Source organism: Capricornis sumatraensis, chromosome 20 (assembly GCF_032405125.1).
Source record: "Capricornis sumatraensis isolate serow.1 chromosome 20, serow.2, whole genome shotgun sequence".
In the NCBI taxonomy this organism is placed as follows: Eukaryota; Metazoa; Chordata; class Mammalia; order Artiodactyla; family Bovidae; genus Capricornis; species Capricornis sumatraensis.
In genome coordinates, this window is record NC_091088.1 from 54396136 (window position 1) to 54457083 (window position 60948).

Below are 60948 nucleotides of genomic sequence, written 5' to 3' on the forward strand. Positions count from 1 at the left end.
TGCCCTCTACTGGTCCAAAACTGGTACTGCAGGACTGCCACCTAGCGCCCACAATGAGGAACAGAAAACTGAGCCAGAGCTGAGGGTCTCTGAGTTGTTGCATTTTAATATCTTTAAGGTCTGGGATGTTCAGGCCCTCGGGGGTTTGAGTTCAGGTTCCCGGCCCAGAGGTCAACGAAAGAAAGACAGCTTCTCTTTGAGCCAGGCCTCGGTGAGGTCATCAGTGGTGCGGATTTCAAACACCTGCACAGAGAGAGGGTTCAGTTTTAGAATCCACTCAGGAACTGAAACAGTGAGGGCTCCAGCCCTTCCCTCCTTCAGACCCAGAAACCCAGCTCCCTCCTCCCTCAGACCAGGAGTCCTGACCCACCGTGGGGGACCTCCAGGGAGGAGTCCCCCACCCTCCATCAGCCCTCGGATCCCAGACTCTCCTCCCTCACACTCAGGAGCGTCGGCCCCGGCCCCAGACCTTTGTGAGCTCTGCTGTCTGCACCAGCCTGTTTTTGCTCCCCGCGTACATCATCTGTTGTTCAGGCTTGCAGCCTGTGTGGAAAATAGAAGAGGAAAGCATAATTGGGGGATGCCAAGGTGATCTTTAAGGCCCTGGTAATGTCCTACCCTGGAAAAGGAAATGGTATCTCCCCCTCCAGTATTCTTGCCTGGGAAATCCCATGGACAGAGGAGCCTGGTGGGCTCAAGTCCATGGGCTAGCAAAGAGTCAGACATGACTTGGTGACTGAACAATAACAGTGTCCTACAGGCCCCGGAGTTTTCAAAGAATCCCAGGAATTGTTCTAAGGAGGTCCCTGGAGGCTATAGTCAGAGTCTTCAGAGTTGTTTGGGGGCTGGAAGTTATTCTAGGGTCCCTGGAGATGGTTTAGGTGCCAGACAGGGGTTGCCAGTAAAAGGAAGAGCTGACTGTGCTTACACACCTCAAAACTAATGAAGATGGGGGTTTGGGGCCCTCACCTCCACCCCATTGCCCTCTCAGCATTCACTCATCACACACACCACACTCTCACACAGGCATCTATACACACGCACACAGTCACACACACAAAATCAGCAGTCATGTGCACATACACACACTTACATTCAAACACACACACGTACACATCCCCACACAGAATCTAAGACCCCCTTCTCAGGAGGAGTAGAGCTGTGTCTCACCTACAGGGCTGGAGAAGATGAAACACAAGGGGTAGGACACTCGGCCATCGGCGTGCACGTACTTGTAGCTGTAAACCACGAACCTACAATAATGAAAGGGAATTCAAACTCAGGCCTTGGCCTGGAGCTCAGGCCTAATGCTCATTACCTGAGACCACAGCCTAGAAATCTTGCCTGAGTTTGAGAACATAGGGTTAACCACTGAGACCGAGGGTACTGGCTTCAAATACAATAAATGATTTAAAAATAATAATGGGGGAAATTAATAATAATAGGGGAATTCCTTGGTGGTCCAGTGGTTGGAAATCAGCCTGCCAATGCTGATTGGGTCATGGGTTCGCTCACTGATCGGGAAAGACCAGGGCCGCGTGCCGCAGAGCAGCCAAGCCTTTGTGCAATGGCTATTGAGCCCATGTTGCAGCCTACAGAGGTGCTCACGACCAGAGTCTGTGCTCTGCAACAAGAGAAGCTACCATAATGAGAAGCCCGCGTACTGCACCTAGAGAGCAGCCCTCACTCACCGCAGCTAGTGAAAGGCTGTGCATAGCAACGAAGAACCAGCGCAGCCATAAATAAGTTTTTAATTAAAAAAATAATAATAGTAAATGCTAAATAGAATTACCATCTGCTCCAGCAATTCCACTACTGGGTATTTATCAAAGAAAATGAAAACAATAATTCAAAAAGATATATGCACCCCCATATTTATTGCAGCATTATTTATAATAGCCAAGAAATGGAGAAAACCTAAGTGTCCATTGACGAATGAATGGATAAAGATGTGGTACACACACACACACACACACACGCATGCACACAATGAAGTACTATCCAGCCATTAAAAAAAGAATGAAATCTTGCCATTGCAACATGGATGGCTCTTGGAGGGCATTACGCTAAGTGAAATAAATCAGACAGAGACAAACGTCTTATAATCTCACTTATATGTGGAATTGAAAACATTAAAATAAAGAAAAACCATCAAGTTCATAAAGAGAGAGAACAGATGAGTGGTTGCCAAGGTGGGAGTGGGTGAAATGGGTGAAGGAAGTCAAAAGGTAAAAGCTTCCAATTATTTTATTTCCAGTTATTTATTTTAAATAAGTCCTAGGGATGTGATATACAGCATGGTAAGTATAGTTATTAATGCTGTATTGTATATTTGAAAGTTGCTAAAGAAGTAGATATTAAAAGTCCTCATCGTAAGAAAAAGAAATGTTTTAGAAACTATGTATATGGTGACAGATGTTAGCCAGATTATCATGGTGAACATTCTGTCATACAGTATATACAAATATCAAATCATTATGCTTTACACCTGAAATTAATACATTATACGTCAAATAGAATTCAATAAAGAAAAAACGTTTTACGAAAAAATGGTTTTGGAACTTCCCTGGAGGTGCAACAGTTAAGACTACAGAGGCAGGGCTTCAATCCCCAGTTAGGGAGCTTAGATCCCACATACTGAGTGATGTGGCCAAAAAAAAAAAAAAGTAGTAAGCGCTTACTTGATTATTCACAACAACGCTATGATGTAGGTACTATTATTATCCCCATACTACATACGGGAAAATCGAAGCCCAGAGAGTGAAGCCATTTGCCCAAGGTTCTATGGGTAGATTTGAACCCAGGAAGTTGGCTGGTAGAGTAGAAGTGCTCAGCCACTATGTTTTACTGTCCAGCAGTTTAGAATGAGGGGCTGAGACCAGGGCCAGCTATATAATTTCCCAAACCCAGTGCAAAATGAACATGCAGGGCCCCTTGCAATAAACACAAGAGAGAGCCTTTTTTTCCTTTCTTCTGCAGTCTCTTTCCAGACTGATCTTGGTCTTTTAAACTTTCCCATTTCAAGTCATGTGCTGTCTTGGGCATGGGGACACTCATGGGGGGAATGAAAATGCTCACGGGCACACCCTGGAATTTATCTTTCAGGAATGAGCACCGCCCCTGTGCCCCTGACACTCCCTGAGTCTGCAATTAGGCCCCCTGCCTGGGGCAGAGGGCATCAGCCATCATTGGGCAATGTGGGAGTGGGGAGCTGAGAACCCATCTAGGGCAGGACATGTGAGCTGAAGGAGGCTCCAAGCCTCCAGCACAGGCTCCACTGTCCTGTCAGACTTCACACAAAACAGATTCAGAGATAAAACTATAAAGAATTTCAAGATAGCAGGCATCAAGCCCTGCCTTCAAGGCTCCCTTCTGGGTCTGGGGCCCTGTGTGATTGCACTTGTCAGATGCCCAGGGTGCTGACTGAGATCTAGAGCCTGAGATTGAGGCATAAAGTCCTAGGACACCCAAAACTCACCACAGTCGAGATGAAAAAATCTAGAGACCAGTTTTCATAGAAGTGTCAAAAAACTCCTCCACACACAAAAAGCACCAGCCTCCTCTGGCTTCACACAGGATTCTCCCCAATCATTAAAGGTCAAATAAATCCTTTCCTACTCAAGGTCTTCCCAAGCATTGAAAAATAAGGAAATTTTAACTTTTTTTTTTAATGAAGCAAATGCAATGTTGAGACCAAAACCTGACAAAGTATGTACTAACATCATGTATGACTATTAGCGTAAAATTCTGCAATAAAAGTTTGGTATACAACCCAAAAGTCCTGTGATAGGAACTCAAAGACAAAGTTTCAAAGTCCACGAATAAGACTGGACCCCAAGTAGCCCCTCGGTCTGTAACCCTCCGTGGCCTGACCTTCCCCTTCTTGCCCCAGGATACCTGGGCTGTCTCTCAGGCAGCTCCATTTTCAGTTCCTCTGGAGAAATATTCTGTGAGGGGTGGGGGGAGGAGAGAAAAAGAAAAAAACTGCCATTAAAGGAACATGTACTCTGTGCCAAGGCACTCATCCAAGAAACACACGGATTATTAGCCCATTGATCTCTCCCCAAACCCAGAGGGGTAGGTCCTGTTATTATCCCCGTGTTATAGGTGAGCAAACTGAAGAGGAGTTAAGACACTTGCTTTTTTCTAAACAAACTACAAGGATTAAATCACTGAATTCACAGACAACTCGGAGGTAAGGACTGTTATCACCATTTCACAGATGAGGAAACAAGAGACCTATACAGGCAGAGTCTCTCGCCCAGGGTCACAGCTAAGCTGGAACTTGACTTCCGGGTTTTTGCGGCTCCCAACACCAGGCTCTCAGCATCAGTCACAGTCTTTTGGGCCTCCCAGTCCCATCCCCCAGCCCCTCACCTGAAATTCTTCCTCCAGCACCACCATCTGCCGGTCTTTGTCCACCTTCACTGAGGAGGGAGGGCATACGTGGGTCAGACGCCCCTGCCATCTGTCCCTAGGCTTCCTCCCCACCCCCATTCATTCCAGGAGGGAAGATGACACTCACTTATTATGGCTGCATTGTCTGTCTCTTTTCGGAAGCGGAATTTCCTCAGCTTTTCCTTTAGCTCTGGGTCCACCTCACACACCACCAGGGAGTCGGACTGCCAGAGGAGCCCAGTTAAGAGCTGAGTCCCCTGGCCTCAGCCCTGCCCCTTTCCCCAAACCTCAGTTTCCCCATCTACTAATAACAAGGAGGGGCCCATAGCCCATAGATTGCCTTTGTGAACACTGGGGAAATGTACCCTTTCCTCTGGGCTGGACTGGAGCCCTCTTGGCAGGTGCCCTTGGGCTACGCCCGAGGTTCAGGGATCTGCTCGCCTGGGGCTAAACCCGGAACCAGCATCTCTCTTTCCCCAGCCTTGACCTCCCATCCACAGTCTGACCTTCACCCCGGCGTCCTCCCAGCCCTAGTCCCACTCCAGCCCATCCATAGCCCTTCCCATACGACCCTGGCCCCCGACCATGACTTTACTGTCCAGGGGCCTCTTCTTTCCTTGGTTCCGCTGTCTTCTAGGGGTGGGGACCACAGCTCAAGGGGGCGGGGTGTGGGGTAGGGGAAAAGTTTCATCCACCACCACATCCTGTTTATGCCCATTCTGAGACAACTGTCACATATGGCTCCTCCCCCTCCTTCCTTCCCCTCATCTGTTGGGACCTCCCAGGCTTTGCAGTCACGCAGGCTGGGGTTCAAGTGCTGCCTGACTGTGTGGCTCTAGCTAAGTAACTTCAACCCTCTGATTCAGAATTGTTATGAGGATAAAATAACTTCACATATCTCCCAGCATGGTGGACAACACCCAATACACCATAGGTAGCGATGAGCTCTTTTTTTTTTTATTTTTATTGGAGTATAGTTGATTTATAATATTGTGTTAGTTTCAGGTGTACAGCAAAGTGAATCAATCAACTATACATATTTGCACTCTTTTTTAGATTATTTTTCCAAGTAGGTCATTACAGAGTATTAGGTGGAGTTCACTGTGCCATATAGTAGGTTATTATTAGTTATCTGATTTATATACAGTAGCTGCTGCTGCCGCTGCTGCTAAGTCGCTTCAGTCGTGTCCGACTCTGTGCAACCCCATAGAGGGCAGCTCACCAGGCTCCCCCATCCCTGGGATTCTCCAGGCAAAAACACTGGAGTGGGTTGCCATTTCCTTCTCCACTGCATGAAAGTGAAAAGTGAAAGGGAAGTCGCTCAGTTGTGTCCGACTCTTAGTGACCCCATGGACTGCAGCCCACCAGGCTCCTCCATCCATGGGATTTTCCAAGCAAGAGTACTGGAGTGAGTTGATGCAATAGTATACACATGTCAATCCTGATCTCCCAACTTGTCACTCTCCCTCTTTCCTCCCTGGTAACCATAAGTTTTCAACATTTGTGACTTTTTCTGTTTTGTAACTTTTTTTTTATATTCCACATATAGCAATATCATATAATATTTGTCTTTCTTTGTCTGACTGACTTTACTCAGTATAACAATCTCGGACGTCCATCTGTGTCATCGCAAATGGCACTTCTCATTCTTCTTTATGGCTGCATACTATTCCACTGTGTATATTGATATATACCACATCGTTTTTGGAACGTAACACATTTTCTTTATCCACTCCTCTGCTGATGCACATTTAGGTTGCTTCCATGTTTTGGCTATTGTAAACAATGTTGCGTGTACCTTTTCAAATTATTGTTTTCTCCAGCTATATGCCTAAGAGTGGAGTTGCTAGATCATGTGGTTGTTCTATATTCGGTTTTTTAAGGAACCTCCCACTGTTTTCCATAGAGATTGTACCAATTTACATCCCATCAACAGTGCAGAAGGGTTCCCCTTTCTCCACACCCTCTCTAGCATTTTTTTGTTTGTAGACTTTTTTGATGATGGAATGATAAGCTCTTTAACTGTTCCTCCAGGAAGCCTTCCTGGAATCCACTATGCCCTAATCTGGAATAGTTTAATTCCAGAGCTAAAAGGGGGAACTTAGAAATGTTTGCTGATCAAACTGCCACTTAGTAGGTCGATGGAGAAATGGAGGAGAAGGAGGAGACTCACCAGCGCTCAGGTAATGCTGCATTTTTTTTCCTGCAGCTATTTAACCTCATGGGCCTTATAATGGGCACTACAACAATGGCGTTTAATCCTATCAGACCAGTACCTCCTTTATTATGAAGAACATTTTGTATTGTCCTTCCCAGTTCCCATCCTGGAATGAAATTCCTAGATAAGGCAACTTATTTATACACATAAATTCTCCCTAAAATCGATAGAATGTCCTAACTATCATATATGGTAGAAATAAAAGGGAAGTAATTTATGAGAACCCCCTCTGTATTTCTATGAAAAAATACACACAAACAATAGAGTATGTTCACAATGTCTGGCCTGCTGTGCTGAGTTCCCTCCCATAGCAGTAGGCAGATCCCACCCTCTTTAACGTCCTCAAGGGCATCGCTGCAGCTATCTTCCTTCTCCTGTATCACCAGTACCCTTATCTCTACTGGATCTTTCCCTTTGGCCTACATACCATGGTATGTCTTAACAATGAAAAACCCTGGGATTTTCTGGTGGTCCAGTGGTTGAGAATCCACTGCAAAATCCCTGGTTCCCTTGTAGGGGACACAGGTTTGATCCCTGGTCAGGGAACTAGGATCCTGCATTCCACATATTTCAGCCAAAAATAAATAAAATTTAAAACTAACCTATAAACTTTCTCTCTCTTGCCTATTCATTTCCTTCCCTTTTCAGCAAGACTTTTTGAAAGAATTTCCGCACTCGCTGCCTTCAATATCTCCTCCTAATTTGCCCAACTCTCTCCCAGCAGACTCACTCCTGTTTCTCTCCAATGACAAGGACCACCGCCAACCACCATCAGAGGGCCACCAAAGAGCTTTGTGGCACTGGACCCAATAGTCAATTCTTAATCTTCATCTGCCGTGCCCTGTTAGCTGCATCTGATATCATCCATCACTCCTGTGCCCAAAACACTTTTTTCACTTGGCTTCCGGAACACCACCCCAGCTTGGATTTCCTCTGGCTTTTCTGGCTGCCCCTTCTCAGTTCCTTTCTTAAAATTTTATAGAAGCACAGTTGACTTACAATGTATTAATTTCTACTGTAGAGTAAGGTGATTCAGCTAAACATATATATACAATGTTTTTCATTTTCTTGGCTGCACCATGAGGCTTGTGGGATAAAAGTGCCCAGGCTAGGAATTGAACCTGTGGCCTTGGCAGTGAAAGTGCGAAGTCCTAACCACTGAACCACCAAGGAAGTCCCTCGTATTCTTTTCCATTATGGTTTATCACAGGATTTGAATGCAGGTCCCTGCGCTATACAGAGAACCTCGTTGTTTATCCATTCTCCATGTAACAGTTTGCATCGGCTAATCCCAAACTCCCCATCCATCCCTTTCCCACCCCCTCCTCCTTGGCAACCACAAATCTATTCTCTGTGTCTGGGAGTCTATTTGTTTCACAGATAAGTTCATTTGTATCATGGTTTAGATTCTACGTATAAGTGATACAGTATTTGTCTTTCTGACTTACTTCACTTAGTATGACAATCCTTAGGTGCACCCACGCTGATGCAAATGGCATTATTTCATTCTTTTTCATAGCTGAGTAGTATTCCATTGTATGTATGCACTGCATCTTTATTCCTTCCTCTGCTGATGGACACTTAGGTTGCTTCCCTGTCTTAGCTATTGTAAATAGTGCTGCAAGGAGCATTGGAGTATATACATCTTCTTGAATTATAGTTTTCTCTGAATATATGCCCAGGAGTGGGGTTGCAGGATCACATATCAGCTTCCTTTTAAGAGTCATGTGTCCTCGGGCTCAGCCCTCAGTCTGCTTCTCTTTTCTATCCTCCTTCCCATCTTCCTGAGAGCATCAGTCTCTTAGTATTCAAAGGGGGATACCCTAATTATTTCCCCAGCCTGGGCCTCTCTGGGCTCTTATGTCCAACTGCCAGCATGACACCATCTGGATGTCTTGGAGTCATCCTTGACCCATCTCTTTCCTCTGACAATGTACCTTAAAACCTGCCACCTCTGAACTTCCAAACATAACCAGACTGGCTCACTCCTCCCCTTCCACAGCCTATAATCTGCCCCTGCTGCCTTCAACTTCTGCCTGAACTCTCATAGTAGCTTCCTCACTGTTTTTCTGCTCCCACCTCCCTCCCCACCCTCTATTCTTCATAAGACTGTCGAGAGAGATCCCAATAAAACCCAAACCAAGCCAGGAATTCCCTGGTGGTCCAGGGGTTAAGATAGGCTACCGTCCATGAGGTCGCAAAGAGTCGGACATGACTGAGCAACTTCACTTTCACTTTCCAGGGGTTAAGACTCCACGCTTCAACTGCAGGGGGTATGGGTTCAATCCCTGGTCAGTGTGAACTTCACACATTGTGCAGTGAAGCCAAACAAAACAAAAAAAAACAAAAACCCAAACCAACTGACATACCTGTTTACTCAATACTCTCTCATGTCTCCTGTATTATCTGGGTAAAAGCAAAAGTCCTTATAGCGGCCTTAAAAGCTCTTAATTATCTGCCACCATCCCTCCTCTGTTACATCCTGGATCTTGTCTTTCAGTACTCTACTCTTTGCTCACTTCTCTCCAGCCGCACTAGCCTTTTTCTGGTTCTGAGAGTGATCCTGATATCAGGCCTTTTCACGTGCTGGCTCCTTTTTCTTGAACCCTCCTTCCTTCATGATTCACCCCTTCACTCCTTCAGATTTCTGTTCAAATGTCACCTGATCAAAGAAGCCTTTCCCTTATCTAAAACAGTGCCGATCCCATTTCTCCATCCCCTTGCTGCTGCTGCTGCTACTAAGTCGCTTCAGTCGTGTCCGACTGTGCAACCCCATAGAGGGCAGCTCACCAGGCTCCCCGTCCCTGGGATTCTCTAGGCAACAACACTGGAGTGGGTTGCCATTTCCTTCTCCACTGCATGCAAGTGAAAAGTGAAAGTGAAAAGTGAAAGTGAAAAGTGAAAGTGAAAGTGAAGTCGCTCAGTTGTGTCCGATTCTCAGTGACCCCATGGACTGCAGCCTACTAGGCTCCTCCATCCATGGGATTTTCCAGGCGAGAGTACTGGAGTGGGTTGCCATTGCCTTCTCCGCTCCATCCCCTTAGCTTGCTTTCATTTTCTCTATAGAACTTATCACCAAGTTACATTGAAATATACCAAATAAACATTGAAAGTATCATTTGTTTCTGCCCCCCAACTACAATGTAAGCTTCATGCCTGCCTCATTCGTTGTTGGACATTTAGGACATTTTAGTACCTTGAGCCATGCTTGGCACATATTACTCAAGAAATATTATTGAATAAATAAATGAACCAGTGTCCTTGGAGCCCAACCATTCTATATGGCGTTGAAAGTTGTTCCTTAAATGGAGGTGTCAATGCTTGCAGTTAGTGATGTATCCCTGCCGTCTTTTAAAACGGCCTATCCTCACAGCGCCAGAGATGCCTGGTTTTCCTGGTTTACCTCCTCGCTCTCTCTGGCTGCTGCTTCTCAATCTTTGTTGAAAGTGTCAATTTCTTTGCTCAAACCTTACGTGTCTCCTCTTCTCAAGGTTCTATCTGGTGTTTGTTTCCATTCACCCTTCATACCTTCCCCAGGCTAGGTCACTAACTCCCACAGCTTTACCTACTATCTTGGATCATTCTCAAATATAGGCTTCTGGCCCCAATATTTCTCTTAAGCCCCAGTCCCAGGGGTTGCGGTGCCTCCTAAATCCTGATGCTGGGTAGCCAACACTGGACTCAGCAACTTCCTAACCTCAGCAACTTCACCTCTGGGTCTCCTCCTCAGGGAAGCCCCCAACCCCTCCCCCTCAACCTTCCAGCCAGAGGACCTTGTCTTGAATTTCTCCCTCCCTCACCATCTGTGGCCTCGGAGTAGGTTCTCTGAAGCTCCTGGGCATCGGTCCCTGGCTCCTACTCCTCCTCCTCTTCCCTCCTCCCCTGATGCAAACGCCCCTCTTCCACCCCAGCTGGCTCCGCGAACACCCAGCTCCAGCTTAATTCCCCCCAATCCATCCTCCATACAGAAGCCAGGGACAGCTTTCCAACCTTCCTCTCCCCTCAACCCCCCGACTCTCCTTGGGGCGAAGACCTTCCATGGCTCCTCCGCGCCCTTGGGACAAGTCCAGACTCTTTCAGGTGGCCAAATGTCAGACCATGGCTTATTTCCCACCACCCCCTGCCTTAAACTCTACATTCCTCTCTTTCTTTGGGTTCCTCTAACAACCACGCCTCTGTCACCTGGGAGCCTTCAGTGAGTGCCCCCGCAGTGCTTAGTTCACGCTGCTCCAGGGCAGTGTGTGAAATGAATAGGTTACTACTGGCAGAGCAATGACTCCCATTTATTGACCGCCTGCTTTGTGCCCAGCGCTTTGTATAGTATACATCGTCTCTTTCAGTCCTATTCTCAATTGAGAGAAGTAATAGACTCAGACGGACAAGGCAATGGCATCCCACTCCAGTACTCTTGCCTGGAAAATCCCATGGACGGAGAAGCCTGGTAGGCTGCAGCGTATGCGGTCGCTAAGAGTCGGACACGACTGAGCGACTTCACTTTCACTTTTCACTTTCACTTTTCACTTGCATGCAGTGGAGAAGGAAATGGCAACCCACTCCAGTGTTGTTGCCTAGAGAATCCCAGGAGGGAGCCTGGTGGGCTGCCGTCTCTGGGGTCTCACACAGTCGGACACGACTGAAGCGACTTAGCAGCAGCAGAAGCAGCAGTAGACTCAGGGTTGCGATGGAGAAACTGAGACTCCAGCTGCCCTAGCGTCTGCCCGCAACCTGGATGATCAGGGCGTGGTGGGGCCCAGGCCTAGAGCCCGGCTTGCGGGCCAGGCGGACCACCCGGCCTTGAACGCCAGAATCAGGAATTGTGACTTAGTTGCAAAGCTGAGGTAGACAAGCGCGAGACTGCCCCCTGCGGGCCGGGAGGCCCAATCCCGGGCGCCGCCGGGCCCGTTGCCCATGGCAACGCCCCGCGCGCCCCGCCTCTTCCCCCCCTACCCCACAGGGCCGACTGCCCGTCAGCTGAGCAGCCGACCAATCCGACGGGGCGGGGGGTGGGCCTCGTGGGCCTTGTTCAACCCCCGCGGCCCTTCTCTCCGCCGCGACACAGCCTTTCTCCGCGCACACCTCCCGCCCTTCGGACTGCCCTCGCCGCCCGTTGGCGAGCGCGCGGTTCGTCACCGCGGCGTCAACTAATGCTGGCGCGCGGCGGTCCCGTCGGGGAGGGGCCAGGGGCGGTGACGCACGGCGCGGTGACGCAGCGCGACGGCGGCGGTGGCGGCGGTGGTGGTCGGTGCGGGAGGAGGGAGGGGAGCTCGCGGGCCGGAGAGGGGGCGACGGTGGTGGCGGTGGCCTGAGGAGGCCCGGGCGGCGGCGGCGGCAGCCGAGGCGGTGAGTGGCGAGCAAAGCCAGGCGGACGCGGGGCGGCGGCGGGTCGGGGCTCTCGGGGCTCACCTCAGGGCGCCCCAGGCCGCGCGGGCGGCCCCGCCCCCTCAGGGACCCCGGGCGGCGGCGGGCGCGGAGCGCGGGCCTCAGGGGTCCCGACCCTCGAGAGAATCTCTCACACTCGTACCCGGAGTCGCCCTCACAGGCCGCTTCTCGAGCTTCTCCCCGAATTCCTCGCCCCTCGGGGTGGCCCGGGAGCCCAGCCAGCGGCCCATCTCGTGATCCCCCCGCCCAGGTCTACCTCAGACAGCTCCCTAGAGGGCACGCCCACAGACCCCCCCGAATCCACTCGAAGCCCTCCGTCCCCTCCCGCCGTGCGCAAGGCTTGTCGAGAGACCATCCCTGATATTTCCACGTCTGCTCCAGACCCTGTCCTACGCCTCAAAAATCTACCTCAGAGAACCCTGCTCTGGCCCTAGATTCCCTGTCCTCCTCCTCAGTCTAGAAATATTCCCCCCGGGCCACTCCTCGTATTCCAACAATATGTGTCAGATATCTTCTCCAGGAGCCTCCCTCATAAGCCCTAAAAATCTTCAGATCAGAGACTCCCCGAAATCCCCTCCAGACCCCATGCATTCCAGAAATCTCCCCCGGCGACCTACTTCTCACATCCCAACAATATCGCCCAGACTTCCTTCTCACACATCCTAAGAATTTTCCCTCCCATCTATCCCCATACCAGCAATCGCCTTGGAGATTTTCCATTTATGGCCCCCAAATTTCAGAGCCCCTTCCCCTGGAATGCTCCTGATGTACCCTGGAAAATCTTCCAAAGAGACTTTCTGAAATGGCCTCGGATCCTCAAAACTCACCTGGAGCCCCACCCCTCCCCCAGTTCATCTCCCATATACACTCCCTCCTCTCCATATACACATCCCAAAAGTCATCTCTTTGGACCCTTCCACAGGTCCCAAAAATCTCTCCCAAAGATCTCTTCATGTTCCTCAAATCTCCCCACCCTGAAATGCTCTATAGAGCACCCTCATATACCCCAAAAGTCTTCCCATGAGACCCTCCTCACTTATGCCAAAAATCTCCAAAGATCCCCTGAATCTACAGAGAACTCTTTTTCCACATTCCACGAGCCTCTTCCAAAACCTTTTTTATGTATCCCAAATCTTTCCCATTAACCTACACAAAATGTTTCAAAAATTGCTTCCTAGGATTCCAAAAGGTTTCCCATAGTTTCTCTCTGATGTTTTCTTCAATCCCCCTTAGAGTCCTCCTTTCAAGGTCCCTCCTTATAGACCCGCTTTCTGATGAACTTTCCTCCTCACAACGCTTGTTGCTAAGACCCTTTCTTCTCAACCCCTCTGAGATGCAGTTTTTTAAGACCTCCTCATACCTTCTCAGAGACCCCAGGAACCCCCACGAGCCCTCTGAGATATGCCCTTAAAACCTCTCCTAGAGACTCTTCCAGTAACCCTTGAATCACTACTTACAGACCTCCTGCCTTACTGAGAGTGGAGAAGGAAATGGCAACCCAATCCAGTATTATTGTCTGGAGAATTCCATGGACAGAGGAGCCTGGGGTGCTGCAGTCCATGGAGTCACAAAGAGTCAGACTCGACTAAGTGACTAACACCACCACTACTACTACTTACTTACTATGAGACTTTTCCTAGATAATTCCCTCCCTGAACTCACCCTTACAGCTTCCCTCACATCCTCTAGAACCCTCTGTGGAAGACACCCAACACCAATGCAGTCTTCCCTCAAAATAACTCTGAGCTCATTTTCTTAGAAAGTCCCAGAATTCTTTCTGAAAAACCCTTTACTATGACATTGCCACGTTCCCTCTCAGAAGAACCACCTTCCCCATATACCTTATTGAAGGCTTTACTCAGAGATTTCTCATCTGAGCTCTTTGAGAATTGTTCCTAAAAAGACCTCTGTCATCCTGCTCCAGTAAATCTAAGATCTCTCACAGAAGACCACACATCCACAGACTCCTTTTAGAGAATTTTCTCCAAAATTGCTGTGCATCAGCAACTCTACCACTTTGTGAGACTTCCTCAGAACAGACTCTCAGATTCTCCCTCTGACATCTCCAAGAAACCTTATTCAAGGCCTTATTACATATCCATTTTAGAACCTCCATTTATACCCTTTCATCTCCTCCATTCTCTTTCCTGTGAAATCAACTTAGAGATCCTTCTCAGATCTGAGCTTCTTTCCCCCATTATCCCACCATAGGCCCCCAGCATCCTACAGACTTCCCCTATCAGGAGCCTCTGTGTCCCCTTTTATTAAAAGATCCTCAAGAGGTACCCTTACCCCTTGAAGTTCCAGCCCTCAGAGCTCTTTCTCTCAGGACATTTTTCTTTGGCTCTATCTTCATAGACCCCTCCTCCCTTCAGATCTTCCCTTCAGAGATAGACAGACCCTTTCTTAGACTTTTCTTGAGGACTCCCTCAATTTTCCTCTCAGAAGTTTTCTCCTTCCTTTTCCACATTGAGAGCTTCCTCACAAAAGAATCCCTCCCCATATAGTAGTCAAAGTGTTGACCCTGGACCAGCAGCACAAGCATCACCTGATAACTTGTTAGAAATGGAAATTCTTGGGTCCCAACCCAGACCTACTGAATCAGAAAGCCTGGCAGTAGCTATCTGTTTTTAGGAACCTTCCTGGTGATTCTGATGCATGCTCAAGTTTGAGAACCACTGCCCTCTAAGAGGATTTCCCTTTCCCCACATAAAGGCCCCTTGAAAGATGCCTCAGAGTATGCCTCTGTGCCCTTCTGCTCACCCCCATTTTCCTGGGAGCCCCCTTTGTGAAGTCCTTACCTTCCAGAAGATTCCTTACCTTCCTTGAAAGGTTTCTGGCTTGTCCACAAGGTTACCCCACCCTCTGAGCAATTACTTCAGATTCTGCCTTTGAATGGTTCCCTTTCAGATCTTCCTCAGCATTTTCTCCTTCTGGCTTCCTCTCTACTGCTCCATACCATCCCATATCCTTCAGTGTTTCTGGTTCAGGTTGCTCCCTCCTTGAACACACATGTCCATCTCTTACCTATTCCTCATCTGTCCTTCTCCACATAAACACCCTTCCCTTAAGGCACCTTCCAGTCTTCATTCTCTTACTACCCAGGGCCTTCCATTGTACTTCGTAGAGCGCCACTCATCTCCCTTGTAGTTTTTCATGTACTTTTCCACTCACGCTGACCAGATTGGGAGTTTGGAAAGTACTGGAATGTAACTTGTCCTTCTCTGAATTCCACAAAGTGGGCTCTTCCCTCTGTAAGTTGTAGGGAATCATTGGCTAACCGGCAGCTAAGTTCGAGAAGAGTAAACAGATTACAAGGGTAACACTGGGGTCTGCCTTCAGGGAGCTCACAGCCCAGTAGAGAGGTTAGTCAGGTACATGGGACAGAATGTGAGGAAAAAACTATATACTGTGGGAATTTGGCAGTGAGAAAAGGAACCCTCTATCTGTAAAGACTTCATAGAAGAGGTGGTAAGACTGGGTGCTGTTCCACAAGAGTTGGGACAAGGATGATTGGCCTTCCAGGCAGAGGAAGCAGCTTATGCAGTTGATCAAAAGCAAGAAAGACTCTAACCCATGGCATCTATTCTCTTCACCTGAAGGACACAGATGAAAGAAAACAGATCTCCTCTATCTGCACTGTATTTGCCAGGTGCAGTTTAGTGACCCAAAGAGTAATAATGATCATTGTTTATTGAGCAATTATTATCTACCAGTCACTGTTTAAGTGCTTCACGTGTATTGTCTCATCTCATATTCACAGGAACTCTGTGAGGTAGCTAAAGTATGATTATCCTCATTTTACAAAGGATGAAATTGAGGACAAGTGGCTCAAATAGGTTTCTGGCTCTGTCCATCCCAGGATGATAGTGTCTGAAGTCAGAGTTGGATTTTCTCTTCAGGTAGACAGGATTTGCATCCCACTCATTGCTTACCCATTTTGTGACCTACAACAAATTACTGAATTTCTCTAGTCCTTAGTTTCCAGAGTTAAAAAATGAAGGTAATAACAATACCTTACTTTATGGAATTGTTATAAGGCTTAAATAGTTAATATGTATATAGTACTTAGAACAAGGGCTTCCATGGTGGCTCAGATAGAAAAGAATATGTCCACAATGCAGGAGACCAGGGTTGATCCCTGGGTTGGGAAGATCCCTTGGAGGAGGAAATGGCAGCCCACTCCAGTATTCTTACCTGGGGAATTTCATGGACAGAGGAGCTTGGCAGCCTACAGTCCGTGGTATCACAAAGAGTCGGACACAACTGAGTGACTGACACACAAACACACACTTAGGACAATGCCCTGTATATGAAAGTGCTCAGTTTCAGCAAAAAAAAAAAAAAAAAAACTTGCAGCAGCCAAGACTCTAAAGATGTAAGTGGCATTACCTTAGCTCAAGTTGGCTTAATAAAAAAAAAAAAGAATTAATTGCCTCATGTTACTGAAAAGTCCAGAACTAGGATGGTTCCTAGATAGACCTAGCTGCATCCAGAAGTTCAAACAGTCTTCCTAGTAATCGTCCCATTTCTCCGCTGACTTAACTTCATCCTCGGCTGGTTTCTGCTTTGTGACAACAAAATGGCCCTTAGCAACCCCAGACTTGAACTCTGCCTCCTTAGCAGTCTCAGTGGAAACAGAACTCTTTGCTGAGAGCACCAGTTTGAAAACAGTTTCTTCTCTGAGCTAACTGTGAGACAGTGACAGAAGATCCTCAGAGACATGTTTTAGGTGAGCGGTGCTCTTAGAGATTCTCTTGCTGAACCAGATAGAACTGTGATTCCATCCTTTGACCTTTGAGTGTTGATGATAGTCCCCTCCTCACTGTTCCCCAGCCCCAGTCATTCTCTTCTCTATGATTGTTTGGATCCAGAGATTGTTATTGGCTAGTCTGACCCCACCAGACTTGACTTTGGGATCTCACTGGTAGAAACAGAGCTTCCCTGGTAACTCAGCTGATAAAAGAGTCCACCTGCAATGCAGGAGGACACGACTGAAATGACTTAGCAGCAGCAGCAGCAATGTGGGAGACCTGGGTTTGATCCCTGGGTTGGGAAGATCCCCTGGAGAAGGGAATGGCCTCCCACTCCAGTATTCTGGCCTGGAGAATTCCATGGACTGTATAGTCCATGGGGTCGCAAAGAGTCAGACATGACTGAACGATTTTCACTTGGGAGAAACAGGAATGAGATGACTGACTTGGTTTGGTTATAGTCTTGAGGTAGTAGAATCCAGGAGTACTGGTGTTCAGTTCCCTACCTCAACTTTGGGTTTCCAGTACTCAGAGCTTTAGAAGAGGGTTAAATAGGTTACTGTGAGTAAGTTTTGTTTTGTTTGTTTTAGGGTAAATTTGTTGAATAGAGTCTGCTTGAGGGCAACAGAACAACATTATTATATAGAGTATGCACATCTCAAATGTCTCCAGCAGTCAAACAGTTTATGAAGGCACTTTTTAGGTACTGGAGATACAGCAGTGAATGAAATAGTCAAGGTCTTAGAGCTCTTGGATCTTATATTCTGATGGAGGGAAGATACATGAATAAGTCAGATAGGTGTGTGCTATGAAGGAATTAAATTGAATGGGTTAGGGGATTGTCCACTGTACACAGGGTGGTCAGAATTGGCCTTTTTGAGGAAGTGACAATTGAGCCTGATAACCTGAAAGATAAGAAGGCACCAGTTGTGAGAGGATCTGAGATTTGGGCATTCTAATTTAACCATTGTTACATGTGAAGAAAAGACTGCTGCAAGGTGGGGAAATTTTTCACAGATATTTATTAACAGTCTGTTATGTCCCAGGCACTGTGCTATATAACAATGAATAATACAGCCACAGTCTTCCTTTCCCTCATGGATCTTCCAGTCTAAGTGTTTCCGGAAGAGCTATAGCCTTAGAAGAAACACTTTTTGACAATGATATCAGACCAAAGATTCCTTCCTACTGGGGAGATGAGGAAGATTGGGGCACACATGAACCCAGATCTGACTGATGAAAAGGAACCAGCCATATGATGACCTGGGGAAGGACATTTCAGGTAGAGAAGTCAGCCAGCACAAAACCCCTGAGATGTGTAAGGAGATCAGTGTGGCTGAAGCATAAGTGAGGCAGAAGGGGTAGGGGCTTGGAGTGGTTCACAGAGGCCAGATTATCTGGGGTCTTGTGGGCCATAAAAAGGAATTTACATTTTCACTTACAAGCATTTGGAAGCTCTTACAGGATTTCTAAAGCAAGACAGTAACATGATCTGTTTGTTTTTAAAGAAAATTTGGTTTCTGCAAGGAAAATGGGCAAGAATGGAAACAGGAGGCAATACATTCATCTAGATGAGAAAGGATGATGACTTGAATATGGTGGTAGTAGTAAAAATGGAGATACAGATACCTGTTTGGTGTTGAGCAAACAGGAGTTGATGGTGGGATTAGAGCGAGGAATCCAGGATGATAATACTAGCTAGCATCTCTGTGAGGGTATTTATGCCTCACGACTCTGAGAGTAAGTGCTATTATTAAACCCATGTTACAGATGAGAAAACAAGCACAAGGTAAAATAACTTGCTCCAAATTATGCAAATTTCCCATAGCTCCCCAGGCTGTGTTATCTTCCAGGAGGTCCTTCCTGGCTTTTCCCCTCCTCTCTTTCCCTTCTCCAGGACCATTCATACAAAAGCCACAGTCTTGGTTGAGGCAATAATATATATGTTTTGTACACATATTTTAGGAGTTTCTGAAAATAATTGTTAGTTTTCATAAGACAGAAGTTGGGCTCCCTTGGCTTCTCACATTCTCCTATTCTCAAGTTGAGATAGTGAATTAACCATAGGTAACTAGCCTATTATCATAATCATGAAGTGAACAAGTTCCTCCAGGGCCTACATGGATGTTAGGAGGGCTAGGGATAGGTGGGAAGGCTAATAGGACCCCTCATTTGTCCAGAGATGTTGCCATTAAAGTGTGTACACTTTGGTTGAACTTTCTAGGCAGTAGAAGGGAACATACAGGAGGCTGTAGCATTATACACAGTAACAAGCAAGAACTCTAAAACCAGAGTGCTTGGCCTTAAAAATCTCAGCTTAGCTGTGTAATGTTGGATAGGTGACTTAACCTTCTCTGTGTGCCCGTGTCTTCATCTGTAAAATAAGGATATGTATATATGTGTTTATAGTTTTTGAGATCATACAAGCTCATCAGTGGAAAGCTACTAGCATAAGGCCTGGCACATAATACAATATGTGATATGTGAAGACATGTGAAACATCATTCTAAGTATCTTATGTACATTGTTTCATTTCATTCTTAAGCTTCACTGAGGAAGAAACTGAGTTACTTGTGGAAGAGCAGCATGGCAAGTTAGTATCAATAGGAGAGCTCTGGTTCAGCCAGGTTTGACTGACTCTGCAGTGCTACTTCTGAGAGAGGATAGCTGACCTCCAGAGGAGCTTCCTGTATGTGGGCTGCTTTTCACTGTTTGGAGAAAGAGCCAATGACTAGTTTTTCCTGGAACATCTTAGCCAGTTTTTGACTCTATTTCCCACCTTCCAGGGTTGGAAGATGCTTCTCAAGAAGGTTCCTTGGTCTCTTAGAGACCAAGTATGGTAGCCATATTGTTGGATTATTTGAAGGACTTAACCAGAAGGGTTCCCTCTAGTGTCTTTTCTCAAAGACAGGGAGTCATTTTTTGTCACCTAAGGATAAAGAGACCAGAGCAGTGGTGAATTCTCCTGTATGGGAACAGTCAAGGCTTAAAGTTGAAACATTAAGTGGTAAAAACCCAAATCAGACTGGCCTCGGCCCAAAAGGAATTTGTTGGTTCATGTAACTGAAAAGTCTGGGATGAGGAAGTGGGGTGAGAGGCTTCCAACTAGCTAGAGACAGGTCTTCTGATGATATGAACAAGTCTCTCTTTTCTCTCCACTTTTGACTTTGCTTTCATCTGTATTGGCTTCATTCTGAGATGGGCCCTCACTGTGAGGTAGCAGCAGTGGCAACCAGGAATATCAGGAAATAGTGTATAATCTGAGCAGCCCTAACCAAGAACTTATTTTCCCTAGTATTTACAACAAAGTCCAGGGAGGGCTTTCCGTGGCCAAGTTTTACTTTATGTCTACTCTTGGATCCAAGAAGGACAGTTAATTCTTCAAAGGGAATTTAGGGGCCTGGTACCAGAAGATGGGTGTGGATGTTTGGCAGGCAAATCCACTGAATCCATCATAGTAATTTGCTACCACAGTAAGATGCCTTCAAATAGTCAGTGCTGATGCTTTTGCCCTGGCTAATCTCACCAAGCCAAGTCATCCTTTCTCACTGTTGCCAAGCACCCAGGAGAGAAGCTGGAGGTCTTTGGCCCTTTGGTGGAAGAAAGCCATCCAGTCCTCGTCTGCAGTCACCATCCAGACCAAACACCCAGCATTCTTCTGTCTAAAACATAGGAACACTTCCTTTAGGGGTTATTTTTAATTATGCATTTATTTTTATTGAAGTATAGTTGATTTGCAGTGTTGTGTTAGTTTCTCATGTACAGCAAAGTGAATCAGCTATGTATGAGTAGTCTTTTTCATATTCTTTTCCATTATTGTTTATTACAAGATATCGAATATAGTTCCCTGTGCTATGCAGTAGGACCTTGTTGTTTTATCTGTTTTATATATAGTAGATTGTATCTGCTGCTAATCCCAAACTCCTTATTTTTCCCTTCCCTGATAGTGACCGTTTGTTTCCTAAAGCCCCAGGGTTTCATGCAGAGTCTCCAAGCCTTCCTTGGACACTAGGTCCTCTTTCCTCATCACGTTTCCTGAGCAGTGGAATGGCTTGAAGATGTAGGACCTTCTCTAAGCCCTTGCTAAGTGTTAGCTGCTCAGTGGTGTCCAACTCTTTGCAACCCCATGGATTGTAGCCCACCAGGCTCCTCTGTCCATGAGATTTCCCAAGCAAGAATACTAGACTGGGTTACCATTCCCTTCTCCAGGGATCTTCCAGACCCAGAGATCGAACCCCAGTCTCCCACACTGCAGGCAGATTCTTTGCTGTCTGAGCCACCAGAGAGGCCCTTAAGAGGGATATATATCAGACTTTTTATCTTTTCACAGTTTCTGTCTATCTGGCCTAAGCCACAGGCTTTGTTTCTTCTATATAGGGTTCATTGTTGCTGTTTTAATATGAATTCGTTTCCAACATTTAAAAATGGGGGGATTTTAATTTAAAAATCTAGATTTCTGGCTCCTCTTAAAAAAAAAAAAAATCTAACAATACTGGACCCAAATTCCTACATGGCAGCAGTTGATTAGAGCTCAATAGTAAATTCTCCCTTTAGACAATGTGTGTGCTTTTCAGCTCACCATTGCACTCACCGGTCTGCTCCATTCAAAATCTGGCCTTGTAAGCATCATGTTTGAGATTCTACTGTGTCCCAAGGCTTTGCTTCTAGCATTTGGCTTGGGGAAGAAGCTGGATTAATGTTCAGTCAGTAGTTTTATTTTGAGGGCACAGTGCTGTTGCTTAGAAAAAGTAGCCACCCAGTAAAAATGGTTATAGGCAAGAGTTCACAACTTAGGTCTGTTTGTGGATTTGGTCATCTTTTTGCCGTAAACACTGTTGGCATAGCAAACATCCCATCACAAATGTTCCCTCTGAAATAGTAACATGTCCTTCTGTCTTATGCATTGCCACCCAGTGAAGGAATCCCTCCCACTCCCAAGGGATGTTCATCCAGCCTCTGCTTGACCACTTCCAGCAGCCAGGGAGCTTATTACCTCCTCACATGGCAGCCAGTTCCATTCTTGGACAGATACATTATTTTAAAATTCTTCCTTATGTTGAGGCAGCTGCTGTCTCCTTAGGACGGAAAGCCACAAAATACTGGAGCCGGGAAGGGAAACTGACTTTTTCAGGCACATGAACTACCACTCATCTGTCCAGTATCCAGGGGAAACATTGATAATCAATCACAGCACTCTCTCACTGAGCCAGAAAGTAGAATGCTGCCTTAGATTTCTTTAAAATTAAATTTATCTTTAAAAATTACAAAAGTAATTTGTGTTCATGTGGAACTAGTGAAATAGCACAAAGTTATATGAAAAGAGTATAACTAATTCCTCCCTCTCCCCAAGGTAACCAATGTGAATGGCACAGGGTGTATCATTCTACACATTTCTCTATATACATAGGTGCATAGGCATTCATATATAATATATATAAGGAGTTTATATACAGCTTTTTCTTTTTCACTTTACAAAAATGACTGAACACATTTCTATGTACTTATGGACTAATTGTAACACTCTACGTTGTAGTTAAAGATCAAACACTACACATAGTTAGAAGCACATTGTTTGTATTCAGCTGTCAGAACCAAGCACATTTTTAATTACTACATAATATCCCCTTGTATGAGGTATTCTCCAATTTGTTAATCTTTCTCCACTGATGGATATTCCTATTGCTTCATTTTTTTAGGATCCTTCTCACCACAGTGTTCCAGGCAGCCACTACCAATTGATTGGAGTTAGCCTGTGAGGTAAAACCCACTTGTCATGTCTGACCAGTCTAGCTCCTTATCTCACACCTCCTAGAGAAGGGAAACAGACTAGCTCAAAGATTAAAGTGACACAGTGGCTGGGGCAAGACTAGAACTGAGTTTTCTTGACTTTCAACATTTCTCTTGTCTCAGGTTGCCTCTCACTTAGAGCCATCTACCCTGATTCTCCTCTGAAGTAAATAAACAACTCTAATTCTTCTGTGTGCTACCCCTTCAGGTATTTCAAGTCAGTTATGCCATTCCTCCTGAGTCTTCTCTTCAGGGGAAATTTCCCCAGTGCCTTCAAATTTTTCTCTTAGGGCAAGGTTTCCAAATCACTTTACCATCCTTTTGATCATTCCTTCTGTCGTCTTTGCCCCAAGGGCTGTAGAAGTCCCAAGTGTGGCTTCCACGCTCACCTTCATTCATCCATTCATTCATTAAGTATGTGTTGAACACCTTCTAAGTGCTAGTCACTATTCTGGGCCCTGGGCAGCTGTGTAGCTTGCAATTGTTGGGAAGAGAGAAACAACAAACAAGATATCTGAGGATGCCAAACTATATAGAATAAATTCAGTAGAGTGACAGAAATTTCTTAGATTTGGATGATCAGGGAAGATCTCTCTGAGGAAGTGACACTGAGCTGAGACCTGAGTGACAAATAAAAGCAAGCCATAGATAGGTTGGGGGAAGCTGTGCATAAGTCCAAGTGAACAAGAACTCGGTACACAGTGAGGTTGGAGCGGCCACCAGAGTCTTACAGGGAGCCCTCTACGCATTTTATTTAAATGCAGTGAAAAGTCATTGGAGGATTTTAAGCCAGGGAGGCAATATTTGATTTGTCATTGGGTTGTTTGGTTTTTTTTTTTTTTTAATGTATTTATTTTTATTTTTGGCTGTGCTGGATATACGTTGCTGCTCAGGCTCTTCTCTAGTTGCAGGGAGCAAGGACTACTCTCTAGTTGCGGTGCTTGGGCTTCTCATTGCAGTGGCTTCTCTTGTTGCAGAGTGCAAGCTTTAGGGCCCGAGGGCTTCAGTAGTTTTGGCACGTAGGCTCAGTAGTTGCAGCTCATGGGCTCTAGAGCACAAACTCAGTAGTTATGGCACCCAGGCTTAGTTGCTCTCCGGTGTATGGGATTTTCCTGGACCAGGGATCAAACCTGTGTCACCTGCATTGACAGGCAGATTCTTTACCACTGAGCCACTGGGGAAGCTCCTGATAGGTCGTTTAGAAAGATTTCTGGGAGGGTTGTTTAATTGGGAATAAGGTTTCATTTCCCCCCACATTTTCTCTTGTTTCTTGTATCCAAAAGGATCGACAGCCAGGCCAGTTTGCTCTGTTCAGGTGGCCCATGAGGGTCTGTGAGGTGAGGCACTGCCGTTGCCAGGTGCGCCTCCCAGCTGTCCTCAGCAGGAGCTTGGAATTCAGGGAGACAGCAGTAGCTCCCTAAGACCTAGCCCAGCAGGTTCAATGAATCTTTGTATGGAGTTCTCAGTCCTCTTGGCAGCCAGAGGGAGATGGAGCCAAATGTGGTTTCGGGATGGAGCCAAGGGCACGGGTTTCAGGAGAGACAGGGGAAATGTGAGTGGAGACCTGGATCAGGAGCCACTTAAAGAAAGGCTTCAGAGTAGTGTCCAGAAACCAATCAACTGAAGAATAGATCTGTTGTCTGCCCAGTTGACACAGCTTCTGTGTGGTTCCTGCCTAAGGAATTTGGACACTTCCTTGCTTTGGAGTTTTTAACATTTGATGTATCCCCTTCTCAGGTTAGTATCCTCTTGGCTTTTAGGAAAATGGATGACAAGCTCGCACCTCTGAGAGCCAAGGGGGCATCCCACTCCAGAGGACTTGAGTCAGGAGTATCCTTAAGGGAATGAGGAAGAACGCTGGGAGAGATTCACCTCAGAGCAAGGGTAGATGGGGTCTTAGAGATCAGAGTGGGAGAGCTTGGTTGGAGGGGATGAGATCCCCTCCGCCCCAACAGCATGTTAGAGATCTTTGAAAAGACCTCCTACCGTTAGGCACCCAGTTGCTGATCAGATGGCTATCCATGTACCTGAGATCTCCACTGGGGTCACCACTCACCCATATCCCAGCTTTGTGCATCTTAATTTGAAATAATACACAGACTCTGTAGGATCCTTTTAGCAGGCAAGCAGTGACTCGGCCCAGCCCCCTAGAGGAGGTGACCAGAGATCAGCAAGGTCAGGACATGTGCTCAGCATCACATGTCTGCTTAGTCATGTCACCTGGGGCCAGGTCTCCATTAACTCACATCTTTTGCCATAGTGTGCATTGTCTCCTGTTTCCATCTAGAAAATCTTACCAACTTACTCTCTGCTTTAAATCCACTTCCTTTGGCCCTGTGACAGCCAAAAGTGAGGGGCAGCATCTTCTCCTTTGTCTGAGTCTCTGAGTCCCAATCAAGACTTTTCTCTGGCTCTGAAGGTTGGAGGGAGAGTTGGCTTAGTATCTGGTGTTGGCTTTGTCTTTCTCCCAGGAGCTCAGCAGAGTTGAGCTAAAGGGGAAGACATGAGGCCTCCTTAACCTCTGAACCCACACTCACCAGACCAGTTTCAGCCCCTTCTCTCTGACCCGCTTTCTTTCTTTTCCAGGAGCCTGGAGAGGCGTGGCTGGACCAACACCTCCCCTGATGTGAGCAGGTGTCCTCTTCCCCTCATCACCCATTGCCACTACGCCAGGGAACGTCCTCAAGCCCTGGCCCTCAGGGGAGAGGAAACAGGAGCCCGGAGCCGAGACCATGTGACGGCGCTGGCCTTCGCCACCGCCGTCCCCCCACCCTGGCCCCAGGCCTGGCACCATGATGTTCCGAGACCAGGTGGGCATCCTTGCTGGCTGGTTCAAGGGCTGGAATGAGTGTGAACAGACAGTGGCCCTGCTGTCACTTCTGAAGCGAGTCACGCGCACCCAGGCTCGCTTCCTGCAGCTCTGCCTGGAGCACTCACTGGCAGACTGCAATGACATTCACCTGCTGGAGTCGGAGGCCAACAGTGCTGGTGAGTCTCCACCCCCAGAGATGGGCGCAAGGTGGGAGGGAGACCTGGGATGAAAACATGTCAGGTGGCTGAGGAGGCCTACCCAGCAAAGGTGCTAAGAAATGTGGTTCTAGGCTTGTTGGCAGCTGAGGAGTCCCTGACCTCTAAAGTCATCATCATGTCTCTTCTGGGGCTTTGCTGTCAGAAATCCTCAGACATGGAATGGGACACTCCTGGGGAAGTGCAGTGCAGATTAGAAACTACCCACAGCAGAGGAGGGATTACATAGGGCAGCTGACAAGAACAGAATGAAGCCATTACCTATGAAAGGGGGATGGAAGGTGAGCATTCATTCATTTCTCAAGCTCCAGGACATCAGAGCTAGGAGGGAATTTTAGAACTCTTCCGAAAGTTACAAGTCATATTATTCTTTATCCCCCTCGAAGGTAGGTTGCACCTAAGGCATAAACAGTTTCAAGAGAGTTTTGAATTTACATGTAGTCCAAATTAGTTTCCTGAACACTCAGTAAAGTAAAGAAGTACTCTTTGTCTCATGAGGGTGACACTGGTGTGGGTGAAGCAAGGCTTCTCTAGAACCTCTCCCTCAGACCTGAATTGTAGATAGAAGTCAGTCCAGAGAACTATCTCACAGGGCACTGCTGAAGCCATTCAGGCCTTCTGGGGCTTCCCAAGTCTGGATGGAGAGGTGTTGACCTTGGTGCCAGGTGGGAGAGATGGAAACCAAAGTGAAGTGAAAGTCGCTCAGTCATGTCCAACTCTTTGCGACCCCATGGACTATACAGACCATGGAACTCTGCAGGCCAGAATACTGGAATGGGTTGCCTTTCCCTTCTCCAGGGGATCTTCCCAACCCAGGGATTGAACCCAGGTTTCCCTCATTGCAGGCGGATTCTTTACCAGCTGAGCCACAAGGGAAGCCCATGGAAACCAAAGAGAGGGAGTATATGCACCTGAAAGCTAGCTGGATGGGGGTGGTACCTAGGGACCCACGTAGAGTGTGCCCTAATGTTTCCACCTTCTTCCTCATGATAGCAGTTCACACTGAGTCCCTACAACAAGCCAAGTACTAACTTTACTTATATAGTAACTTTGAAAAGTGTTCTTCGTGACTCTAGAATCAGACTGTCTAGGTTTAAATCCCAGTTCTGTCACTTGCTATATAATCAAGTAACTTCACCTTTCTAAGCCCTGGTTTCCTCACCTTAAAATCAAGATGAAAACTGTGCTTACCTTATAGGTTAGTTATGGGCCCTGAGAACAATGTCTGGCATGCAGTAAACACTCAATAATGTTAATTGTTGTTTTTATTGTCAGTAACTCGTTTCGCCCATATAACAACCCCTTGAGATAGGTAATGTTGCTTTCCCCTTTTTATAGGTGAGAAAAATCATCATGGGATGCTAGGATTGGGATTTGGGGACTCCCAGAACTGCTTCCACCTCTTCTGAGGCCTACCCACCTTAGCAGTCACGTTTTTTTTTTTTTTTTTTACAAATCACAGAAGTGCCATGGTTTTAGGGGAAGTCAGTTCCTCAGGCCAGGAGTCACCAGCTTATGTTCCTGTCTCAGACAGTGAGCAGCAGGAACCCAGCTTGGCTGCAGCCAGCTCACACCTCAGCTGTTGCACAGTTCTCCCATCCTCCCCACCAAGGAGGGTTCTTCTCTGTTCTAGCACCAGGGCAGGGGACCTGTGGTTGTGGTATGGCTGTACCCCCAGCATAGGAGCTCCTTTGGGGCAGACCAGTGTCTTAAGCAGCTTGGTCATGCATCCCCACCATCCCATTCTGAGCAGAGAGTTGGATGAGCCTTGGGTGCCAATCCTGGCCATCTATCAGAATCGCTGGTTGCTTACTGCCATTTATTTACTAGAGCATTTTTAGTTTTTGCTTTTGTTTTCAAAATTTGCAGTAAAATCAAACCATATGAAAGATGAAAAGTGAGGTCTTCTAGACTTCCACATTCCCAATTTGTGTATGTTTTATAAGATATTCTGTGCACATTAAAGCACATTCTGCACTTGAGTACATTCAAGTTCTCCCTCCAGCTTTTTCTTTATTTTGATAGTTTTAGCACATAGAGCATCACACATATTAATTTGGTTTTTTTCCACTTAAAAATGGAACTTTAGGATCATTCCTTATTCAACACATACACCTCATTGTTGTTAATGGCTGCTTGATAGTAAGAATAGTAAAGTAACAGGGAGCCTGACCTGTGTATCAAGCAGTGCTTTACTTATATTATTCATAATCCTCACAACAGCTCTGTAAGGAAGATCTTATAACTCCCCCATTTACAAATGAGACAGGTCTGTGACTTGCCTTGATTGTACAACTGGTCAAAGGTGGAGCTGGAGTTTGACTCTAAAGGTCTTGCTCTTAAAAGGAGTACTATATTGAGTACCCTTTAAGCATCTCTAGGATAAATTCCTAGAATTCTGTGGGACTGCTAGTTTGAAGTTATATACATTTAAAATATCTGTTGTTACCACATTGCCGTTGAAAGACATGACATACCTTATACCAAGAACCTGAGACCCATCTCAGACAGTTGGCCTTAAGATGTTGTGGTTAATGCCTGTCCTTGAGAATTGCCTTGCAATGACTTGACTGGTGAATGAATATATGAATCAAGGTCTTTATCCCCAGCCTCATGTCAGGTGGTAAGAATAAAACAAGTTGGTACTTAGGTGGATGGAGAGTTAGGGAAAACTTAGAGTGAGGGAAGAGAGGGCAGGCCATGGTGTGTTCTGGAGTCAGCAGGAAGCCCGCCAGGATTAGAGCAAAAACATGACTGGAAAGAGAGGTGATCATAGAGATCAGTCCTTTGGACCCTGAATGCCTCGTCCTAATAGGCATGGGGGCTCCAAGCCTGTGTTTCCTGTCTCACTCCCAACCTCACTGGTGAAGGAAGGAGCTATGCGCTGGACTTGGAGACCTGCCTTGTAGGAGGAGCTCTGCATTCTCTTGTCCATTATGGCTTTCCCATCCTGTTGTGTTTCCCAAATTTACGTCATCATCAGAATCACCTGATGGGGGAGAATGTGACCTAAAATCAGATTCCTGGGCTCCTGTCCCAGACCCACTGAATCAGAATCCTTAGAGGATAGGCCTGTTAATGGGCACCCTGGTTCTTCTGCTGACTAGGCAGTTTGAGAGATGATTCTCTACTGATGATTCATTTGTCATGGGACATGAGAACAGGAATCAGGACACCCAAGAGTTTTAGATCAAGCTCTGCCACTAACACCTCTTGTGACCTGGGCCAGCCCCGTCCCTCTTGGGCCTGAGGATTCTCATCTAGACAAGGAGGGATCGTTCCAGATGCTCTCCTAGCGCAGCAGCAGTTCCTAGCATTTTACGGAATGGGCGCCTCAGAGAGCCTGTCCCTCCTTCCCACCAAGATGCACACTTACCCTGCAAACCAAGTCTTTGAGTTCAGTTGGTCTACCTTTTCTTGGATAAGGATTACCTATTATAGGGTCTGATGCTCTTTGTCAATCCCTTTGGGCCAGGAGAGCAGAACAGTGAGGCAGATTCTCTGCCTTTTTCTGGGGGTTTGTACTTCATGTCTCACCCACCCAACCCTGCTACTTCTTTCAGTTCTCCCGGGGAGAGCCTGGGTTCAAGTTTGGGTCTGGGTCAGAGCTGCTTACCCTCCCATAGCCTCCTCAGAATGGGCCAGAGAGTACAGAGAGCTGAATTTTGGTAAGTGGGTCCCCATGGTGGCTTCATGTCAGAATCACTTTATAAAAAGAACCTGAGGCCTAGGTCCTATCTCCAGAGATTTTGGTGTTTTTTAAGCTTGCTGTTTGGCACTTACGTACATTCAGTGGAGAACTGCTGTTCTTGCTGACACTGACTCTGGGTGGGCCCATTAAGGTGGTGAGGGTACTGTCACCTGACCTACTGGAAGTGGAGAGTTGGGAGGCATGGAAGAGGCACTGGTCTGGGCTGTCCCTTCCTCTCAAGCAGCTAGAAGGGTAGAAGGAAGTCCCCCAGCCCACGCAGCCAGTGTTGGTTTCATGGGAGCAGAGTCTGAGATAAAACCTGGAAACAGAAAAGCAACACCCCAGGGGTCTCTGGAACCAGGGAAGGAGAAGCCCCAGGTTTCCTGTTGTCATTATCCCTGTTCCTTGTCTCAGTGCTGTCTGCCCTGCCTACTTGCAGCTTCAACAGTAATCCTATCAACCGCGCCCCACCCCCGCCTTCCCATGATGACTTGGAGCCCAAGGGTGGGGCCCGGGAAGCTGAAGTGTCCTTCTCTCCCTGGTCCTCTGGCTTCCTGGGCCACATTTCCTGCGTTTCTTCTCTCCTCCTGTTCTCTGAGTCAGAGTCCCTGTATCCAGCAGGTTTAAGCCCTTCCCTCCTTGGCTCATTGAATCTGGGTGGGGAAACTGAGGTCAAGAGGGGGTTGTGGCTGAGTGAGTCACCCAAGCTCAACTCTGATACCTCCACCCTCCCCTTTCAAGCTCTACTAACACAGTTCATCAAACAAAAATGTGAGCCCCTGTGCCCTCCCCTACGTTTGTGTGAGATGGGGTGAAGCATAGAAGAGCATGTTGGAGCCAAAACCCAGCCCCTCTGACTAGTGCCACAGGCTGCCGCGATTGTTGCAACAGCCCAGCACGTAAAAATGAGTTTCTTCTTATGGCAGTCTCCAAGATATATTTGGCTCCTGTGATTTGCAGCACCCAGGGTCATGACCTACTTAGCTCTGGTCACCTGGCCAAGGAGAGCACTTTTATACAGTCTCCCTCATCCTCTCTGGAGTCCAGGTTTGCAGCTTGGTGAGCTGCAGTCATTGACGTCATGGCATTCCCCAGTCCCCTCCCCCATCCGCCCACCTCCAGAATTTCATCACTGCATATTGTGCCTCTAGCTCAGAGGAACCAGAAACGTGTCTGTTTTTGGTAAATAACTGCATGAAATTCCCCACCCTTGTCGGGAATCTTAAGGGGGAGACCCAGATGTGCTCTCCTATGTGAATTGCTCCCTCTAGCCCCAAAATAGCTTGACTCTAGATCTCAACCAGCAGCCAACAACAATAATAGTTGAAGTGCATGGAGCAGTTAACACAGATCAGATGCTTTGCACGATTATCTCATTGAATCTTTAAAACAACCCTGTGTTTTAAAGGCTTTAAATACCCTCATTATACAGAAGAGGAAACCAAGGCTCAGAGAGGTTAAAGGACTGGCCCACAGTTATACTGACTTGTGTCTTAGAGGCAAAGCTAGATTTTGAATCCAGGCAGTTTTGCCTCTTGAACTTATACTCTTTACACCATATAATCTGCTAGGACATGAGACAGAGTGACCTGAGGACAGAGTGATCCTAGACAGGGTATATTATACACACACAGACAATACTGCCTTCCAGGGGACCGTCTGGGTTCAGCTGTACCAGTATTCATTGGGGCTCTGCTGTGCCTCAGCTCTGGGCCAGACTCTTCTGATCTGGGCAGGAACCTAGAAGTTTCATCCCCACCCATCATTTTCAGCCCCCACTGGGCTCACCCCAAGGGCCCTGAGGCTGCCCAGAGTCCTTGGACCAGCTCCAGTGTTCACTGATGCTTTCCAGTCTTGAGAGGCCCACCCTTTTCAGCACATTGCCGCACAGATACGTGAACACACATTTCCCTAGGGTCAGCCTCCATTCATCTAAAACCACTTTCCCCTTTCACTGCAGTAGAACAAGGTCCTTCATTGAGCCCAACCCTTGGGGCTCTTCTGTCATGTCCCCTGGCAGTACCAGAGGAGAAACTGTGCCCCTTAGCTCTGGAGTCCTGGCAGTACCCTGGGGGTGGGGGAGGGACTAGACAAGGCTTTTCTCTGTCCCAGATGCCTCCAGCTACCCTGTAAGGACTAAACAACAGCAACTGAGAGCATCAGGGTAGGGCTAAAGGGGTGCTAAAGGGGTAGGCCAACTGCGCTGGAGGAGAAGGGAGAAAATCACCTATCACTGAGTCACATACTGAATGTTTACTATGGGCACACTCTGTCAGGTGCTTTATGTGGATTGTCTTCCCTAAATCCTCTTAGCAGCCCTGTGACCCCCCTTTTACAGAGGAGGAAGCACGTTGTCCCAGCATCTGTACCACACAGCTGGGGTGCAAGCCCTTGACTTTCTGTCCCTCATCTTCAGTCACTGTATTTCTTCTTCCTTCTCATCAGGAACTGAAAACTTGGGGACTTAGTCAAGGAGATAGAGTGCCAGGGAGTTCCTTTCCCTGTGATCCAGTGGCATATGGAGGTGGGAGAACTCAAACAGTGAAGGCTCCCTGAAGTCAGGAAGACTTGCCCCACCTTGAAAAGATCTTTCGATATGGAGATGACCTAAGAGAACGCTTCATGGTCATGGGGAGCTAGTTCAGGAGATTAAAGACAGAGGGGATGAGGTTTCCTGGCCTCGTGTGCCAGGTCCTGAAAGGGATCTGGAAAGCCAGGAACAAGGGGAAGAAGAAGATAATGGTATTGGAGAGATACAGTGGAGGGTTATGGGATTATGCTTAGTACTGTTATTGTGTAGTTAGTTCTATTTTGGCCAGTACTGTGGATAAGCATGAACTGATGACTCTGAATAAATGGATGAACCCTTGAGCACTTTAACAGCTTAGGGTAGAAAGGCCAGGCAAGAAAAGGTGCACTGATATGGCCAGGAGTTTGGACTTGTATGTGTTTTGTTTTCTTAGAGCTACAAGTGTAAGAATTAAAAGTTCATATGAATTCCCAAGCCACAGATTTCCAGACACATCATTAAGAGAAATAAATGTGTATAAAAAAAGGTATTTCTCAGGTTTTTATGCCATGTTCCCAGTGGCCAGGTGTCCAGCCTATAGTGTGGGCAGAGGTGACCAGAAGTGCTTAGAGTATTAAGCCTTAAGGATATTGAGATGAGACACCTTTGGAGGCAGAGGGACCCAGATCAGGGCTCACTTGAAACCCAGATGCCTGAAATTCTGAGCCTCTTCTGTATATGTCCATTCCTAGCCTCTCTGTTTCCTGGTCTGGGAGTTAGCTTATGCTTTGAGAATCTTTGTGGGTATTTGAAAAGAAGAAGCTTGTGTAAGGTATAACCACAATGGTGTTGGGAATGACAGCTGATGTTTACTGAGGACTTACTTCATGTCCTGCTTTGTGCTGTGGTCTAAATTCATGGCAACCATGCCAGGTAGGAATGATTCTAAGTCTCTGTTTAAGCTAGAGAAAGGGCTCTCTGCAATGATCATGTTTATGTCAGTAAGTAGGAGAGGAGGGACATGGGCCACATCACTGCCTGTTCTTTTTCATCACTCTCCCCTCTGGGGTCCTAGCTCCATTCAGCTCCTTTGTGCCTTTCTGAGACCTTACCATTAGCCCAATAACTCACCTCTCAGAACGCCCTTGTTTATTGTTGGAAGATTGTCACTGTGGGTGCAGGTATGAGCTCAGTTGCCCAAGAGTGAGAATAGAGTTGATCCTGATCATTGTCTTTTTTTTCAAGTGTTGGTATTTTTTGTCCTTTTTCCTTTCCCCGTCAGCATTACCTGCCATCCTCCACTCCATTAAGCTAGTCGTGGAAGTGATAACAAGGTTTTCAAGGAGGGACAGTCAGTCCTTTAACAGTTCCTTCCCAAGGCCTCCTTTGTGGGACTAGCTTGGGGCCTTATTCTCTGGGAGCTCACTTCTGAGAACAAGGAAGCCTCACTCATCTTCACAGTACAGATAGGCCCTCAGACTATGGGTTGGTATAGAAAGGAGACATCACCAGATCCCCAAGGCGTGGAGTAGCCAGGGAAGACGTCCTGAAGAAGGACAGGTGTTTAGGCAATCCATAAAAGACTCATAATTTGGATAGGAGGAAGAAGACTGTTGTAGACTAAAACCTTGATTCTCAGCCTGAGTGTAGAAGTTTGGATAAATATGGCATTTAGAGAGCTCCAGGGAAGATGGGGTATCCTAAACCAAGTCTTTATCTGGAAGAATGCCCTAGAAATGAAGGTGATGTTGGGCTAGGAGCTCTTGAACTTGAGTCTGTTGGTGCTGGTTGCCATTATAAGCTTCAGGTCAGGAACATGATATCCTGGTGTGCTTTAGGAAGATAAATCCATCTGGTATATGGAATGAACTGGAAGGGTAGAATCTAGAGGCTGATTGCAATTTAAAAAGCAGCCATCAGCATTTATTAGATATGTTCTATATGCCAGGCCACGTTCCATTTTTTATTAACTCATTGAATCTCAGAGCAACATTGTGAATTGGGTACTAAATTTTTCAGGTGAGGAAATCAGTGCTCTGTGAAGTTCAAGTGACTTTTCTAAGGTCAAGCTAGTAAGTTGGGGGAGTCTGGACCATCTGATTCCCAAGCCCAAGCTTTTTTTTTTTGGCTGCACTACACAGCATGTGCCTGGAGAATCTCAGGGATGGGGGAGCCTGGTGGGCTGCCGTCTATGGGGTCACACACAGTCAGACGCGACTGAAGTGACTTAGCAGCAGCAGCAGTACACAGCATGTGAGATTTTAGTTCCCCGACCAGGGACTGAACCCTGCCCTCTGCACTGGACTGCCAGGGAAGTCCTGAGCCCAAGCTTTTAACCAATATATTATATTCTGTTGTCCTCCAAGTCAGGATAAAGACTGTTTTGACAGGGGAAAGAGGGTAGAGGCCATGAAGGTAAGGAGTAGGGATACAACAAGAAGAGCAGGCCTGGGGACAGCAGGAGGGACTCAGGTTCTAGAGTGGCATGTTTGGCTGATTAGGAGCCATAGCAGGTTTCTGAGAGTAGGAATAATGAAACCGGAAAAAAGAAAATTACCGTGGAAGCAGGCAGAGTATGTTAGATATCACCTGTATGAGGGACAAGATTGAAGTCATGAAAGGAGAAGGGAATGAGATTGGAGCTGAGGGAATGGATTGTAGACACCTTTCCTGGTTTTATGGGGGGTCCCCCACCCTGGCTGCCCTGACATTCCCTCTTGTCCCCTCTGCAGCCATTGTCAGCCAGTGGCAGCAGGAGTCCAAAGAGAAGGTGGTGTCCCTCCTGCTGTCCCACCTACCCCTGCTTCAGCCGGGCAACACGGAGGCCAAGTCGGAGTACATGAGGCTGCTGCAGAAAGTGCTGGCCTACTCGATCGAGAGCAATGCCTTCATCGAGGAGAGCCGCCAGCTGCTTTCCTATGCCCTCATCCACCCGGCCACCACACTGGAGGACCGCAATGCACTGGCCCTCTGGCTCAGCCACTTGGAAGAGCGGCTAGCTAGCGGCTTTCGCACCCGACCTGAGCCCACCTACCACTCTCGCCAGGGCTCGGATGAGTGGGGTGGCCCTGCAGAGCTGGGCCCTGGGGATGCAGGGCCAGCCTGGCAGGACAAGCCACCCCGGGAAAATGGACATGTGCCCTTCCACCCACCCAGCTCAGTGCCGCCAGCCATCAACAGTATTGGGAGCAACGCAAATGCAGGTGAGAAGGTGGGAGTTCCTGGGAAGCCATGCCTACTTGAAAAGGGTCAGACTGGGCTCTCTCTTCACTCACTCTGTCCCTGGGCAAGTCAAATAACCAACCTCTCTGGGCCTGTGAGTCAGTGTAGAGGTTGTGAACTGGCATTCCCAGAGCCATTTCTGACACGCCAACATGCTTTATTGAGCCCAAACTCAACAAAACTTTGGTTTTATTTTGTTACATTTTAAACTAAATCAGCAATGTAAGGAATTTTCCCCTAAAAATCCAGATATCAGCTTTTCTTAAAAAATCAAATGATCAGGTAAATCAAGGCCTGTGGTCTGGTGGCAGTCATAAGATGGAGTTAAATATTGGTTACCACCTTTAGACCTACATGTGTCCCAATAGGCCTCTGCTGCAACCATCCAACTTCGGGCACGTGTGATAACTGCCTGACCTCTGAAAGCATTGAGTTCATGACCATAATTTGAAGTTCTTTCTAGCTCAGACATTCTGGATTTTTGTATCTGGCTCCAGCTTACCAGACTCATTTCTGAGACGTGTATGTTTGTAAGCCTATTCATAAAAGATGTAACTCATACTGCAAGGCATTAGTAATAGTAGATAACATTGTTTAGCATTGACTGTGCTAGGTGCTCTATTTTTAAAAGCATTTTGCAGGCATGGTCTCCTTTAATCTTCATCACAACAGTATCATTAGCCCCATTCTGCAGATGAAGGCACTGAGACACAAAGAGATGAAGTCTTGTATTCAAGGCCACAAAGCAAGTAGTGAAACTGGCCAGGGTTTAGACCAGGCAGCCTGATACCAGTGCTTGCCTCTGATGCTATGCTATCCTCCAACTAAGTGGTCTCAAAATGACTCTCCTAGTTAGTACCTCCAGAGGCTGGGGTGAGCAGGGGGCTGGTATTCCAGTCAGATTTTTGTTTTTTGATTTTTTAATTTTTATTAGAGTACAGTTGCTTTCTGGTTTTTAAAGTGTTAGTTGAAATGAATAGGATAAAAGAGACTGACATTTCCAAGGATTGATGAAGTGATAGTCACGTGACCTGACTCAGGGCAAGAAGTTGCCAAGATTTAACTTCAAAATGCCAGCTGCCTTTTGCAAGCCCTGGTTAAAGCAGGCCAGGTGAGGGCAACAATAAAAACATTGCTTGTCCCAGGGGCAGAGTGAACCTTGGGTCTTTGGTACCGAGCTGTATGGTGCCTAGTACATATCAGTTACCCCTGAGCCTCTTTCTTCTCCAGTTGAATATGGATATCCTAGTCACCTGCTTCCCTCCCAAGTGTTGGCAAGAATCAGGAAAGATAGAGGGATAGAGGGGCATTTCCAGGAGCTCTAGCAACAACCCAAGGTGTCTTGGACCTTTTTTTCCAGTCTCAGAGCATGACAGTTTCTGTGTCCAACTTGGGAGGGTATATTGATAATTCTAGCTAAAATATATTCAACGTTTAGTCTTTGCCAGGAGCTGTTCTGAGAACTTTATACTTAAAAATTCATTGGCTGAGTCACAGAAAAGTCACTTGTCCAAGGTGGTGTAGCCAGAATTTAAATCCCAGCAGTCTGGCTATACAGCTCATATTCTTTATTACTGTGCTACACCACCCCCACCTAAAAGTGACCCTCCCAGAGATGTTCATCGAGGGGAGGGGTCATCCATGCAGGGTGCTCATACTTGCAGCAACTTTAAAAGACCAGGATGGAACAATGTTGGATAGGGGATTTGAACCAGAAGAGAAACTGGACGTTTCGGGTACAGGGCATAGCATGGATTGAAGGTATAGGGATGTCAAACTGGAGGGAATGGTATGTAGACAGGTCTGGCAAGGATGGAGAGGTGCAGGGATTTAAATGAGTAATAGCCATAGCAAATACTCATGTTTACCATGGGCCTGCCCCTGTACCAAAAACTTCACATGAAAGTGGAAACAAAGGAGGAAATGAAGTGACTTGCCCAGGATCGTGAAGTTAATAGGTGGCTGAGTCAGAATTTGAACTCAGGTCTGTCTTGACTCTCAGATCTCAGTATGTTCAGTTCAGTTCAGTTCAGTAGCTCAGTCATGCCCGACTCTTTGCGACCCCATGGACTGCAACCCACCAGGCTTCTCTGTCCATGAGATTTTCCAGGCAAGGATACTGGAGTGGGTTGCCATTTCCTTCTCCAGGGGATCTTCCCAACCCAGGGATCGAACCCGGGTTTCCTGCACTGCAGGCAGATTCTTTACCAACTGAGCTACAAGGATTAGGGTCACATTTGGGGGCAAGGGCAGGAGGGCTTGAAGGATAAGATGAAGCTTTTCAATTTAAGGCAATTGCAGGAAACAGGAAGTCATTAAAATATTTTTGAGTGGGGAGTGAGGATTGGCCTGTAAGGGCAGGCAGGGTGGGTTTGGGGTTCTGCCAAGGACAGACCAGGGTTTCTTGGAGAGTGCAAGGCTCTGGATATCTGGCCAGCATTCCTGTTTTTAATAGTTCTCATGCTGTGGCCAGCCTCCACCCTAGTGCAGGGCCAAGCAGGGCTTCTCAGGAACTACACAATCGTTCCAATCAGGATAATTTCCTGTCCTCTCAGCGTCGCCTGCCCCCTTCTTGGCTGAGAGGGGAGAAAGGAAGCCAGGGGCACCAGGACAAGCCAAAAAAAAAAAGCCCTGCATTAAGGGTTCTCCAGCCCCCCATGCCCAGAGGGTGACATCTATTACAAGTCCAGAGGCTTTGGAGGAGCCCCATGCAGAGGATCCCAGAGGTCACAGATAATGGGTGGAGGGTAGCCTTCATCGGTGGGATCAGTGCACTGCCCCCTCCCTGAAGTGACTTCCTGGTTAGGAGCATAGATAACTATCACAGGTGAGGGAAGGTGCTTTGGGGGCCTGTGCCAGGCTGGGTGTCCTGAATCTGGGTATCAGTGAGGCACTCACAGGAAACCCAGCCGTTCCATCAGAAATGAGGCTAGGGTTCTTCTGTCTCTGCCTCCTGACTCTTTATGGGAACTGGGGTGAGGGACTTCTGTTCCCTAGACCTTGATGGTCTCACCTACCCAGCATGAGGCCTTTTGGCTTTGTTTTCTTTTCCTTTTTGACTTGGGGTACTTCTAGATTTCCTGTGTCAAGCTCAGAGGCCCCCTTAGCACTCTTAGGATAATGAGTGCCCTCCTTTTGGAGTCATTGAATTTTCAGGCATTCCTGTGTCTTGGCCTGTCTTGGGGATGCAGAAATGGTTGGGCAAGCTTGCCGCCATCCTACACAAGCCCAGATTCCAGTGGGAGGCAGCCTAGGGAAGGGACAGGAGGGCTGGACTTGAGATAGCAGCACAGGGGCTCAGGGCACACAGAGGAGACAGTTGCAAAAGAGGGGACATTTGAGCCAGGAATGAAGGCCAAAGTGGCTGGCAGTTAAGGGTAAGGTGACTGGTGAGCTACGGGAAGGGAGGAGTATGCATAAAGGTCTGGAAGCTCGTGGGCACCTGCCTTGTCCTTAGAATGGTTAAAAATCAAATCGGATCCCTTTTCCTATCCCAGGAATGGGATAGATGGAGGATATGAAACATCCGGTGAATGAGGGCCTGGATTCACCCTTGTTTGGGCTCAGAACAAGAAAACATCCTTTGGGAGGTGTTGAAGCCCAATAATAGATGTTGAGGAAGCAGTTTATGTACCTCATTCACTTATTTTACACATAATTGTGCAGAACCTCCTCTAGTAGAAACCCCCCTGTAATTACTGAGTTTAATTAATAATGTTTAAGACAGGATGGGGCCCTGTTGTCACAGGTCTTGAAGCAGGGGGTACAGTTATAAACAAGTGAACAGATAATTAGATAAGGTCATTTAAAGTTGTGATCAGTGCTGTAAGAAAGACAGGACATAGTAATATGATAGGAGGTTGGTGAGGAGGAGCTACTTCTGACTGAGGGTTTAGGGAGAGCCTCCGAAGAAGTGATGCTTTTTTGAGAGGAGACCTGGAGGAGCCAGCTGCCAAGATCAGGAGAACAAGGAGGAGGAGCAAGCTCAGAAGTCCTGAAGCTGGAACAAGCTCCACTGTTCCAGGAACAAATTGGGGGTAGGGGTGCGGTAAAGGCTAGAACCAGAGGGATGAGTTATGAGAGATGAGACCTCAGAGATGAGCAGGGGCAAGGTCCTGCAAGGCCTTATAGGTGTTGGGAGGAGGGTTTGAATTTTATTCTTTTTGTAAAGGGAAGCTACAGGTAGGATTTAATCAGGGACTAAGTGGGTCAGATTTGCATTTAAAGGAAGATCAGTGTGGCTGTTGTGAGTTGAATAGACTGTAGGGGGTGAAGATGAAGGCAAGAAATTTTGTGAGGAGGCTGTGATGGCAATTCCAGCTAAGGACTCCAGTGACTTAGCCCAGGGTGCTAGCAGAGAATGTAGAGCAGTTCAGAGAAGTGGCTGACAGCTTGCCGATGGGTTGGGTAGGTAGGGGAATGAGGGAACTAGCAGTAGCTGGTAGGTAGTTCCCCTCAGACCCCAGGGTCCTTTCCCCTTGTTGGGTTCCGAGGCTGAGCTGCCATCCATGGCACCGACCAGGGGAACATGGTCTCCTGTGGTCAGATTCCCAGTCCTGACCTCTTGTCTCTCTCCCACTCTGGCCAGGTCTCCCCTGCCAAATCCACCCCAGCCCGCTGAAGCGCTCCATGTCGCTCATCCCCACGAGCCCCCAGGCCCCTGGTGAGTGGCCGAGTCCAGAGGAGCTTGGGGCCCGGGCTGTTTTCACCACGCCCGACCACGCACCCCTCTCACCCCAGAGCAGCGTGGCCTCCTCTGGCAGTGAGCAGACGGAGGAGCAGGGCTCCAGCCGGAACACTTTCCAGGAGGACGGCAGTGGCATGAAAGGTACGGTTGGGGAGACTAGCTCTAGGACCTCCTCAAGAGGCTTGTGCAGAGCTTAAAAGGACAGAAGAGAGCTTGGAGCTGCCACCCCTCCCCACCCAATTCTTCCTCTTCCCACGCCCGCCGCCCTCCGAGAAGGGGATACAGGTCTGAGGAAAGTGGACAGTCCCTGATCTAAGGGCTCAAGACTGAGCAGAGAGACCCCCACACGTCCCAGCCTGATTAGGGAAAAGCCCCTGCACTCAGGCAGCCCAGTCTGACTAAGAAAGCTACGATCTAGAGGTGACTGATGGAACAGAGGTTCCAGGAATACTTTTAAGGACATCAGAGGTTATCCTAGAACATGTCCAACCCTGCAACTCAGAAGGATAGGGTGTCCTGACCAGGGAAGGCCACCTGGAAGGGTCTGGCTGAAAAGTAGCATATGGATCCTGGGCTTCTCCCTACCCCCTTCCAACGTCCTACAGCTTTTAAGGCTGCCTGTGATTGATGCCTAGTCCTTCTCCACAACTGTCACCAGGGCCAGATTCCTGACCTTATACCCTCCCTTCTTTTCCGCAGACGTGCCCTCGTGGCTCAAGAGCCTCCGCTTGCACAAGTACGCAGCCCTCTTCTCACAGATGAGCTATGAAGAGATGATGACACTGACTGAACAGCACTTGGAGTCTCAGGTGAAGCTGAGGGGACCATCAGGGCAAGGTTGAGGGCAGTACCATTTTGACATGACCCTTGCAGTCCAAGCCTCCTCTCTTTGGGCCTTGTTGGGGCACCTTGAGTACCTTAACCTCCCATTTCCAGCTTCCTGTCCCCTTCTGCCCCCTCCACAGAATGTCACCAAAGGTGCCCGCCACAAGATAGCCCTGAGCATCCAGAAGCTGCGCGAGAGGCAGAGCGTCCTCAAATCCCTGGAGAAGGTAAGGACCTGGTATCCCCATCTCCAAGGTCAACTGACTGCCCAGTAGTGCTAATGGCTGAGGGCTCTGGGTCCACCTTGCTGCCCATGTGGCCCCCTACCTCGGGATCTCCCCAACCGTAGGGATCCAGGCTCTGGGAACCAAGTGCAAGTCAGATCACAGGGCTCACTTGCTTGTGGCTAAGCTGAGAAGTTCTCCTCCCTGTCTGTTCTGGTCTGTGTCTCTGGAATCTTATCTGTTGACTCAACCCCTTCTCTCCATTTCACTTTTCCATTTCTGACAGCTCTTTCTGATAGAGCAGAGTGTCTCCCTGTGCACACGAACTCTCTTTCCAGTTGGTTATTTCTTATCTGCACCCTATCCTTACATATCTGCCTTGATTTGCATCCCTTTTCCTCTTTCCCTGCCACTTGCCTTCTGGTTTTTGCTCCCTTCAGTGTCTTAGTCGAAATCTGTGGGTTTGAATCTGGTTCCATCCTCAGTGGGACCCTGAGACCCCAGGATTAGCCCACCTTCTCCAGATCTCCATGGCACTCCACCTTGAAGTGGGGAAGAGGGAATATGTATGTACAAATGTGTGTGTATGTGTGTGTGCACACTCCGGCAGCACCTTTACCTGCCTTCTCTGTGTGGTGGAACCCAGGGTCCCGCCAGCTCTTTGCAGGGGCTGTTTGACCCCATATGTGTAGTCATTCTGCAGAGCTATAGGGATTGGCATGTGACCCAGGCTGTGTCTTCCCCACTCAGGATGTGCTGGAAGGCGGAAATCTGCGAAATGCTCTGCAGGAGCTGCAGCAGATCATCATCACCCCCATCAAGGCCTACACTGTCCTCCAGGCCACCGTGGCCGCCACCGCCGCCGCCACCTCTACTGCCAAGGATGGGGGCCGGGGGGAGCCACCGCTGCCAGGTGCTGAGCCTCCCCTGGCTCACCCTGGCACAGACAAGGGCAGTGAGACCAATGACCCTCCAGCTGCAGAGAGCTACCCCCCTCCACCAGCTCCGGCTCCCACTGATGGTAGTGAGCCAGCCCCTGCTCCCGTCGCTGATGGAGACATCCCCAGCCAGTTTACACGGGTGATGGGCAAAGGTGAGACCACCCAGGGCCCAGCAGGAAGTTCTGGGCCAGGGAACCAACTGAACCCAGGCATCAGGGGTCAAATCCAGTTTAAATGATGGGAGCAGAACTTTTCAAAGCACCCTGGGGACTAGAGCACTGAAGAAAGGGACTAAGACTAAGGCTGACAAGGCCCCTTTCCCTCTGGCATGTCCAGGCTGACGATGAGAGACAGCCCTTACCCTCAAAGCATCTCCAACCTGAGCAGAAGACAGGACATTATGTCAGTGGAAACTGCATAGAGCAAAGAGTAAACAGATAAGGCAAATCCATTGGTTCTTTCAGAGGGGACTGAAGTCCACGGGATGGGTATCCTGGTGCTCTTAATGGGCTCACCTTTTCCTAAGGCAGCACAGCGTAGGCAAGTTTACACCTGGGTCTGAATTCTTTTAGCTGTGTGACCTGAGGCAAGTGACTCAACCTCTCTGAGCCTCAGACTCGTCAGGCTAAAAATCTCTCCATTGATGAGACTATCACAAGACTTAAAAGGAGAAAAAGTATCATTGACTTCATATCTGCCGTATGCCCGGCAGTATGGTGGGCCCTTTATATATCCTCATAATAAGCCAGGTGCAATGCTTGGCATATAGCTAGTACTCATCCGGCATGAGTTTCCTGACCCACCGTCTCATGGGCCAGGGGAGCTGGAACATGGCAGAGGGCATTCTGGGGGCTAACCTCCCACCTTTTTCCATGTCCCCAAGTGTGCACCCAGCTGCTGGTGTCCCGACCAGACGAAGAGAACATCACCAGTTACCTCCAGCTCATCGAAAAGTGCCTGTCTCATGAGGTGAGGCCTTCCCTAGGGCTCTCAGGAATGGAAAGGCTGCCCCCATCCTCTCAGACCAACACTCCTGATGTGTCCAACAGGGCCCCGCCTAACTGATTCCTGCCCACCTCTCCAGCCCCCATCCTTCCAGTGTTGGGTTCCATGGATGCCCTGAGCTCCCATTCTTAGAGCCTTAGTACATAATTCTTCTCTGGGGAGTAAGTTCCCCTCCCGCCTGCTGATCTCTCAGCTCTCAGTAAAACAAGATGCCTTCACCAGCCCCTCATAACATCAGGTTTCTTGTGCCTCCTGTGATGCTCCCTAGTTACAACTTCTCATGTATCGTCTCCCCAGCTAAATTGTAAGCTGTGTGAGCACAGGTCACCTCTGTGTCCCAGCGTTGCCCAGCACAGGACAGGCAGTTGATAAATACTTGAGCGAATGGATAGAAGGCAGATCTGAAAGAAGCACACACACCTCTTTCACCTCCCCCGCCGCCCCCTCCTCCCCCCCCAATTCTAGGCTTTCACGGAGACACAGAAGAAACGACTGCTGTCCTGGAAACAGCAAGTGCTGAAGCTCCTCCGGACCTTCCCGCGCAAAGCTGCACTAGAGATGCAGAACTACAGGCAGCAGAAAGGGTAGGCAGGCGGCCAGGGCACAGGGACCTTCCTTTCGTAGGCCCTTGTTGTTTGACAGATAGTGCTTAGAGGGGTGATTGCATCCTGGGCTGGGAGTCCAGTTGTCCTCATTCAGTAACTGAGTGGCCTTATATAAGTCACCCAGTGAGGACTTTCCCATTAGAAAATCAGGTGGTGCCCGATTTTCCATTAGAATAGAGTGCTGAGCTAGCAGAATTAGTACCCATCTCGATAGCTGGCCCCTTGCCTGTCCCTTGTTCTCTTCACCTGTGTGCAGAGGGCTTTGAAGTCACTTCTCACCCCAAACAAACAACAGAAATATCACACTTGAGAACTGAAGTTAGAACTGCTTTGAGTGGGCTTGAGGAAACCTTTGGAGTCTCTCCATCTCCATCTTAGGAGTCCCCTTGGGGCAGAAGGAGACAGAATTACAGTGCAAGGACTTGGACAGGGAATCCCTGCTCATGCAGGTCTATGTTCTGTCCTACCACAGGGGTTGTGGGGGGTGAGAGGAAGAGTTAAACAGATGGGCCCATACGCCTAAACTGATACCCTGCCTTCTGCTCTCTCACAGCTGGGCGTTTGGCTCGAACTCACTCCCCATAGCTGGTTCTGTGGGGATGGGGGTGGCCCGGCGGACCCAGCGGCAGTTCCCAATGCCTCCCCGGGCCCTTCCGCCTGGCAGGATGGGCCTTCTGAGCCCTTCGGGCATTGGGGGCATCTCCCCTCGACATGCCCTCACCAGCCCCAGCCTTGGGGGCCAGGGCCGACAGGTGAGCCAGCTGGAAGCAAAGAGCCTGGCACTTCTGGGGTTGGAGTGGTGGTGCCTGTGATGTGTGTGTCCATATGTTTGCGTCCAGGTGGGCCCAGCTTAGTGGGGAGGGGACTCCTGCCAACTCCGCCACTCCTGGGTCTGGGCCTTTGCCCTACCCACCCACTGCTTTCTCTCTGCCCATGCCCCATGCAGAACCTGTGGTTCGCCAACCCTGGAGGCAGCAACAGTATGCCCAGCCAGAGCCGCAGCTCTGTGCAGCGCACCCACTCGCTCCCAGTCCACTCGTCACCCCAGGCCATTCTCATGTTCCCTCCAGGTAAGGTGCCCACCCTTAGGACTCTGCCTCAACGCTACTCTTAGCTGGCCTTTCTTTTCTCTTCTGGGTCTTAGACACACTATCCCTTGCATACATTTGTTCTCTTTCTCTCCCCCTCTCCCCATCTTCTCTCACTCCTTACCCCCACCCACCCCCCATCTTTATCTCTCTCCCTCCCAGTGTCATAATCTTAGTGCTCATCCTGGTGTCTGTCTGCATCTTTTTCAAGGACTGTTAAGTACTCAGTTTGAAAGGAGTGGAGGGGATGAGACAGAGCGGCCAGGTTTCTGTAGAAGGGAGTCCTGCCTGTCAGTCCACTAGTGTTCTTTCAGAAGCCAGGTGACCAAGCTGGAACCTGTAGACTTCGGCTCTTTGAACAGGTTCTACCCTAAGGGCTGTCTTCCCTTTGCTTACAGATCAGTCTAGAGATGGGAAATCAGAAGGAGGGCAAAGCAGGCAAAAGGGAGGTTAGAGATGCGCTAGTCTATGGGGTCGCACAGAGTCGGACACGACTGAAGTGACTTAGCAGCAGCAGCAGCAGCCCTGCCTTGCTCAGCAAGTCAGGAGTGATTCCCCTTTGCCAGCCCCTGTGCTGGCACTGAGGCTGCAGAAGCAGAGAAGTCTGGAAAGGGCTGCCTCTAGAGAGAGCTTAGATTTGCTTGTGACCCCAAACTCTTTATGTCACAAAGAATTCTTTTATGAGATTATGTGAGAGGCAGGAGACCCCATTTGTCCTGTTTATCCTAGCACAGGGCTTGGCACATGGTAAGCATCTGTAAACACTATTAAATGACTGGATGGCTGAACTGCAGGAGTGAAAAATGAGACCAGTTCTTTTCACCAGTATGCTATGTGTCAGACAGCTTTCCTGCACTGTTGAGTCAAATTCTCCCAGCTGCACTTGTGAAGGCACTGATATTCCCATCTTATTAGTTATGAATCTGAGTCTCAGAGAGGTCAACTTTTTTTTTATTATTAAGGAGAGACAATTAGATGGTCCGACATGGTTTGTGGATTTATAGGGGACATCATGAGAGGTGAGGCTGGAAGGTGAAAGAACAGGGTCTTGTGAACCCAGGTTAAAAAGCTCAGAGTTCCTCTAGAAGCAGTGAGGAACCCAGAAAGGCTTTTAAGCAGTGAGTGGTGTTAGGTCTGCCCAGTACCAAGGGTGTGTATGTCTTACAGGCTCTATGTCTCTGTTTCTTGCCTCTCCTTTCCTTCTCGTCCCCCTCAGCCTCTCCTTCACAACAGCCTCTGTCTTCGTGACTCTACCCTTCACCCCAGTCCAGTCCTTACTGCTTCTGTTCTCCTCTCTCCCACCCAGACTGCCCGGTCCCTGGGCCTGACCTGGAGATCAATCCCACTCTGGAGTCTCTATGTCTGAGCATGACAGAACACGCCTTGGGTGGTGAGCATTTCCTCTTTCCCTGACCCAGCTCCCACCTACCCAGCAGCGTCTCCACCTCTGAACTGAGCAACTCAGAGTCATCCTGAGGGGTCCCTAGGGGAGGCTGGACTCCAGGGAGGGCCTGACTGGGATGACAGGCTACCTGAGCACCTTTTTTTGGGCCTCCCACCAGCTCCTGATCTTCCTCCCTTCCTCCCTTTCTTACCACAGATGGGACAGACAAAACCTCCACCATCTGACGGGACCCACAGCCCAGCGCACCCATAGGCTCCCCGGGCGGCGGGCGGGGGCCAACCCCCAACGGGCTTCTCCGCAACAGCGAGAGGGTGGGCTGGCTCAGCTATACATTCTAATATTTTTCTACTCTCTCACCCTTTTAACTTTTGTTTAACATTGGCACACACCTTGCTCACTCCCAGGCCCGTCGAGGGATCTCTGCTGAGGCCCGGGGAGGTAGGGGGCAGCCAGGATAAAGGGGGCAGGGACTGGCCAGCCTGCCTGCCCCCTCCTTCCCTCCTCCACCCCCCACCTGGCCCTGTCCCACCCCTGCCTCCTCTAGACTGCCGGCCACCTGCCCCTCCCAAGGAAAAAGTCTCCCCCAGACTCACCGACCCACTCTCAACTATCTGACATTTGGGGAGAGATGAGTGGGGTAGATCATCTGCTCTCCTGAATGTTATTTGAGAGGAGCTGAGGAGATAAAGGCCGGTGAGGAGAGGAGCGTGTCTGTCTGCCTGTCTCTCTCTCCCTCACCTCCTTACACCTTCTTCTTCCCCATCATTCCCCAAGGACAGGAGCCACCCTCCTCTCACTTACTTCCTTTTGCCCTGTTTATCAGAGATTCTCTGCAATTAATTTCTTAGGTCTATTTAAGATACATATTTATATAGTTCTTAACGGTTTTTCTCTCTGATCATTCCCTCTCATTTTTAGAATCCTCAGGCCTCTCTCTGAGCCAAGAAAGTGGCAGGGGGAGCCTGAATTTTACGAGGGGAGAGGGCAGAGCCCCCTCCACACCCCCTAGCCCTTCCCCACCCCACCCCTAGCCCTGGCTCCACAGATGCAGAGGTCGAAGGCTGGGAGCCAGGGCAGCCAGTGAGGTCAGGAAGTCTGTTGCCTTAACGTCTCCTACCCCCACCAACACAAATTCTTCTCCACTCCCAAGTCTAGCTGCTGAAAGACTTGGGGGTAAAGAATAAGGGAAAGGGGATGGTTTTTGGTTTCCTTCCCCACCCGTATCTCCTTTTCTTTTTCCCTTCCCCCACCCCACCCCCTCATTGTCATGACCTCACTTAAGTGGAACACTATATATCATAACCCAGAGGTTCGTCCCAGCCCCAGAATCATACCAATCTCTGTTCCTACTGAGGGGTTGTGCTGGGGCCCAGTTGGAGGGAGGGGATTTGGGGGTTCAGGCTATGGGGAAGCCAGGGTCCCCTCTTCCAACCCCATCCCAACGCTCCCCCCCTCACTGGGACATTCTCAAGCTTTTCACACCGAAAAGGAAAAAATGTTATTTTTAGATACATTTTATGATAACTTTTGTTATGAATATGGCTGGTAACCATTGTGTATGTTATTAAAGATAACAAAATGTTGGGAAAAAACAAAAAACCAAAAAAAAAAATTTTAAACCACCACCCTCCCTGCACTCACCCACCCATTCCCCAGTCCTTCTTGCCTCTGCCTCCCTGGTCTGGACCTCCCTCAACTCTGACCCAGGGTTGGGGAGGAAGCCAGGGGGTGGGGTGGCCCTGGGGACCTGCTCTAGGTCCCTACCTCCTCTCCCAGTGCCGGGCTGGGTGGGGTGTCAGGTTTATTTATGTACCTCTTGCACACTCATCAACCTATGCAAGTCCCCCATCCCGGCCCCTCCATGTTTCTGTGCCTTTGCTCATTCCCCTCCAACTCCCAGGGCTTCTCCAATCCTCCTCCTAGCCCGGGGAAGTGGGATGGACAGGGGCCACCTCGTTTTTTGGAATCAGCAGGGTGTCCCTCTTAAGAGACCCTCACCTCCTCCCAGCCAGTCCTGTCTTGTTCACTATCCATCAGGGTGAGCTGGGTCTGCCTGGCACTGGGAGGCGGTGAGGGACACCCCCTACATAATGGGAGGCAAGAGCTGCCCCCTTCCCCCTACCTGTCAGCAGAGTGTGCAGGACGCAGGCGGCCCCACTCTGATGGGCAGGATCCTGACCCACTCCTGCCCCTCCCCAGCCCCCGCCCCTCCACCATGATTTCACCCTCCCTTCTATTCCCAGCCCCACTGGCAGAATCAGCTTTGAGTAACTGTACAGTTTTTCTCGCTGTTGGAGAAGACTTATTTGATGGAGTTTCACTTGTTTAATGGTCTGGGCTTATTTTGGAAAAAAAAAAAAAAAAAAGAACAAACAAAAAGGATTCTGATCTTTGTTATGCTACATTTCCTGAAAAACATAGTGACCCTGCCTTTGTGGCCTTTGCTTTTGTGCCTTAAGCACCTGGGGTGGTTCAGGGGGGTTCTGTGTGGGGCAGGCAGAATGAGACCATGGTGCCTGGGAGGGGAAGTAAAGAGAAGCTGGGTTTATTAACAGCAAAGGTTTAGAGGAGATGAAAACAAAGCAATAGGCTCACAAAGAGACCACTCGAAAAGTGCCTTCCTGCACAAAATAACTATCTGCGCCAGGGCTGAAGGCTCTGGGACTCAGTCACTGTCACTGTCAGCTTCACTGGAATCAGAAGCTGCAGCTTCACTGCCATCCTCCTGAGGAGAATGCTCACTGCCACTGGGGAAGGGACTGGCGCTCCGGCTCCGGCTATGGCTCCGGCTCCGCTGGCCACCCCCATCACTGCCACTGTCTGAGTCATTGTCACTGCCACGAGCCCGTCCTCTGTCCTCATCATCAGAGTCAGCGTCATCCTCCGAATCAGCATCACTGCCGAAGATCTCCTCTTTGTCTCTGGCGGCCCGGGCCTCATCCTCACTGCTTTCATCCTCGCCGCTGCCACTCTTGTCACTCGCCTCATCCCTGTCACCTTCCTCCCGTTCACTCTCACTGCCAGAGCGCTCGTCCTCGCTGCCTTCCTTCTCACTGCTGCTGCCCTTCTCTCGTTCCTCATCTGCAAGGGAGCAAGAAGTGAGACCCAAGTTCCCCACCCACCCACCCAGAGTCAGAGTTCGGTCTGTCCAGCTTTACCTGAGCCCCCAGCTTCTTTCTCTTCTGTCTCCATTTCCTCCTCTTCTTCCTCCTCGGGTTCATGGTTCTCCAGCTGAGCCTTCCGTGCCTCCTGGAAGCAGGACAGTTGAGGGGAAGGAGAAGGTTCAATCTGGTTCCTGTGCCACTCTACCAACTACCACCCTCCCCATGGGAGACTGGGGTCAGTGGTGCTTGTTACCTGGGCTTCTAATTCCTTCTCATTCATGTCCCGGTGTTTGACCACAAGCAGTGCATTGGTACCTGACTGAACCCCGGCCTTGGCTCGGCGCTTACTCAGGCGAACCCTGCAGTGGTAGAATTGGAGAGAAGTACGTGAGATTCAGTTAAAGACCCCTGTGGGGAATCTGGTCTAACTTGGTTCTTACTCATCTTTACTCATTTATACCTAGCCCAGAAAAGACCAGAATAAATACAGACTGAATAAGGGAAACTAAATTTGGGGTAGGGGACAGGCAAGAAGAAAAGGAGCCCCTTGTGGCTCAGATGGTAAAGAGTCTGCCTGCAGTGCAGGAGACCTGGAGTTCGATCCCTGTGTCGGGAAGATCCCCTCGAGAAGGAAATGGCAACCCACTCCAGTATTCTGGCCTGGAGAATCCCATGGACGCAGGAGCCTAGCAGGCTACAGTCCATGGGGTAGTAAAGAGTCGAACATGACTGAGCAACTTCACTTTCACAGGCAAGAAAATAGATAGCTCCAAAGGTATCAGTTTGAGTGCCTTGTACTTTATATATGTATATATGTATGTCCTTTACATAAACACACAAATGTATAAAGTAGATTTTAATGTGAATTAGATACCAACACTTAAAAAGAGAATCTGGATTTCTGGCTTTTAGAAAATAAGATTCTATGACTCCACTGGGCCTCTGATCCCCACCCCCCCAAAATAGCAGCAGTGGGTTGGAGCCCTTTGCTATGCTGGGTCATGGTGTTCTTGAAGGTTGCCAAGGGCTCCAGGTCACCTAGACCCCAACAGCCTACTGTGCATTTTACATTTTTTGCCTGGCTTAATGGGATCAGAATTTGTGATCTCTGCTTTAAACAGAAACTCAAGGTCACTCTTTCCCAACCTTTACACCAAGGGTCCCAGCACAGCAGTAAACTTGTAACCATCAGGGAAGTTTAGGGGTCATGTTTTTTGAACTTGGGTATCTAGCATTTCACTTATTTAAAACATTAAATTTTACACATTATTCCATATTTTAGCTATGTTTACAACTTAGCAGTCCTACTCTTACATGAAAGCTCCAAATATCTCCAGTATTAGGTAGAGATTTTTCTTCTGGGTTCTTGTGTTAGAACCGGCTCCAGCTTTATAGGCTTCCACTGTTATAAATGCACGTGGCAAATCCCTAGATACAAATGACCTCCAAGGTGGCTCTTTGTGTACACCCCAAGATCCTGATTCTGAAGTACAAGCCCAAGCTAATCTGAGTGAGGTAGGATTGTGCTGAGTACCTGGTCTCCAATTCATTGTAGTAAACACCATCACCCTCTCGGAAGATAAAGAAGTAGTTTTCCTCATAACCCTTGCTAGCCTTGTTCTTCACATTCCAGTTGTACTCTCGAGCAATCTTGTAGTCATACCTGAGGATGAAGGGGACAGGGTCAGCCCCATTGCTTCCCTATGAGGAAGAAAAGGAGACACTTCTCAATACCTAAAACCTAACCCCAACCCACGTACACATCATCTGGTGCATAATCCATCTCCTCTTCCTGGTCCCGCTTTCGTTTCTTCAGTGTTTCCTCCACAGGCAGAAAGTAAGCCACAAACTGGTTCCCTTCCTCATCCATCATGCCCCTGTTTGAGGGGGAAAGAGGAGCAGTGAAGACTGAGTGAGGACAGAATCAATGAAAAGCAGGCCGAGGTGGACAGCAGGGCCACTCACCTGATCATGGCCTGAGACATCATCTCCAGTGCAGCTGCACCACTTGTGTCCTTGGGGGCGGGGTCTGAGTCAAAGATTACCTGAGCGCAAGGGTTGATCCACATCTGGGGGATGGAGGCACTGGGGTTAGACTAGGATAGACAGAGATGGCAGGCTGTCCCTCTCTGCCCCCTCCGCTGGATCTGACCTTAAAATCTGGAAAGACAGGCATGACCTCCACTGGTGTTACTCGGGGCTTGCTATAATGCTGGGAGATCTGGCAGAGGCAAAAAAGCAGGGTAAGAAAAAGTACAAAGTGCTCTGGAGCCACAGCTTTATCCCCCCTTCCTCTATCCCAGTCCTTCAATTACAGATTTCTGGGCATCCTCAAAAGTCTTCTCGATAGCTGTAATCTGGCTATCCCTGTCTTTGTATATTTCCTCCTCAGTGAATTGCTGCTTCACAGAAACCCCAATCCTGAGGAGAAAGAGAGAAACATTTAGAGGTAACTGGACATACCTGAAATCTCCACCTTCCCTCTCTACCCTCCCTAACTTACTTGACCTCAGGCTTTTCATTGGAAATGCCATAACGGTTGAACTCAGTGGAGATGTACTCTGTCTTCCGCATCCATGGCACCACCTTCGCATGCTGCTGGGATCTGGAGTGGGAGAATCAGGCACCTCAGGACCCCACTGCCTTCCCATCAGCACCAGTCCTAAGTCCCCACTCAGCACCCCCTCACCTCTTGGAACTGGTGGGGGCCTGAATCTCCTCTTCCAGAAGCTTCTCATCAGCTGGGTCTAGGAGTACTAGAAAAAAGCAAGGTGAGAGGAGGACTCTGAGGGAGGCCCAGAGCTGGCCCTCGCTAGCCTAGAGCAGGCCCTCCCTGTCTCCCAACACACCATTGGGGTCGATGCGGTAGGTATCAGGGTTGATGAGGTCAATGGTAACTCCCAGGTCTGGCTCAGTCAAGAGATCATGTTTGTGCTGTTTTTCCAGGGAAGTTGCTTTGTACTGAACAAACCTGCGTAGGGAAAATATGCCCATTATTGTTTCCTGATTCCAGCCTTACCCCTCACAGCCCAGCTTCCTAGAGGCTAAGGTACTCCAGGGAGGAATTCAGAATGAAAAAACCACGTTGGAATCAGGAGGCTAGCAGCTCTTAAGTGTAAAGAGACTTGGATACTGCTTGCTTCTTAACAGACACCTACGGCACACCTACTATTACAGGTTAAGTACCATTCTGAGCCCTGAACCGTCAGAAAAAGCAGTCCCTACCCTCAAGGATCTCACATTCTAAGGTGTTTCCCAAAGCCCCATTCTTAGTCTCACCTGTTCTGGTCGAAGGGATAGGTGATGAACTTCGGGTCGAAGGGGATGTCAGGGAGGCTATTGCAGTACTTGACTCGGCAGACCACTCCAGACCTGGGAACACAGTGGCTCAAAACCTGGCTCCTGCTGCCCCACCTCTGCGCCCAGCCCCACTTGGCCCACCCATCCTGGGGAAACACGATGGAGCTCACCTCTCAGGCAAAGTCCGGTGAGAATTGGGCCTGGTGGGTAAAAGAGAGACGATGACAAAAGATGGAAAGAACAGGATTGACAGGAGAGCGAAGGGGGCTTTTCCAAGCTTTTAAAAGGGAAGAAGAGGGTGACAAATGATAATTCCTCTTGGTAGCGGTACCTCAAGTACTCTAACAGAGGGAGTCAAGTATGCCTCTTAGAGACAGTGTCCCTAAATGTTTTTAAATCCCTTTTCAAGGACACGTCTTCAAATACTTTAATAATAGAGTAAAATAATTGTTTTTTGGGGAAAGGGGTCTCCAAACGCTTGACTGGAAGAATAAAAACTCAGTCCCCAACAGCTTAATTCCAGAAATGGCAGGGAAGGTGTGGGGGGAGCTAGGGAACACCACGTCCAGGACCCGCCCCCCTGAGCGGGTGTGCGCTCCGTGAAGACACGGGCAGACCTGGGGGGCTGGCAAGGTTGTAGACCGACAAACCCACCTGACCCTCTCATCTCGCTGACGCCCACCCAGACCTAGAGAAAAGCGGTACAGTAAGGTGGCGGAGTGCCTACCTGTGGCCATCCTCGCGCTGGGCCTGGGTCTGGATAGTGGGCGCCATGGCGATGAGGCGAGGGCAATCCTGACAAGAGCCTCACAGAGCCACGGCAAACGGCGTGCCGACTTCGGCGGGCGCCCAATCCCAGGCAGGGCTCGGGCTGGCACCGCTCTCCTCACGAATAGGGCCGGAGTCAGGTGGGCTGGTGAGAAGAGTTCCCGGAACACTGGAGTACTACGTAGTACTCAGGTAAACGCGCAAACAACGCCAAGGACTGCCCTACAGGTCCGTCTCCACCAACTGCCGCCAAGACTCTGAGGACCGCAGGTCGCCTCAGCCCGCTAGGTCTTCTGGGAAATAGAGTCTGATTGGATCCACACCCGGATTGGCCAGCGACTGTGCAAAGGCTGGAGCGAGGCGGAAAGAGCCTCTTGTGATTGGTTTATCGATGTCTTATTGTAGCCGTCGGATTTGAGAGTCACGAGTTGGAGGGTGGGTTCTTTCCTCTCATTGATTGTATTGTCTGGGAGGCGGAGCTAATCAGCAAACATGGCCCAGAGACGAAGACGCTAAAAAGAAAACGGGGAGACGCACTTGTGACGCACTTCCGGTGCGCGAGGCGAAGAAGATGGCTGCATCCCAACAGCAAGCTTCAGCGACTTCTTCTACCGCCAGTGTGTCGGGTCCGGGTTCAGCTGGTGGGTCGGGCCCCCAGCAGCAGCCACAACCACCAGCACAACTTGTGGGACCTGCCCAGAGCGGGCTTTTGCAGCAACAGCAACAGGACTTCGATCCTGTGCAGCGCTATAAGATGCTCATCCCGCAGCTGAAGGAGAGTCTACAGGTGATGGGTTGGGAGATTTGGCTCTCTGCCATCCGGGGGGTGGGCGGAGGGATTGTTTAGTCTGGGAGAGAGCAAAAGAAGCGTTAAGAAGGAAAGAGGAATGAGACTGTCTTCGTGATGCCAAAGCGAAGTTCTGTGGCTTGACAGTGTAAGGTGGGATCAGAATCTTGAGTTTGAGACTGACCGGAATTTGAGTTGGAGGGAATTTAAAGAAAAAACCTAGCTCTGGACGTTAAAGCCTGAGGAAAGGACTAGCCTTGAATGACCGTGATTGGTGGGTGAGGGAGGACCCTAAGGTATGTCTGGGAAATTACTGGCAAGAGAAAGCGGGCCTCTGGAAAAATATAGATAGTAATTGCTGTAAAGGTATGGAAGTTGAAATTACTCTGCAGTGATAGGAGGAGAAGTAACAAGAGGAGGCCTGAGGTTGGCTGTATCTTAAGGAAGAGTGAAGATCTACCGAAAGTGTCCTCTTCTGTTTCTTCATCTCCCACACCTTTTTTTTTTTTTTCTTTTCCTTCTTTAGACCTTGATGAAGGTTGCAGCCCAGAACCTGATTCAGAACACTAACATTGACAATGGGCAGTGAGTACTCCCCTTTCTCCAGGATGTCAGTATCTCCATCCTAGTCTCAAAAACATCCCCCTTGTACCCCACCCATCCCTTCTTTCTCTTTATTTTGAAGCCTACTCCCTACCCCCTGGCCTTGCCCTTTTTGTCCCTTCTACTATCATCTGTCTCCTAGGTCTTGCTTTGGGTCTCCTGGGCCTATACCTCGTTTTCTGATGGATACTTGGTTGGGTAGTCACTTTGTCCCAGAGACTGGAAATCCATCTCCCACCTTCTTCTCCTGGACTGTAGAAAGAGCAGCGATGGACCCATTCAGCGCTTTGACAAGTGTCTGGAAGAGTTCTATGCACTTTGTGACCAGCTAGAGCTCTGCCTGGTAAGGGGCCTCCTAGCCACCAGGTGACCACAACTACCTCAGTTCCTGTGCTTCAGAAACCTTCATTCAGTCAGTTGACACATGCTCACTGAGCACCTCCTATGGCCCAGACCTGTGTGGATACTGCACCTGATACTGGGGACAGAAAGTTGCCCAGTCCTTGCCTTCACAGAGCTTCCAGTTCAGTGGGTGACAAATATATCCTCCAGCAGTGATAGCTCAGAGAGTCAGGGCTCAGACAGGAGAAGCTCAAGACATGGAAGACCGTGAAGGGGAAAACGGGCAGAAGGCTCAGGGCTGGGGTGTGGGGGTGAGGGGCAGGCAGAGGGGGCAAGGTTAAAATAAGGGGGCTGTTGACATCCAGAGATGGCATCTGACCCCACCTAGGGTGGGTCTAGGGAGGAAGTGGCTCAGGATAGACTACTAGTAGAGAGCACATCTGAGCCAAGGCTGGAACCAAAAGGGAAGAAGGGCAGAAGTTGAGAGGAGGGCCGATGGCTCAGAGCACAGCCTTTGGAGTCAGAGGGACCACCAATCTCTACCTCTGAACCTTGGATTCCTCCTTTGAAAAATGGATTTTGGGGAAGGACTCTTTACATGCAAGATCTTGCATGTAAAGCATTTAACATGGTATTAGACAAGTGGCAAATGTTTTATCTTATAGCGTCATCATCATTTTGGACTGGATTTTAAAGGAAAAGGGAGTTTGAGGAGCTTCGTAGTGGTAGAAAGATGTTCCAACCAAGAGGAACAGCTTCTGCTTTAAGTTCCCTTTAAGAATGTCATGAAATTCAGTCTGGCTGAGGTATGGTAGGCACTGGGGCTTGTTGGATTTTGAATATAGCCCGGAGGTTGCTAGGGAGCCATGGAGGGTTTCAAGCAAGGAAAAACATCAACCCATTTGTCTTTTTTAGGGGTATGTCTCTGGTCGCCAAATGAGGGATGGGTTCGAGGGGCTTAGAGTGGAGGCTGGGGGGCCATGGCAGGATTCAAGAGCCACTAGGTTTCACCAGGGCAGGGTCCTGAGGAAGTGGGGAAGGGCAGGTGGGAGAGATAGTCAGAAGGCTTTGTGCCTGGGCAGTGGGACTGATGGTCTGTGGGAAGAGTCTCCAAGATGAGGCCCAGGGGTCTGGTTTGGATGGTAGAACCCTCCCTGAGATAGGGACCCAGTAAGGGGAGTGGTTTGGGGGGCAGAGTATAGGAGCTCTGGAATTTTAGGGCAAGTGGGCACATCAGTGCAGAGTTCAGAGCAGAGTGGTGTGTATGTGGGTGAGACACCTCCTAGAGGGCATGAGAATGAGAGGAGGAGACAGGATTCAGGAATTGCCACACTTCAGGCTTAGGTAGTTTAACAAGCATCTAGAAGAACCAGCCAGAGAAGCAGAAGGAAAACTAGGAGGGGCAGGTGCCACCAGAGAAGCTAGTGTCGATGCCAAGCCTAGGGTTAGGAGAGTCACAATAATAGTCGTTGACATCCATCAACTAGCACTTAAATAACTTGCTAGGACCTATGCCTGTGTCTCACACACTGCGCTCACCATTCTCGTTTTATGAGGTAGCAGAAGTACTTATCAAACCCATTTTCCAAAGGAGTTAACAGGCCCAGAGAGGAGAAGCCACATGCCTGAGGTCACCCAGCAAGTGAGTGACAGGGCCAAGTTCTGACCCCAAGACCCCAGGATTTCAGAGGCTGAAAAGCCTACCCCAGGCTGGCCCTTGGGATGGGATTGGCAGTACCCGGAGTGAGGCTAATACTGCACTTTGCTTGCCTGTCCACAGCGCCTGGCACATGAGTGTCTGTCACAGAGCTGCGACAGTGCCAAGCACTCTCCGACATTGGTGCCCACAGCCACCAAGCCTGATGCCGTCCAGCCTGACAGCCTGCCCTACCCGCAGTACCTGGCAGTCATCAAAGCCCAGATTGCCTGTGCCAAGGACATTCACACTGCCCTGCTGGACTGTGCCAACAAGGTCACAGGCAAGACACCTGCACCACCTACGGGCCCTGGAGGCACCCTGTGAGCCATCAGGGCTGGGAGTGGGGTAAGGGACAGGGAGGGAATGAAGAGTGGCTTCAAAGCAGCTTTGTCTCTGGCTTTTCTTCCTGCCTGAACACTGTGGCCGGCGCCAGCAGGGGGCAGCAGAGGCCAGCAAGGCGCGCTCAGGGTGGGGCCTTGCCTCTGTGGGCTGCCTTTTCATCCTTGGCTGAGAGTGGACTTTGGATTGTGCCCCTTGGTGATCTCTTCCAGGGGGTCTCCCCCTACCTAGCCTAGTTGTGGAGTCCTGTCTGGGCCCCTCTCCCTCAGTCCATTCTTGATTCTGTCCCAGTTTGGGGGGTGGCTCTGAGTCTGCTCCTTTTCCTAGCTGTTTCTCTTGGTGTCATTCGATCTCCTTTTGTTCCCATCTCCCTGTCTCTGACCATCTTTTGCCCAGTGCCCCTTTGCTAATTGGGACTGTCCCCAGCTCCTAATTGGGATTCTGTGTCTATGCACAGGGCCAGAATGGAAGACAGAACCCCAGGGTCACCTGGGGCTAGAAGGAGCTTCGTTTCCAGGGGCCATAGCCACACCCAGCAATCCCCAGCACCTCTCGTCAGCTCAACCCCCAGTCTGCTTGACCCAAAAAAGGGAAGTGGAAGATCTGGGCCCTGACAGCATGCCCAGTCCCAGTCGGGGAGCAACCCAGCATGCGCCACCCCCCCACCCCCACCCCGCCATACCCAGGGCCTGCGTCAGCAGCACTCAAACAAGGGGTGTTATGCAATCCGCGGTGAAGCCCTGTATTTTTAGCCCCAAAGGAGAAGTGAAAAGGCCCCAGCAGGGATGAATCATCAGTCCTGGGGAAGAACCTAGGCACCTTGGCCTCAGCTCCGGGAAGCAGACCTTGAGGAGGAGGCTTCAGGAAGAGTGTGCCCCACCGGGCTCCCCACTTCCCCAAGAGGCAGCTTCAGGGAGCTCAGCCATGGCCGTCAGGCCTGGGCAAGTGTAGGGCGGAGCTACCAGCTCAGCCCCAGCTGGTGGGGTGTGAAAGGCCCAAGTGACTCAGCCTGGTTGGGGGACGGATGGCCCCACCCAGAACCTTCTGTACCCTGGTTCCCATGGCATTGCCCAGAAGTCTGCTGTCCTGGACCCCACATCATTGCAGAACACCTGGGACCATGGAGCCCTGCAAATCACCCAGAGCCCAACTCCCCACGATGAAGTTCTGGGAAATGGCCAGCTCTTGTGTGTGTGTGTTTATACATCCCAGCAGTTCCTTCCCTTTCTCCCTGACCTTCCTTGAAGTACCAGGCACACAGGGCAAGCTCCAGGCAGGGTAGCAGACCTCTCAGGCACAAGCTGAAGCTGCTCTCCACAGGGAGAATTTCTTCTGAGAGGAAGCCACAGCTCTGCCCATTTATCTGACTAGATCAGTCCCCCACCCATGTGACTCCCCACATCTAGGATAATCTGCTTAAAATCAACTGATTATAGACTTGAATCACATCTACAAAATTCCTTCACAGCCTCATCTAGATCAAATAACTGGCGGCTATAGCCTAGCCAAGTTGACAAATAAAACTGACCATCATAACCTTGTCAGTTTGGCACCCCTACACATCTCCTTAACCACACTTAATCTCCAAATCAACACAAAAACAAAGTCCCTGTTCCACCTAACATGATAACAGTTATCTGCCTACAACACTCTTTCCCCGTGAGAGCCTGTTGGCTTCCAGCCTGGGGGCACACAGCACACAGTCCACAGGCCCACACTCATGAGGCACAGCTGGCCCTGTGAGGTAGCATCACACACAGATCGGGGCAGGACATCCCAGCAGCCCTGACCCCGGACCCAGCAGTGCCGAAAACCACATCCCAGCAGACGGGAGACACCTGGTGGGCAGTGGGGTGAGAGATGTGCAGTTCAGCAGCACACACGGTGGGAATTGTGCACCACGAAGCTGAGTTCATGCAACACGCATTTGCTGTGTGTCTTGTTTGGGGCCAAGCCCTGTATAGTGTGAACCAAAGATCCCTGCCTTGCTAGAGCTGATATTTTAGTGACAGTTAAGTGTGATAAAGTAAAACACAGAGTGTCAAGCAGTGAGAAGTTCTAAGAAAGGAAAGAGACCAGAAGTAGAAGGGGGGGTGGGGTGGAGGGTAGTGTTAGGAATAGATCTAAAGGTGTAAGGTTTGCACATGGAGGATTATGTTACTTTATTGGAAAACATGAAAGTTTGAGAGTTTAGGTTGGGGGGGTAAATGGATGGTACATGTATTTTGTTGGTTCAGTTGCTCAGTTGTGTCCAACTCTTTGTGACCCCATGGATGTATTTATTATTTGTTAAATGGATGACAAGGTTATTTTTAAACCTTTTCTAATCCTTGACCCGGGTCATGAAGGCCTCCCTGAGAAGGCAGTACTGGAGTGAACTTAAAGGAGAGGGAGTAAGTGCTGGACATTCCAGAGGGACAAATGCAGAGGCCCTGCCTGTGGCAGACCTGTGCTGGCGCATTGATGGGATAACGTGGATGCCAGGGCCACAGTGAAGAGGCAGGGTAGAAGAAGACTTAGTGAAGGTTCCTACTGGGTTAGCAGGCCCAGAGGAAAACTGTACAGCCTGGTGCACAACCACCCACTCCAGGGAAGGGTGTACATGAGATGCACAACTGCACAGGGCAAACCAGACCAGGAGAAACAGGCACACAACCCCTCTTCTCTAGTAGAGAACAGCGTGACCCGCCATCCTGCAATCATGGTTGTCTCGGTCCCAGATACAGTCCCACAGACAGACTCAAAGAACAATCCAACCATATGAATACATAAACAACCGTCTAACTACCACTTAAGCCGCTATCTCCTACCCCATCTCAGACTTTGCCCATCACCAGCTGACTCAGCCCTGTCCTCAGCTCAACGTTATCAAAAGCAGTGAGGCTGGCTTTAGATAAGGCTTCTCAGGTTCAAGTGTGCCTGCCTTTTTGCCCCTGCTCTGCCCAGGGAGGCCACCAAGAGGAGCAGGAGTGCGCCAGCCACCCTCCCATCATGCGCTGCAGACGTCAGGGACCAAAGTTCACCAGTTTCACTGCCTTGTGACCTGGCCACAGAGGAACTGCTTCCAGACACTGGCCTCCTGGGTGTTTTCAGCTACACCCCAAGGACACAAACACAGGAACAGTATTCACATACCTGATAACAACACAGTTCCAGAGGTCTTGAACACAGCTAAGCCACCTAGAGCCACACAGGCTCTCACACACACCCTCAGCTCCCAAGCTGTGTGCTCACAGCTCCTCATCACCCCCAGGGACACACAGCCACCCTCAGCGGCCTCCCTGAGTTCCCAGCTCTTAGTCACTCCAGATCCCATGGTGGTTCAGAGCTACACACAGATGTGCAGGTAGGTATGGAAGTCACAAGTTCTCATGGGATGCCACTTCAAAGGCAGTTACGTTTGAGTACACACTCCCTCACCCAGCGATGGTGTCAACAGTATGGTCACACAGGCAGAGGCGGTTTCCCGTATTTATTCTCAGAGCGGTGTCAGAGGGTTGTAAGGACACGGCCTTGACATAGGACAGTGGGCTCATTTGTGTCCCACACCTACTTGCCCCACCACACACCCAGGCGCTCCAGGGCAGCCCCCCTTTGCACATGCGGCGTTCACGCGGTCCACACGCACCGCACGGCACACCAGCCGCTGGGCCCGCGCAGCTGCGCACACGGCTCCCGCCAGTCAATCACGCCAGGAGCACACGGGCCCAGGTCACACGTGCAGCGCGTACACAGTCCCCAGCTCGCCCGCGCACTCGCGCCGGCTCTCACACCCCCGCGTTTCCCGTCCCCGCTTGTTTTTCTGGAAACTCTGCTCTCCATTCCCCTCCCCCTAGGCCGGAAGCGCTCGCTGTATTTTTAGCCTCTCTGGTTTCCGCCCCTTTCCCCCCAGCCAGCCCGTCCCGGACCTGCCCCCCTGCGCCCCGCGGGGGACCCCGGCCATCCCCTTCCCCACCGTCATTCCAGAGGGGATTCCCGGCTTTCGCCGAGGCCACGGATTTTCCCGCTGGCTACGTGGGGAGCTGGGCGGAGCCCTGCTCTGAACTTCCTCCTGAGCTGGGACTCCTGAGGCCTGGACGGGGTGGGGCGGGGGATGGGAGCCTGGCTCCTCAATCAGAGAGAGAGGGGTTGGGGGGGCTCGGACTCCTCCGTTTGACAGACAGGGTAGCTGGGAGCCAGGATTCCTGAGTCTGGTGAAGCCACGGCCTGGGAGCCGCCTGTCCTGGGTCTGAGCGAGGAGG

At 49.2% G+C, this 60948-nt stretch overlaps 4 protein-coding genes across 7 annotated transcripts; 2 read left to right on the top strand and 2 right to left on the bottom strand.

Moving 5' to 3' along the window:
- Positions 1–102: 102 nt before the first annotated feature.
- GMFG (glia maturation factor gamma) lies at positions 103–5050 on the bottom strand. Of its 2 annotated transcripts, none has more exons than XM_068992640.1 (7): positions 4983–5050; positions 4526–4622; positions 4378–4427; positions 3898–3947; positions 1171–1253; positions 470–543; positions 103–243 (listed from the first exon to the last, which is right to left on the bottom strand). In XM_068992640.1, exons 1-7 carry the CDS (start codon positions 4983–4985, stop codon positions 172–174), a joined length of 429 nt encoding a protein of 142 aa, XP_068848741.1. In that variant the 5' UTR covers positions 4986–5050; the 3' UTR covers positions 103–171. The 2 variants fall into 2 exon arrangements, with proteins under 2 accessions (XP_068848741.1, XP_068848742.1); XM_068992641.1 differs by having other exon boundaries at positions 4994–5032.
- Positions 5051–11857: 6807 nt separating this feature from the next.
- SAMD4B (sterile alpha motif domain containing 4B) lies at positions 11858–47997 on the top strand. Its single transcript, XM_068991809.1, has 13 exons — positions 11858–11956; positions 25123–25524; positions 34496–34966; positions 39574–39813; positions 40372–40481; positions 40638–40724; positions 41472–41814; positions 42546–42631; positions 43133–43251; positions 43826–44024; positions 44219–44342; positions 45667–45750; positions 45961–47997. The coding sequence occupies exons 2-13, from the start codon at positions 25329–25331 to the stop codon at positions 45987–45989; spliced, it is 2088 nt and encodes a 695-aa protein (XP_068847910.1). The 5' UTR covers positions 11858–11956; positions 25123–25328; the 3' UTR covers positions 45990–47997.
- Positions 47998–48200: 203 nt separating this feature from the next.
- PAF1 (PAF1 homolog, Paf1/RNA polymerase II complex component) lies at positions 48201–53171 on the bottom strand. Of its 2 annotated transcripts, XM_068992251.1 has the most exons (14): positions 52897–53171; positions 52340–52369; positions 52149–52241; positions 51719–51840; positions 51559–51625; positions 51373–51474; positions 51185–51290; positions 51022–51090; positions 50835–50938; positions 50630–50746; positions 50404–50532; positions 49123–49228; positions 48924–49014; positions 48201–48846 (listed from the first exon to the last, which is right to left on the bottom strand). In XM_068992251.1, exons 1-14 carry the CDS (start codon positions 52941–52943, stop codon positions 48431–48433), a joined length of 1599 nt encoding a protein of 532 aa, XP_068848352.1. In that variant the 5' UTR covers positions 52944–53171; the 3' UTR covers positions 48201–48430. The 2 variants fall into 2 exon arrangements, with proteins under 2 accessions (XP_068848352.1, XP_068848353.1); XM_068992252.1 differs by lacking the exon at positions 52340–52369 and having other exon boundaries at positions 48201–48662.
- A 298-nt stretch (positions 53172–53469) lies between these two features.
- Positions 53470–57418, top strand: MED29 (mediator complex subunit 29). 2 transcript variants are annotated; one of them, XM_068992841.1, is made up of 5 exons: positions 53470–53724; positions 54251–54309; positions 54586–54670; positions 56450–56688; positions 57165–57418. In XM_068992841.1, exons 1-5 carry the CDS (start codon positions 53509–53511, stop codon positions 57319–57321), a joined length of 756 nt encoding a protein of 251 aa, XP_068848942.1. In that variant the 5' UTR covers positions 53470–53508; the 3' UTR covers positions 57322–57418. The 2 variants fall into 2 exon arrangements, with proteins under 2 accessions (XP_068848942.1, XP_068848943.1); XM_068992842.1 differs by having other exon boundaries at positions 56450–56713; positions 57165–57293.
- The last annotated feature ends 3530 nt before the right edge of the window (positions 57419–60948 follow it).

Bases quoted from the DNA above. Each gene is read 5' to 3' on its own strand.
- PAF1 (XM_068992251.1), bottom strand. From the start codon at position 52,943: ATGGCGCCCACTATCCAGACCCAGGCCCAGCGCGAGGATGGCCACAG. The intron at 52,370-52,896 runs GTAGGCACTCCG...TTTACCCACCAG, and splicing joins CAGCGCGAGGATGGCCACAG to GCCCAATTCTCACCGGACTT. The intron at 51,626-51,718 runs GTGTGTTGGGAG...GCTTTTTTCTAG, and splicing joins CTACCGCATCGACCCCAATG to TACTCCTAGACCCAGCTGAT.
- GMFG (XM_068992640.1), bottom strand. The intron at 1,254-3,897 runs GTATCCTGGGGC...TCATTATTGTAG, and splicing joins CTGCCTGAGAGACAGCCCAG to GTTCGTGGTTTACAGCTACA. The intron at 244-469 runs GTCTGGGGCCGG...CTCTCTGTGCAG, and splicing joins AGACAGCAGAGCTCACAAAG to GTGTTTGAAATCCGCACCAC.
- MED29 (XM_068992841.1), top strand. From the start codon at position 53,509: ATGGCTGCATCCCAACAGCAAGCTTCAGCGACTTCTTCTACCGCCAGT. The intron at 54,310-54,585 runs GTGAGTACTCCC...CCTGGACTGTAG, and splicing joins ACTAACATTGACAATGGGCA to AAAGAGCAGCGATGGACCCA. The intron at 54,671-56,449 runs GTAAGGGGCCTC...GCCTGTCCACAG, and splicing joins ACCAGCTAGAGCTCTGCCTG to CGCCTGGCACATGAGTGTCT.
- SAMD4B (XM_068991809.1), top strand. From the start codon at position 25,329: ATGATGTTCCGAGACCAGGTGGGCATCCTTGCTGGCTGGTTCAAGGGC. The intron at 40,725-41,471 runs GTAAGGACCTGG...TTCCCCACTCAG, and splicing joins TCCTCAAATCCCTGGAGAAG to GATGTGCTGGAAGGCGGAAA. The intron at 44,025-44,218 runs GTGAGCCAGCTG...TGCCCCATGCAG, and splicing joins TTGGGGGCCAGGGCCGACAG to AACCTGTGGTTCGCCAACCC.